This window comes from Nannospalax galili, unplaced genomic scaffold (assembly GCF_000622305.1).
Source record: "Nannospalax galili isolate Female #2095 unplaced genomic scaffold, S.galili_v1.0 scaffold252, whole genome shotgun sequence".
Taxonomy (NCBI): domain Eukaryota; kingdom Metazoa; phylum Chordata; class Mammalia; order Rodentia; family Spalacidae; genus Nannospalax; species Nannospalax galili.
The window spans coordinates 3,704,254-3,762,919 of NW_008333886.1; the positions used below are offsets into that span (position 1 = coordinate 3,704,254).

Sequence of the window (58,666 nt, forward strand, 5' to 3'; positions counted from 1 at the left end):
AATCGCATTTATCTACCTAGAGCCTCTTTTCCCTGTCTGTTGGCCTGACTAAACTCTGGCTGGTTCCTGGTCCTGCACCTCCACCGACTAGGAGAATCTATGGGGATCAAGTCATACAGTTCTATTTTTTGTTTTGTTTTGTTTTTCTTTCAGTGTTGGACTGGAACCCAGGCCTGGAGGATGCTGGGAAAGGACTCTACCACTCAGATCTCTCTGCAAACCAACACAGCAAGCTCTGTAAAAAGTTACCTGGAAACATCATACGTTTTCATCTATTTCAATCTCAGAAAATGCATCAATGTTTTTTAAAAAAGCATCCAAACACTGAAATTGATTAAAAGTCAAGGAAAATCTTGATGTTGTGGTAACCCGATGGAGTTCAGTTTGGAAGTCAGTGCTCTTTCCCACCCTTCGGTTTCTGGGAGGCTGTATTGTACAGGGAGGAAGCAAACTGGGGTGTGGATAAGGAGCGCTGGCCAACAGGAACAGGAAGGAAGCAGACCTCTGCTCCCTTGCCGTGTCTTTCCAGGCAACAGCTCCTTCAGCCCTGCACCTCAGGCTGCCTCCGAAAACAAGGCCCAGGAGTGAAGAGAGAACCTCCTTCCCACCCTCCACTGCTTCCCTCACTAGTGGGCAAAATGAAGAGAGAGAAAAAGACTAGAAGGTCCCAGGCTTAGGAACTGTGGTTTCCAGTGAAATGAGGAAATGTCCTTTTTCCAAAGGCAAGGGCATGTCTAGCTCTCTGCATGTTTCAGCAAGTGCTTCTGAAGCATCTCAGCTAAAATCAGAGCGTGAGGCTCAACAGGAAAAGGGCTGAAAGAGGAAGTGAGAACGTGGGAACCACTGAGCTTCCGGACAGACATACTGATCACAGAGAAAGGGTGAAAGAGAAAGACTAGAAGGTCCCAGGCTTAGGAACTGTGGTTTCCAGTGAAATGAAGAAATGTCCTTTTTCCAAAGGCAAGGGCATGTCTAGCTCTCTGCATGTTTCAGCAAGTGCTTCTGAAGCATCTCAGCTAAAATCAGAGCGTGAGGCTCAACAGGAAAAGGGCTGAAAGAGGAAGTGAGAACGTGGGAACCACTGAGCTTCCGGACAGACATACTGATCACAGAGAAAGGGTGAAAGAGAAAACATCCTTCAGGTTGTCAACTAGGACACCTACTGAAAATAAGGAAATACTTTGTTGTAAGCTCTGAAACTTGGTGGAGCTGGTGAATCTTAAGGTGGAGCTGGTGAATCTTAAGGTGGAGCCCGTAATTAGTCTCTTTGTTTCTTGTGCACCCAGACACACCCTGATGCAAGACTTCCACTACCTCTTCTGTCTTCCTGAGGTACAGGCTGTGCCTGGCAGCGTGAGAGACTTGGTGAATGATTATTTGCTAACTGAATTATGTATTTTAATCAATTTCTAATAATCATAAAATCACCCATTAACTGTAAATTATAAGAAAATCTGTTTTAGCCAGGCATGGTGGCACACGCCTTTAGTCCCGTCTCTTAGGAGGCAGAGTCAGGCAGATCTCTGCGAGTTCAAGGCCAGCCTGGTCTACATAGTGAGTTCCAGGCCAGCTGGGGATACAAGGAGACCCTGTCTCAGATGAAAGAAAGAAAGGGGGGGAGGGGAGAGAGAGGAAAATCTGTCTTGCAAGAGATTTCATTATTTTAAAAACTTAACCTATCAGAGGGTATTAGATGATTCAAGTTCTACATATAGACCTTGAAGATCTGCATGACTGGAATGAGAATTCTATTCATATAAGTCATTAAAATCTGTTCCTCTGACATTGCTTCTTTCTAAAATTAAAGAATTCCATTAAATCTATCATTTTGGACAGGGTAGGCCCTTTATACAGAGGATCTCTTCCTAGGGGAAGCACTGGGAGATAAGTTTCCACACCCCTGGGGTACTAAGACAAGGTTTATAAAAATCAGTCCTCTGGGATCTGCATCTACCCTGGGCCTACCACAATTGTTCCTCAGGAGACAGTTCATGTACATGGCTAGGTGCTACATAGTTCTTCACTCATTTAAATTAAACCTAACACACACACACTATTTTGACAGGGTGTCACTATGTGGCCCAGATTGGCCACATAGTGACACCCTCCCACAAACTGGGATTGGCCTCCCACAAACTGGGATTATGGGCACGTATCTGCACAAACCCATTTTTACTCTTTGCTTTGAGCTTCAACTTCTCAGGCATGAAACAAAGGTGAATACTTGGGCCCATTATCCTGTGCACTCTGTCATCTTAACCTGAAAACTGGGTGTGGGGTTCTGGACCTAGCTCTACCCCTGGTGAGCCAAGCAATGGAAGGGGACATCCCTTTGCTATCTGGGTTTCATGACCATCACCCCCAAAAGCCAGTTTCTTGAACAACATGGTCTCTGGGTGTGAAATTGCTCAGTGCTCAATTATTTCTTTCTGTAGGAGTGTGTGTGTGCGTGTGTGTGCATGTGTGTATACAGGTACATATGTGTATACAGGCACACCTGTGTGCATGTGTTTGTGGAGGCCAGAGGACATTCTGACATCATTCCTCAGATGCTGTGCACCTTTTTATCTATTTTATTTTGTTTTGTTTTATTATTTTATTTTTTGAGACAGGGTCTCTCTCACTGACCTGGCGCTTGCCGAGTAGTCGCCTGAATGCCAGCAAGCCCCAAGGGATCCATCCACTTGTCTCTGCCTCTCCAGCACTGAGATTACAAGCATATACCACCACACAGTTTTGTAGGTGGGTTCTGGGGACTGAACTCAAGTTCTCACACTTCCTTGGCCAGACTTACCAACAGAGCCCTCCCCGGTCCCGTTTCCAGTTATTTCTGTGTATGTCCACCAGCTGTTGATGTTTCCTGATACAACAGTCAGTGACTTGAGACATCCCAAGCATTTTGTTCGAGAAAATTAATTCTGAGAGAAAAGGGTGGTAGCATCCCAGGTACATCCTCCCGAGGACATCTATGGCCCACTGAGAAAGTCAGGAATGCCACCTCTGGGAAGGTAAATGCCCTGAAGGGTAACTTCTGGAGAGACTCGGAACTCCTCAGGCCTCCTGTTGGTCCATCACTTTCCCTGTCTGTCATTCTTAAAGGAAACTGGATGCCATGCTTCTGCTTCTGTTGGGGTCAGGCTGGGAGCACCTTCAACCCACACCCTCTCTCACAGCTTGCTTTTCAGGTAACTTTTAGTGTCTTCTGAATGAAAATCAAGTAATTTACCTAGTTCATCTCTCAAAAATGCAAACAACAGCTACTTGGGGACAATCATCTTTTCAGGTGAAAATATGAAAGATGAAATTTCCTCTGATCAATAGAGGAAAGCAAATTTCAGATCTACATCTTCCCAGTGGTAGCAAAAAAAAAAAAAAAGAAGGGAAAAATAGGAAGTAATAAAAACAAAACAGGAAAAACAGGCAGAGAGAGGGGGAGTGGGGCAGGGAAAGAGAAGGGAGAGTGGGGCACAAAGAGGCAGTCACAGCCTGGAGACAAGGAAGGGCAAGCTGGCCTGTGCTCACCTGCCCGCTGGGGGTGCAGCCACACCCACACCGCCCTCTCCAGCCTCACCAGGAAGCAGGCAGCACACAGCCCAAGTGAAGTCCCTGTCCTGGGAAAGAAAGTGGCTTCCTGATTGGGAAGGACTAAGTGACTACCTGTCCTGATCCCTGATGGACCATTCTAATTGGTACTTCAAATTTTCTATTTCTGTTTTGTTGTTATTACTGTTGTTTTTCTCTGGCTAATCTTAACTTCTTAACTTCCAAATGTTAGACTTTTTTTCCCTGCATCTCCCCTATACTTTACTTGGATTTCCAAACACTGATTTAACAGAAATGTTTTCAGACACTGAAACTCGCCCCATGCAACAGTCTGGCCCGGTATCACTCACCCGGATCTTAGATTCGCTCCAGATACCCAGCCCTGTTAGTGAAATCATCCTCAGAGCTGTGAATCCTAGCCCATGTTTTTGCTCAGTTCATTTCAGTTCAACAAGAATGGGTTGGCTGTCTCCCGTGAGCAGACAGGCACAGAAGTACAAACAAGGCCTGGCCCCACCCCTGGGGACACGCAGATTAACTGGAGAGGCCTACTCCTAAGCAAACACTTCAGTATCACACTTAAGAAAGCTTTCCCAGGTGCTCTGGGCATGTAAGCACAGAGCTCCCCCTGGCCTGGAAGAGCCCAGGTGGAAACCAGGAGAGGTAGATCCTGAGTTTAGATTCAGAGTCTAGGCCAGCAGAGAGGTGGACAGTGCTGAGGTGGTGTGGAGTGCAGTCTGGCACAGCACAGGCAAAAAAGAACATACATGCTGGAACGGCAAGGAACGAGGCTGGAGTGTTCCTCAGACCAAAGCTGGGGAATAACACTTCTTCTCAGCAAGTGAAATATTTAAGGATGCAAATATTTAAGGATGCAAATCAGAGGTTAAACAGACCATCATTATGGACCACTAGAAACTTCTTTGAAGTTTGTATTCCTTTAACCTGAGCTAATTTGTAGGGTGAGAACTGAAAGGGGGGTGAGTGGATCAGTTCTTACTCTATGTTCCAATGAGATGAAAATGAGGTGCACAGAATGCATTCCGCACACGTGTTTGGTTCAAATCTGACTAACCTTTGGAGAGACTAAGGAAAGGTCAGGGGATTAGAAACAATACAAGGACAGGAAAATGAGTTAACAAGACCACGTGTGTAGCAGGAGGCCTCCAAAGATGGCACGGACCCAGAGCCCTGGGATTCAGGGAGAATTCACTTCACTTCTTGGTCCGCGAATAGCCCTCAAAGGAGCCCACGCCTCTGTACCCTGCTCACGAGCCCAGTGACCGCTGACAGACTGTGTGGCATGGACCAATCAGAAAACTATACGCTGACTAAAGGGACTTGGGGGCGGAGAAAAGGGAAATATAAGGCCTGCCCCCTCCTGCATTAAACCAGCCTGCAGCGCCTCGCCTAGTGCTTGCTACTCCCGGGGTCTGTGTGTTGACTCGGTGCCTCTTGCCCCCCCAATCGGCAGGGGATCCGATCCAGGTCAGGGTCTTCACAGCTGGCCTGAGGAGAACCCACAACACACATGGACAATACTAAAATGGGACATCTATAGGGACTGGAGAGACTGCTCAGTGGTTAAGAGCATTTGCTGCTTGCAAAGGACTCATGTTCAGTTCCCAACACCTACATGGCAGCTCACAGCTGCCTGTAACTCCAGTTCCAGGGGATTTGATGCCCTCTTCTGGCCTCCACTGGTGCTGCATGCATATCGTGTACATACATACATACATGCAGGCAAAACACTCACATACATTAAATAAAAATAAATAAAATCGGGCTGGAGAGATGGCCCAGCAGTTAAGAGCACTGGCTGGTCTTGCAGAGGATGCAGGTTCAATTCCCAGCACCCACATGGCAGTTAACAACCATCCATAACTCCAGTTCCAGGGGATCCAATGCCCTCTTCTGACCTCTGTGGGCAGTGTACAACACAGGTGAACTTACATGCAGGCAATATACTCATACACATAGAATACAAAGTAAATAAAATATTTTCAAAAAAATAAAATCTTTTTTAAAAAATAGGCCATCTATAGGAATAGCTGGACAGATGTCCAAAAGATGGGGTGTTTAAATATAATAAAATAGGACACTGACCCAGTGTCCTAGTTTATTGCTGTGAAAAAACTCCCTGACCAAAATCAACTTGGGGAGGAAAGGGTTTATGTCATCTTACAGATTACAGTCCATCATCTAGGGAAGCCAGGGCAGGAACCTCAAGGCAGGAATTAAGCAGGGACCATGAAGGGATGCTGTTTACTGGACTGCTCCCCGCCCCCCGACTTGCTTACTCAGCTTACTTATCCTGCCTGGGCCCACCTGCTTAGTGTGAGTATCAGCCTACAAGGGCTGGGCCTGTGTCCATCAATTAGCAATTAAGAAAATACTTCATAGATGTGCCCACAGGCCAATCTGAGGGAGGAAATTCCTCAAATGAGCATCTCTTTCCCCAGGTGTGTCAAGTTGACAACCCACAGCCATCCCAGAGTAAGAAATTTAAGGTGGAATTGTGGCTCTGGATCAGATCCCGGTTTGCCCAAGTCAAATATAAAAGCTGTGTTGTTGTTTTGCTTATTAGAAATTTAAACAAGAACTGAGTGTTGGAGAAGATGAATTCCCATTGCCATAGAAGGGAGAGACTGTTCATAGAAAAAGAAAATGGCAAATTGGAATATAAGGTAGCCTTACTTTGGTTTATAAAACAAATATGAGGGGCTGGAGAGAGAGCTCTGTGGTTGAGTGCTTGCTGCTCTTGTAGAGACTAGGACTGCCTGTAACTGCAGCTCTACGGGTTCCAGTGCCACTGGCCCCTGAGGGCACTAGCACTCAAATGCACATACCCACACACATATACATAATTAAAAATAAAGTAAACCTTAAAAAAAAACAAATGTAAGTAGAAAAGTAACAGGAAGAATTTGAGGAAACAAATTAATATTTATTAAGTACTTTCCGAAGGCTTAAATGTAGGGATTTTTGTTCACGCACTTATTTTATCTTATTCTCCCAAACACCAAGCAAAGAAAAAGTAATTATTTAACAGACAAGTCATGTACTTTAAAGGACAAATAGAGATAATCTCAGAATTTGTTGACAATTTTTTTCTTCATTTGTATTTTCAACAAATACTTGTTTTATTTTTTAATTAAGAAGACACCTCTCAGTAATACATGAGTCTAAGATGTCTCAAGAGTTCAAAATGATTTGAACTAAATAGAAGCATGACTTTTCAAAAATCATGGGGTACCAAGAAAGTAGCATCAATAGGGACATTTATAGCACTGAATGTAATATTGAATAAGGAGAAAAATCTAAGATCAATAATTCTAGTTTCCACCCTCAGAAACGACACAATGAACTGGATGTGGTGGCATAGTTCTATAGTCCTAGCATTTAGAGGGCTGAGGCAGGAGGATTAGCCTGCACCACACAGCAACACTTTGTCTCAAAAAGAAAGGAAAAGACAAGTAGAAAGGGAAGAAGGGAGGGAAGGAATGAAAGACGGGGACAGACAGGAAAGGAGAAGAAAAAAGCTACAGAACACAGTGCAAATTAAAGTAAAAATAAGTAAAAAAGAAAGTGAAAATTAGAGCAGAAATCAGACACAAGAAACCAATAAAGACAAGCCATCAAATCAAAGGTTGGGGTGTTGCAAATGATAAAATTGCTAAATCTCTAGCCAGGACAAGAAAAACAGATGACGGGAGCTACTCACATCAAAAACACAGGACAACACGAGGCTGGCACGGCAGTTGAGAGCACTTGCTGCTCTTGCAAAGAACTCTAGTTCAGTTTCCAGCTCCCACACAGCAGCAGCAGCTCACAGCTGCCTGTACCTCCAGTTCGAGGGGATCAGAAGCCCTCTTCTGTCCCACTCAGGCACCTGCACATACATGGTACATATACGTATACTCAGGCACATACATATACACATAAATCTTTTTCTAATCTTAAAAACAAAAGAAAGGGGGTTGGAGAGATGGTTCAGTGGTTAAGGGCACTGGTTGCTCTTGCAGAGGCCCCGAGTTCAATTCCCAGCACCCACATGGTAGTTAACAACTGTTCATAACTTCAGTTCCAGGGGAATTTGACATCATCTGACTTCCATGGGCATTGCACAACATGGGTGCACTTATGCACATGCAGACAACACATGCATACACATAAAAATAAAAATAATAAATAAAATTCTTAAAAACAAAAGGGATAACGGTGAATATCCTCTGCATATTAAAGGGATAAAACAAGTGAACTATGACGAATTCTGGACCCAAAAGTTTGCTCACTTGAATGAAATGGACCAATCCTTGAAAGGTGCAATTTTCCAAAGTTCACACAAGATGAAAAGACTAAGAAGACAGATATCTACCATAGAAACTGAATCAGTGATTAGTAACCTTCAAAAATAGAAAGTAACTGGCCAGAAGAGGTTCATTCGCAAATTCTACCAAGCACTGAAAAGAGAAATAATATAAATTCCCTATCAAAAGACAGAAGGCAGGGAAACGTGCCCTAAGTCATTCTATGAGGCCATCATTACCTTAATACCAAAACAGCACAAAGACACCACAAAAAGTAAAAGAAAACTGGAAACCATTATCTTGCATGTACAGAGTTGCAAAATTACTCAACAGAATATTAGCAATCAAACCCAACAATGTATCAAATGAACTCACACCACAAACAAATGGAATTTATCACGTGTTCAAAGTTAGTTCAACATTTAAAAAAAACTTAGTGTAATCTAGTATAGCAGCATAATAATAAAATTACATAATTAATATATATAGAAAAAATTAACAAAATCCAACAAAACTAGTTGACCTAGTTTGTACCTCTGTTGCTGTGACAAAACAGTGACCAAAACAACTTGGGGAAGGAAAGGGTTTATTTGACTTACAGGTTACAGTCCATCATTGAGGGAAGCCAGAGCAAGAATTCAAGACAGAAACTGAAGCAGAGACCAAGGAGGAAAGTTCCTTACCTACTTCCTTCCTCTGGCTTTCACAGCTGCCTTTCTTATAGAGAGAGCCCAGGCCCACCTGTGTAGGAAAAGTACTGCCCACAGTGGGCTGGGCCCTCCTGCATAAATCAGCAATTAAGGAAATGCCTACAGGTCAAACTAATGGGGAAAATTCCTCAGCTGAGGCTCCCTCCTCCCAGGTGACGCTAGTTTGCGTCAAGTTGACAAAGACAAACCAGCACACTAGGAATAGAGGGGTACGTCCTGGAGAGAGAAAGAAAAAACTATAAAAATAAGAAATTTTTTTAACCACAGCTAAATTGTCCTCAATGGAGACAATCTAAGCTTTCCCACTAAGATCAGGAAACCAAAGCTGGCCTTTCTCCTTCCGACTTTTCAGCGCCATGTTAGAATTTCTACCTATTGTAATAAAACAGAAAAGGAAATAACAGGTATACAGATTGAGATGGAAGAAATGTAACTATCTTTGTTTGCAAATGACATGATTATCAATGTTAACAATCTGAAAAATACCAATTTAAAAAAAATCTATCTTCTGGAGCTGTCAAGGAATTAGGACACTGTTGCAGGACACAGGCTAATATACAAAAGTCAATTGCTTTCTTCTCAAACAATAATAGTAGGGGAATTTTAAACTTAAAATACAATATCATTTATATTATTTATAGGGGCTGGAGAGACAGCTCAGTGGTTAAGAGCACTGGCTGCTCTTGCAGAGGACCTGGGTTTGATGCCCAGCACCCACATGGCAGCTAACAATTATCCATAACTCCAGTTCTAGGGGATCCCATACCTGCTTCTGATTGCCTCAGACACTGTACGACCTGGGTACACTTATATACATGCCTGTAATACACTCATACACAATAAATAAAAATTAATATTTTTAAATACCATATCATTTATATTAACACCCACCAGAACTGAAGACTTGGCTATAAGTCTAAGAAAATATATGCAACATCTATACAAAGAAAATCTATAAAGCTTCTAAATAAGTCAAAGAAAAACTAAATAAATAGGAGCTATTCCAAGTTCACGAACAGGAAGTTTCAGTAATGAGTTGTCATTTCTTCTCCACATGATCTGTGGGTTCAACACAATGTCAATCACAATCCCAGAAAGTTATTTGTTGCTATTGACAAGCTGATTCTATAGTTTGTACTGAAAAGAAAAGACTGAAAAGAACCAACACACTATTAAAATGGAAGAGTAATGTCAGAGTACTGGACTTACCTGACTTAAAAGCATACTACAAAGCTTAAATAATTGTATTAGCATTCCCCAGAAGAACAGAACAAGAGAATGAATATATATTGTGAAGAGGAATTTGCTATATTGCTTACATGAAAGGGCCTAGGTAGTCTATAAATGGCTGGCTGCACACGGGAGGCTGAGAACTCATAGCTACTCAATCTACAAAGCTGGACTCCTCAGCAAGCCCAACCTGGTTATCAAGGCCTAGAGAAATTCCTCGAGAGCTGCTGGTCTTTAGTCTGCTTTTGGAGACTGAATAGGCTGGGTTCTGATGTCACCAAGATGGTAGTTGCAACAGCAGAGTAGATGCACTCACCAGCAAGAAGTGAAGGTGGGCAGGCAAAGCAGATTTCTCCTCTGACCTCTTCATATGTGAGCTGCTGCCAGAAGGCACCACTCACTCTGGGGGAGGGTCTTCTCCCACAGCTAATCCTTCCTGGAAATGCCCTCAGAGACCCACCCAGAGGCTTGTCTCTTAGTTGATTGCAGATCCAGTCAAGTTGACAATCAAGGTTAACCATCAAAGTAATCATGACCATGTAATGTTAGCAAAAGAATAAACAGAGTGATAGACCAGAGTAAATACCCTAGAAATAGGCACATGTAAATATAGTCAATTGATTTTTAACGAGAGAAAAAAAAATATGATGGATAAGTGACAATCTTTTCAACAAATGTTTGCTAAGCAACTGGGTACCCATATGCAAAAAATAGTACCCAAGGAGGGAGAAGGGGTAGGCATGGGGCACGGGCACGTGTCCATAATCCTAGCACTGGGGAAGCTGAAACAGAAGGATTGCAAGTTTAAGGTCAGTCTGGACTACATAATCACTTCCAGACCCACCAGGGCAAGACTTCGAATCAGAAAGGGGCAACAGAGGAGGGAAGAAAAGGAAGAGAAGAAAATGACCTAGTAAAGTGTAAGTGTTGAACAAAGTGCCTTTTTTCCCTCCATCACAGCACAACCATCATCACAGAAGACCTCTGTGACTGCAAACGTCAAGGAGATTTCTCCCTATCCGCAAGCAGGCAATCTGCAAACCTTTGGCCAAAACTCGAGTTGGCCTCTAACCCAATTTGGTCCCGACACCACCTACCTGGACACAGAGTTAACCCCAGAGGTTGAGGGCTGGCTCCCCAGGCTGCCCACACATGCTTTGGATGCCAGTCACAAGGCCCAGGTTATCTCACCTTGCTTCTGACCCACCCATTTGAAATCAACTTCCTCTTCCCAGGTTTCATTAATTTGCTCAAGCTGCTCACAGAACCCAGGAAAACACATTTACCCATTTTTGCTAAAAGTGATGCTACAACGAACACAGAGAAGTAAGGAGAAGACGAGGATGCGGGCTGAGAGAAGAGGCATGAAGCTCCATTGCCCTCTCTGGACCAACCACCTCCTGGGAACCTCAATGTATTTAGCGATCCAGATGTCTTCTGAGCCAGTCCTTCAGGGGTTTTATTTTACGCACACCTCATTGTGTGAGAACAACTGTTAAGTCTGGCTGGAAGAATCCTGTAACACAAGGCGTGTCCACTTCAGCATTTTTCTTGGCTTCAGCGAGCATATGCCTCCCTCGGGGCATGGAGCAGGACCACTCAGGAATGAGGGTATCTCATAGCCAGCCTACCATTGAACTGGTAGGTCAGAGAATTTCTTTAGAGCTAACTCCAACACAGAAAGGCAAATCTAGTTTATAAGCCAGAAAAATGGGGACAAAGACCAAATAAACATTCCAATATGAGAAACATAAAAATCTGGTTATTTGAAATTCCAATAAATACCATTTTAGAAAACCAAAGTAATGGTGCATAAACATGCTTTATTTTATTCCGTCAATAAGGGGATTTGAGGAAAACATTCCTACTTCCTCCTAAATTATATGATGCATAAACCTTGAAAGCCAACGTCTGGCCCAAAACCCCACCATACTAGGATGATGACTTTGAAATACTATATTCATTATTTCAGAGTCTTGATTGTCTGGTCTATAAAATGGGGTTAATAATATCTTCATTGCAGGGAGTTTAGAGTGAAATAAATTAAAATAACTAATTTTTAAATAAGACATTAGCACCACAGTTAAGCACATACTCAGTAAGCATCAGCTTCCAGGCTGCCTGAAACCAAAATACGCTTAGGTGTCCACTGATCCCTAGACTGCAAACTCCAGGCGATAAGGACCATAAGAGGCCCTTTGACCTACCTTTGTTTGGCTCTGCCTTATCTGGAGCCTAAGAATAGCAATTCAGTTCTCTTCCTCTCTTCCCTCTCATCCAATGATTTATCTACTTATTTACTCAACAAGTAGACACTGAAAGCTAAGCCATAGACCAGGTAAGAGGAGGCAAATGACAGGTGTAAGGCCTCCCCTCTCAGAACTGCAGCCTGTCCTTTGGAAGGAGGCCTGCCCTCTTGGACTGTTTCACATTGCACACATTATTTCAAAATTCCCTTCATTTATGATGGAGCTACCCATCTGAAGCCTAGAGACTCCATCGCTTGTCCTTACTACCCTCTCGGATTAGATGCACGCAATGTGCTGGTCCCAGCCTGCTAGACTTTTCAAGGCCATTGCCTTGAATTTGATGAGAGCAGCCGGCAACCACACTCACTCACCTGCTGCAATCTACCTGTTCACCCTAGGTCACACCTCCACCAGTAGCTGTGGAATCTCTTCCCCCTCTCCTCCGTCTCCTCTTTTTCTCCTCCTCCTCCCTCCTCTTCCTCCTCCTATTCCTGTTCCTTCTCCCCTCCTCCTTCCTTTCTTCCTCCTCCTCTTCCTCCCCCCCTTCCCCCAATTCTCCTTCTTTGTTTTCATGTTGCTGAAAATTGAACTCAGGTTCTTGTGCTAAACAAGTATTCTGCCACTAATCAACATCTTAGCCCTGGGATCCATTTTTTATTAATTAATTTATTCTTATGTGTACACATGTTTTGTGCGCATGTATATAAGTACACCTCTGCATGCAATGCCCATGGAGGTCAGAAGAGAGTGTGGGATTCCCTGGAACTAGAGCTATGGATGGTTGGTAGCCACCATGTGGGTGCTGGGAATTTAACCTGGATCCTCTGCCTAAATATCCAGTGCTCTTTAACCACTGAGCCATCTCTCCAGCCCTGGGATTGCTTTGTGAAATCTTTTATGCTCCTATAAATTGCTAATGAATCTCAGAACATTTTTATTAATACCCATGTTAATGTGTCTTCAGAAAGACCTATGTTCCAAAGAAATTCAATAACGCAATGTTTGTATGGTATTTTTATTAGTAGATAAAACCCTGAAATAATAGTTATATGTAATTTTTCATGTTGGGTCCAAGTTCTGTGTTTTCTAGGTGATTTTAAATATCAAATGCTTTGAAAACAATGAGAATAAAATTAATACGAATGCTTTATTTTTCATATGTATATGTTTAATTTGACATAGATTAATAAATGTAATGTTGGAGCTGGAGAGATGGCTCAGAGGATATGAGCACTAGCTGCTCTTGCAGAGGACCAGGGTTCAATTCCTAGCACCCACATAGCTGCTAACAACTGTCAGTTATTCCAGTTCCGGGGGTCTTATGCCCTCTTCTGGCCTCCGTGGGCATTGCAGGGCATAGGTGCATTTACATATGTGTGAGCAAAACACTCCTACATGTAAAATAGAAATACATAAATCAAAAATATTTTAATAAATAAATGTGATGTTATGATATATATTGACAAGAGGTTCCAGTGAATTTTTTTCCCATTTCCTTTTTAGCTTAATGACCTTTCCCCATATGGAAGATACAGCAGTGATAGTCTTTTACACAAAAATTCATTTCATTCTAACAGGTCTGTGCTTATCTTTCATATTTTCTCTATATTAAAGTTATTATTTGCAGTCATATAAAATAAAACAGATACATGAGGGGTTGGAGAGATGACTCAGCAGTTTAACCACACTGGCTGCTCTTGCAGAGGACCCAGGTTCAATCCCAACACCCACATGGTGGCTAACAACTGTCTGTAACTCCAGTTCCAGGGGATCCGACATGCTCTTCTGTCCTCCGCAAGCACTGAATGACACAGGTGCACTTACATACATGCAGGTAATACATGCTGTGTCTGAGGGGCACTTGTTCCTCTGAGGGGCAGGGCCTCCTGTGGAGAAATGGCTGTGGAGAGTTAGCTACGGAGAGAGGGTTGCAGAGAGCTCCTGAGGGAGGAGCATTGGCGCCATCTTGGAAGCGGGTGGTGTGGAAAAAATGGCCCCAGTGTCTTGCCCTCATGGACGCAAGAAGGGGCATTTACCAACCTGGGGCAAAACCACAGGCCCACAAGGTCTGGACAAAAGCTAATGGAGATTCTGTGGGCGGGGTGGGGAAGCAATCTGGAACAGTGGGCCACTGAGCCACAGAGCAGAATGGGGAACCAGGTGTTCGCCTTTGTAAGTTACTCTATTTCCCCTACCCAGGATATAAACTATGAAAAAGTCAGATAAAGATGTGTTGTGTGGTCTGTCTAATAGCGCCAGGTGCAAGGGACCCTAAGAGAACTCGGGTGACACACGCATACACATAAAATTAAAATAATAAATAATAAATAGATAAAAACATAAACATGTATATCCAAATATAAACACATGTAAAAATATTATATATACTATTCTAGCTCTTGATCTTATGCCATAGAACCCCAAACATCCCAAGAATTATATCTTGAATTAATTCTTTTTATTGTCTGCGGGGTACTCTACATACTGCAATTTACTTATCTACTCATGGAGTGATACTGTCTTTATCTGCCTGGTATTAGAACACTAACATGCCTGTTTACATCAGAAGCAATTGAGAAATAAGGTAAAAAAGGAAACAGACAAAAAAATAAGCTTTATCACGTCACACATGTCGCGTGGACAGTGTGGTGGGATGAGCAACCATGGCAACCATGGCAAGCATCCTCACACGCCTCTCAGAACGTGACTTACCTAGTCACAGTCACCTGCCACCACCACTGGCAAAGTGTGTCTGGTCATTGGTATGGCTCCAAAACGGAAAATCCCAGATGGGGAGTTATGGGGACAAGGTTATGGTGGACTGAGCCAAGAAGACTTGATGCCGTCTCCCAAGCTCAGCAACTAGATGGTTTCTTCTCCTCCCCATAACAGGAACAAAGAAAGAATCGGATGCCTATTCAATCTGCTGTGGCCAAGGCCTCCATATAGAGGTCTGAGTCCAGAGGCAGCAGGCTTATTTTTTGGAGTTTTTTTTTTTTTTAATTATGTATATAGTGGGAGTGGAGTATGTACATGTGAGTGCAGGTGCCAGTGGAGGCCAGAGGCATCTGATCCCCTGGGAGCTAGAATTACTGTCAGTTGTGGGTGCTGAGGATCTAACTCCGGCCCTTTGCAGGAGCAATATGCACTCTTAACTGCTGAGCCGTCTCTCAAGCTCCCCAAAAGCAACTGTTCTATCTAATAGTTGCTTTTTGGACAATAAACACATTAGGGTAAATTTGATACCCGGTAAGACAAGATCCTTCAATATCCTTCTCAATTATTATTTTTTCAGTTTTTGTTATTATGAGATTTTATTAGGGAGAATGTGCTGATGATTGAATGCAGGGTTTCACACAAGCTAATCACAGACTCTACCACTCAGCTATACCCTCAGCCTGGCTATGCTTTTAAGAGATTTTAAACTTTTTTATCTTCCGCATAGTCTTCCAGATTATTCATTAACCCTCCCACTGCCATGCCCTGCTTAGACTACTAGTCAGTTCTGAAAGCTATATTTAGCTTTTTAAAGTTTTTTTAAAGATTTATTTTTATTTTATGTATATTTGCCTGCATGTATGTATGCATATCATGTGCATGCCTGATGCCCTTGGAGAACAGAAGAGGATGTCAGATGCCAGGGAGTTACAGATGATTATCAGCTGCCATCTAGGTGCTGGGAACCAAACCCAGGTCCTCTGCAAGGACAACAAATGCTCTCAACCCCTGACCATCTCCTCAGTCCCACACACAGCTGTTTTAAAAGAACTGTTGCTTTTTAGTAGCAACTGTGTTCATCCAGGAGCACAATATCTGTACTTCTGTCTTATATTCTTTTTTAATGGTCTTTTGTACATTCTTTAAAAAAGTACTTCTAAGTATTTTATCACTTTTAGCTAAGATTCCAAGAGGATTAGTTTTCTCATTTACTTTTTAAATTCTCAGTACGACAGAAGTTGCTTCTTTTTACATATACTCTATAGAATCCCCCTTAAGTTTTCTAGGAAAAGCACCATTTGCAAATATGTGACAATAAACATGAAAACATTTAAAGATGAGACTAACTTTCTAGGAAAATATAAATATAAAATGTAGTCCTACTCCAAAACGGAGAGAACATTGATAGTCAGCTGAACACTGAGGTGATTCAAGACAGGAAAACTTCTAACTAGAGGTCAAATAACCTCAGCTTAAACACTTCAAGTGAAGGCTGAGCAGCCCAGGGTAAGATGAACAACACCTCTCCCAAATCTAAAGAAACAAAGGTCTCTTGAGAATCTGTCAGCCCTGATTCCACTGGAGAACGGAAGATTAACGCTAGGGCACCACATTGCACAAGGCGAGGGACAAGCACAAACACCCATCACATTGTTCTTCTGTCTAACGCATCAAAGGTGAAGCCTGAAATGACTCATGGCTGCTGTGTTCATGAGGGAGAGGTGGAGTTCTCTCTACTTCTCACCCCTCGGTAGGCGCCCTTTCCAGAAAAATAGGCTGTATGTGCTGCATCTGTCTTGGATCAAAGAACAAAATCCAGCTGCAAGGTCTGTGCTTTACGAGGCACACTGATGTTCAGACCACGTGAACCTGTGGGACTCTGGAGAGGTTTAAACAAAGCAAATGGAAATGACCCTCAAATCAAAGTGAAATAATATAAAATAATTTTTATAGACTAGTCAACCTTTCTCAGCAAGACAGATTCATTAATATTTTGAGGAAACGATGGGTTCTCATCTTAATGTCAGTAGATAGAACCATGAAGATAATTCACAGGAAGGTCAACTAGACATGTCCAAAGCTGCAGTTCAACATGCTCTCCACCACGAGGTGAATGAGTCCTCGTGAGATGAAAGCATTATTCTGTCCCCTGCAAAAATGGCAGCAACAAAACACCCTTGAGATTTCTACTCTAGTCATTCTTCTCAGGAAGCATCGTGGCCTCTGGTTAAAGTACAGTGGGAAAATACAAAGTACAGTACACTGCGCAAGTTTTACAGGTTATAGAAACTCACTAGGAACTTGCTAATCACACACACATAGATGCATGATGCCTCACTAGGTAAAATAAAAAGCAGTACATGAGTTGTTTGTTGAAAAATGCGCAGACCTTGAAGAATTAAATATGACAAGCTGCTGCCGGTTAGAAGTATAGACTTTCCTCACCATGCCAGAGCTTGTGGTTCTCAGCTGCACTGATGGTGAAGATCTTCAGATTGCTTCTCCTTGAAGCTCCATGAAGCTTCCAGACTCTGTCCTCCCGCAGATCGGCATCTGTGACATGGTACACAATTCAGACGACCAATGGTCGCTACATCTACTGGCATGGGGTTGAAAAGCCAGTAGAAAAATTCCATTTGTTATTTCTACCCCTGGGAGAAAAAAAATGGGTGGCCATTTAACTCAAAACAATTTTTTTTTAATCTCCTTCTGTAAGAATTGCCAGTAACAATACCAGACAGAAGTCAAGGGTCTCAATGTACTTAAAGCCAAAACAGAGTTGGGATTCTGTCCCAAATACTTGGGAAGACATGATCTCTTGGAAAATAGCATTTGGGCTGCCGGTGAGGGGCAACATGAGCAAGAGACCAGAAAGGAGCCAGAGCAAGTTTGTACGGGAAGGAACTCAGCATTTCAATATACGTTTTGTTAGATTTCAGTCTGTCGGTTTTACCTTCAACAAATCACAAGAACCAAAGAAAAGAAACACATTACTGACACGAGGTGGGTTTGGAAAGATACTCTGTCTTTATCTCCCAAAAACACTCCCACAAGTAAGCAGTCACCAAATCAGCCTAAATCAGAGCAAAGGGGGGTTGACCCTGGTTCCCAGCATCAGTAAAATGTTGCAAAAGTTATAGTTATCCTAGTCTAGGCTGGAGTCAGTACATGAAAAAAAAATTTAGGGATTTGGGATGTAGCTCAGTGGTAGGGTGCTTGGCTGGAATGAGCAAGGTCCTGGGTTTAATCCCCAGTACCACAAGCCCACACAGAACAAGCTTACATAAAGCTTCTTTAAAAAGTAATTCCAAAACCAGGTGTGGTGGCACACACCTTTAATCCCATCACTCAAGAGGCAGAGGCAGACAGATCTCTGTGAGACAGAGGCCAGCCTGGTCTACATAAAGAGTTTCAGGCCAGCTGTGGCTACTAAGAGACCCTGTGTCAAAATAAATAATAACAGTAATAGTAATAATAGTAATAATAATTCCAGGAGTCACAGAAGGATGATGAACTAGTGTTGGATCAATAGCTCCATTTCCAGGAATGATTACAGTACAGACAGTTCTCTGAAGACTTCCTGACACGTCTGGATGTCTTCAGTTGACGGTTCTAACAGAAAGAGGATAAGACTCCCATGACCTTGACTGGCAGAAGGTGACAGATCAATACTTTTGCAAGCCATTTCAAACTATAAGTACATTTTTTTATTGACAGAACTAATCTTGGTTCATGAATTTGTGATCATTCACACACAAGGAACACCTGAAAACTCGTGAGACACGGCAGATAGGGTTCATTACATACATGTTTCCAGTGAAAACAAAGGAAAGCCAGTGAAGGCTCGTTGGGAAGCCAGTGTTTAATTAGTGTCCTGTACATGATCGATGAGCATCGGAAACAGCAGGAAAACTTCTGGAGACTCGGCCCTGTGAATAAATATTCACTTTTACTGTTGGTTCCTGGCGCCATAGTATGACATGGTTCGATTTCCAGCAAAAGGAAGACGGTTTCCTCAGCTTTTGAGACCTGTGTTGTATCCACTCCCCAACTCTCTTGTCTTCAGACCAACACATACAATGAGGCTCCCTATTAATTATTGTTATGATTCTCATCTTGATTTCCATCTCTTGAGCAAGAGCCAGCACAAGTTAGCCTGAGGTTTCCAAGCCATTATCCAGACAGTAATAACATTCTCATTTGACCAGAAAGCACTAGAAAAACACTCCCTTCTTTCTTTATCCCAAACCCAAATGAAATAGTAAGAGACAGTACTGCTACGTTCAAGAGACACTATGTAAAGCACCCTTCAGATGCTAGATGCTATGGTATGCATATGTAATCCCAGCACTCAACAGGAATGTTGTCACATAAATGGGGCCACAATAGCGAGGTGCTTTATTATCTGACTGAGGTCCCCATCTTTCAAGAAAAAGGACATGCTGGCTTAAAGACCTGCATCCTTGTTACAGTGAGACTATAGCCAGTCCAGCTACTGTAGAATTCAGTACGAAGGTTCCACAACAGACTAAAAGTAGCTCTACCATATGACCCAGCTATACCACTCTTGGGTATTTACCAAAAAGACTGCAAGTGAACCTATCACAGAGATGTTTGCACATAGATGTTTATTGCAACACTGTTCACAATAGTTGTGGAACCAACCCAAGTGTCCAACAACAGAGGAGTGCAGAAAGAAAACGTGGAATGTACGCAATGGAAATTTTCAGTCATAAAGGAGAATGAAATTATGTCATTTACAGGAAAATGGGTGCAACTAGAGATAATCATATTAAGTGAATTAAGTCAGTCTCAAAAAGACAAATATTGTATGTTTTTCTCACTTGTGGGTCCTAGGTTTCATGTAGATACATAAAATCATATATGTACAGATGGCATTAAAGTGGGAATGAAACTGTCTGGAGAATTAAGGAGATTGGGAAGAATGGAGGGGGAAGGGCAGCACGTACGGGGGGCTGTGCTCAAAGCACAACATATACTTGCCTGCAAGTGGCCTTATTAACCCGGTATAGTAACATAAAACAGAGCTGCTAAGGGCACAGGGATAAAAGACAGAGAGCCCTGTCTGCCAGTGGACCTTTTTATCATTAGCATAACAAATAATCTGAAGAATTACAAGATATTAAATCATGGGAGAGAACTGAGTGTACTGTCTCCTCCCCCCAAAGTTTAGAATTATTCATACAGACTTACGTTCTTCACATTATTTCTAAAATAACCTCCCTATGTAATTGTAAAACTAGTATATTCTCAAGCTAGATGCTGTGGTGCACATGTGTAATCCCAGCACTCAGTAAAGCTGAAGCAGGAGGATCTTGCGTTCAAGGCCAGCCTAGGCTACCTAGACAGTTCTAGGCCTAATGGGCTACATAGTGAGACTGTCTCAAAACACCAAAACAATACAAAGCAAGATGTTATGTTCTCATCACAAAAACAAAATCGGAAATATATCAACGTACCATAAAAACAAATAAGATACTATCACAGCCCTCTTACTCAAACAGAAGCTCAGGTTTATGAACATTGTTCCGCGGCTTGTCCGTTCTGTGTTTCTCCCCATGCTACGTGAAAGGTGTTAGGATGTGCACACCCACACTTCCCCACAGTTAACCGAATCCAAGCTGCATTGAGAATGTCCTAGCATCTTAGTTACTGACTGGCACACTGATCACTTATAAGCACAATCATTCTCTTCCAGTTTTATCCGCCTGCATTTGCTCACAAGTCTAGTCACAGGAAAACTCCCCTTAATTTCCAAAGACTTTGTCCTATGTCTCAATTTTTTCATGTTGGAAAGGATTCAATAGCTGTTCGCTTTCTGATTCTGATAAAAAGGGCATAAAACATGATTTCTGGAATCATAGAGAAGGGAATAAAGAATGCCAAGCTTGATCTCTTGAAGTTTTCTTTCTAAATGAAAGCAGATTTTTAAATACTCACTAATCATTTCTCTGTTAAACTCAACACCCAGCAGATTTGTCACAAATACTATTTAAAGTGTAAAATGGGGTTACAGAGACACAGCTTAGTTGGAAAAGTTCTTGCCTTTCAAGCACAAAGACTTGAGTTCAATCCCTAGAACCCAGGTTAAATAAAGAGGTATGGTAGAGTTCTCTTAGCCCCACAGCTCAGGAAGCAGAGACCAGAGATGGGTGGATCCTTGGGGCTTGTGGGCCAGCCAGCCCCTTGGTGAGTGCCAAGTCAGTGAGAAACCTGTCTCAATAAAAAGAAAAAGGTGGATGACACCTGAAGGATGATGCCTGAGGTTGTCCTCCAGCTCTCACACACATACACACACACACACACACACACACACACACATAGACACACACATATATGCATGCATACACAGACACACACAGATACACACATACATACAAATACACACATGCACATAGACACATGCACACACACATTACACACACACAGACATACACACATACATATTCGCACATGAACACACACAAACATACACACACATGGTGACATTTATGCTTTGTGTATTTTACCACAATTTTAAAAGAAACAAAAAAAGTTACAAGATGCTCTTTTTCAACCCCTGAACTATATAATCTTTTCTGCCTAAATATTCTAGGATTAAACAAATTCCCTGGAACTAAAACACTTCTAAAACGATGTACAAAAATTTCCAATAATAAAATTGTTCTTCTGACAAACTCCCCTTTGAATACTGTGAACCTAACTAATATCCTGTTGCTGTTTTCCCCTCCCCCATAGTTTGAGGTCCAGTCCAAGTGTTTAGTTAGGAGTTTGCCAGTATACAGCAGTGGGCAGGCTGACTGCCTGGGGGAAATTTAAAAAGCAATTAAAAGAGCAGAGAGATGGCCAACCTTACTGGTCAATCTCTTCTTTAAGTTATAAGTGAGAAAAAGTACAATCAGATGCCACTTAAGAATTAACACGGGTCTGATTCTATTCACCTATTTCAAATGTACAACACATCCATGGAGCTCTTGTTTGATTTTACCTCTAATTCTTTTATTCAAACCCTGCATTCACAATTGCTTGATATGATATTTTGCTATTGGCAGCACACTTTACCACTTAAGGCACATTCTTTACCCACACTGAGGCTGAAAGCAAATCTTTTCCACAAGATTTGGGGAGATTTTGCATGCTTCCTTTGCTCCCCAGTTTCCATTGTAGTGATAAGAAGCCAACTAGATTCCTTTTCAGTGTGGTCAGGGCCAGCTACTCACTTCCATGTCACGATGAATCGGTTACTCACCCAGGACCTTCCTACTCACATTGTCTTTAGCCGGCGAACTTTTTGTGCCACTTCCAACAAAGGATTTCATTGCTTTAGGAGCTGAGGTGTGTCTCAGTTTTTACCTGAGAAACAGTGATGCAAGCGTTTCTGGTAAGACCAATCCTTGGCTTGGGGTGGGAAGGAACCACCTAACAGGCCACCAGCAGAGTCCTGGGGCAGACGGCAGAGGCACTCCTTCAGGAAGGGTACTCTCCCCACCGGACGCAGTCGCCTGGGAGCAGAGCTGCAGCAAACTGCTTGGGTTTGTTCCCCAGAGACATCAGACACTATGACCTGGCTTCGCGTTGGAGCCCCAAGAGCTCTGGCCATCTTCATGGTAAGTCCCATCTTTTGCTCACACTACCAAATCCCCCTATTTCCTTCCTTGATCTAGATTATGCTGGCTTGCCAAACCCCTGTTATAAATTCTAAAAAGAACACCACAGAACTAAACATAAAATTATGAAGATTCCAAATTGCTTCCTTCTTTGTTTGCTTCACATAAAGTTGTATTTTGAAAAAAAGGAAAGCAATAAGAAATCGGATTTAAAGTAGCTGCTTTGTATGTCTTTAGTGAATAAATGAAGCCATCTTAACCTTAGATTATTGTATTTTCCACAACACCTTTATTTTCTTCAAAGCAATGAATTTTTCTAATACATGAACAAAAACACACAAGACACAACTACTTCTGTTTTCCAAGATTACACAGCTCTTATTAAGCATGTGGCTAAGCACTATACATGCCTGATCTTGATACCTGGCATATTTTGAGACTAGTCACCAACCGCTGAAGTAAAATCAAAGCAACTTTGACTGAAGACAAGTTGGGAGGATTATTAAGAAAACCGGTTTTTTGTTTAGCCATTATGTGCAAAATATACCCCCAAGCCTCGGGGGAGGGGGATACAAAATTTGATGGGAGAATGTTTTCAGAGGAATAATACTTCGTGGATTGGGAAAGTTTTATACAGTGTTTTCTAAAAGACAAGTAGAATCTACAGAGAAAATGTTAGCCTAGATATTACAGACTACTTTATACCTTAATTTGCTCATATTAGTGAGGTGAAAATAGGTCATAATTATATCCCTTACCTGAAGATATCCAAAGACTTAAATAAGAAAAATCACTAATGCAATCCCCACATTGTCAATAATAAACTTGGCCTGATGAGCATCTGTTCACAACAGCGCCTTCCAGAAGTTACAGGGAGACTGATGTTGAGAACTTTCTAAAATTAAAGTTATCTAATGTCACAATAAGATGGCTTGTGTGGAGAATGTCTCAAGCATCATCTCCTCCCAAGATTCAGCTGCATGACAGTGCAACCACATTGGTTATCTGGTGGATCTAGCTGACCCAAGAATGTTGTAAAGAGAAACATGAGAGTTGAATTACTTTCCCGTCTTCCCAAATGGGAAACTTCTGGACTAAACTACAGGAAGCCTGTAATCCAACACTAGAAGTGTCAGAATGTTATAAGGATGTAGAATTGGACCACTGTGGCTCAGTCAAGCTTTGAGTTATAGAGCATTCTCAGTGTCCCCCAGAACTACCGCAACCAACCTTCTTATGCTGAGGCTGCTTTTCATCTGTGAGGTCTTTTGAATTGTGGACACACAGATTTTTAAAGAATGAATAAATCATTGAATGAAGGTGCTTTTAAACCATAAAACCTGCAGTTCACTATCATGCTAATCATGATGGGGAAAGCAGACTGTGTACACATTTCCTACACTCGACTCAAGAAAGCTTTGAATGCACAGAGAGAGAAAGAGAGAGAGAGAGAGAAAGAGAGGGGGGGAGAGAGAGAGAGAGAGAAAGAGAGAGGGGGAGAGAGAGAGAGAGAAAGAGAGAGAGAGATGAGTTACTTAAATACTATAACAAAACATCCTAATAAAGGTCTAGATCTGACCCGTCCAATATGGTAGTCACCATACACGGATATTCATCATTCCAAATAGAGTTGTTCTGAAATACACTGTGACGTGTAAAATACACAGCATAATTTGAAAAAATATATCATTAGTTTATAAGTTGATTATGTGTTGAAATTATAGTATCTCTAGCAGATAGAATTAAATATATTTCTAAAGTTAACTTGAACTTTTAAGCAAATCTTTTAATGTGACCACCAGAAACTTAAAATGTGTATTTGTGCTTCTCACTAAGTTACACTCTAAATCCTATCAACGAAAGGCAGTGTTGGAACAAGGTAAGTATAATAAGGCCCAGTGGATTCAGTGATATTTGATATCTGCTAGGTAGAGATGGGCCCAAGGGAGTTACGCTCAGTTGTCAGACAAACACAAGCAAAGACAGGCAGTTATAGCTTTTGCCTGGAGCTGTAGACCCACCGGTTTGACTGGAATGGAACTTTGTGTCGGAGAATGAGGACATGAATTGGAAAGACAGGGAGCGTGACATTGAAAAGTGTGTTCTGTGAGGGCAGATGAAATCCTTTTAGAAATGGGAGCCACCCAGAGTTTCGAAGTGCTGTGGTTATGGCGGGGGGGGGGGGGGGGGGGGGGTAGCAGTGTTCTCAGAGCACGTGCATCATTTGTTGTTGAAGGTGGGATCTGAAAGTAGAAAGACATGTCTGGAGGTTTGTAAGCAACTCTTCCATCCAACCGCTGTGCAAACTCATTGATGGCCCCCTTTACAGTGAGATATAACAGAAAGACCTGGGCATGAGTGTAGAGCTGTCCACTGACTCATTGCTTGAGACCTTAACTGTCAAGTAAGAATCATCTCAGCCCAGCCCGATAGTGATCACTGAAATATTTAGTAAGAGTGATGATCCTTGGTGACTTCTCAGTATTGTGTTTTACTGTTTTAAATAGCCACCAACATTAGTTTTAATAAGTCAAGGAAGTCTCAAAATGATCCTTGAATTAGAGTCTGTCAAGAATAGCTCTATGTGGCTGGGGAGATGGCTCAGCAGGTAAGAGAGCTTGCTGCACAAGCATGGGACTCAACTCCCAACACCCACATAAAAAGTCAAGCATGGCAATGAGTGTGCCTTGGAACTCCAGTACAGTGAGGGTGGAGACAGAAGGATTGCTGGGGCTTGCTGGACACCAGCCTAGCATCAGCCTCAATGAGAGACCCTGTCTCAAGGGAATAAAATGAAGAGTGACAGAGAAGGACACACAACATTCTCCTCTGCTGTCCACAAATGCACAGAGGCACACACACGTGAATGTGTGCCACACACATATGCTGCTCACATGCACAGACACAGAGAAAGAGAGGGGGAGAGAGAGAGATTGGAAAAGAACAGTTGTGAAACTAGCGTTTTGAAAAATACAAGAAAAGATAAAAGTCATGCTTTTAATGACTCTGATGGTAGGAATGAGAAAATGATGCTTTCAAATAGAGATTTACTAAAACCTCTCAGCTCTTTGGGCTTCTAGGTTAATTATTTGGACGGGGAAGTCACAGAGAGCACCTCATTTTTTTGAAGGGTCATATTTGAAAGTTTCGTATGTTTGATATATTTCACATAATCCAAAATATACATCTTTAGGGGAAAAAATGTGGTTAAAGGCGCCCACCTACCTTCACAGATTTACCTTTTGAAAATAATTGTCTTCAAACAAAACTATTGTTCAGTGTTTTAAGTTAACAAAATCCAAAGCACATTTTATCACTTAACACTCTGTAGGCATTTGGATAATGAACTATTTGATTTCATGTTACGATGCTATATAAAACTTTACTCATGAAGCTACCTGAGATGCCCGAAAGTCAAATATTTTAATACAGTTTTTTATGTTGTTGGTGGCACTGGAAAAAAAAAAAACAGTAGTTAAAATATTAAGCGGTGAACAGAATGTGCTTTAAAAGTAGCAGACTCATCGTCAGCCACCTTTTTTATAGAACATCCAAGTAAAGCTGTTTGCAAAGGACTTTAAGCTAAATGACCCATTTCAACGAAAGGAAAACTTCTGAGGTATCTTTCTCATCCTTGATTAATGAAACATTTGTTTCCAGTGTTAACAAATACATGAAGAGAAGTTTTCCTTCTGAACCTCTCCCTAAGTCAAGTATTCCAAAGTCAGAATAACCATGCTAGGGGATACTGCCCAACACTGCCTGATTTGGCACCAGTCCGAAGAGATGCAATCATTTCTATCAATGAGCCCTCCTCTTTGCTTAATCTGAAACCAGTTTTCATCTCTAACTAGAATACTCGGTGTCCATGAGGTTTCTCGTAAACCTCTCAGCCTTTGGTCCTTCTTTCCAGTAAAATGTCAATCCCATAGCCCAAGGCTAGGACTTGCTTTGGGAGGTGGCTCATGAGGAAATTACACAGATGATGGGTTATCCATAATTACATGATGAATAATTGAATCTACCTATTGCACACTTCTTTCTCCTACAAGACTGCTGTGCGGCTGGCCAGGCAGTGTATTGCACAACTCCAGTGGGTGTGTTCACACAACCTGCAGAGTGAGCGGTGCCCCCTGGAGATGCGCACAAAGCAGCCTACACGGGTACAGTGCAGCACTGTTTCTTGTCCAAGAGAGAAAGAAGTCATATGTACACGATAATAACAAGAAGTCACTTCTATTAGTCAAACGCTCTCTGATACCCTTTCCTTGGGTTGTTATTCAACAGCAGAAATGGCTGGCAAGTTATCAAGCAGTTGCTATGGACTTGGGATCACCTATGTGTTTTACATCTATCAATTTGTTCAATGCTCACAATAAACCTGGATGCAAGATAAATAGGATCATGATCCCTCTGTGACCGATGAGGAAACGGGAGGACTGCGTTATGTTCCCACGTCATACAGTGGTACAAGGTGGGGACTAGGATTTAAATCAGGATCCGGACACTAGGGAGATGGGTCAGTGGGAAAATTTGCCGAAAAAGTAGGAAGACCTAAGTCGAGATTCCCAGAACCCATGTGAAGCCAGATGCAGTGGCACACATCTGTATTCACAGCACTCCTATGTGGAGATTCAGAGTTCAGAGACAGGCGAATCCAAGGAAGCTTGAAGGCCAGCTGGCCAGGGACACTCAGCAGCACACAACAGACTGCCTCAGCATGGTGGGTACTGGAAACCAACACCTGAGGTTGTACTCTATCCTCCCCACCTGTTCACTAACCTCCACATACATGTCATGGCACACACACACACACACACACACACACACACACACACACACACATATTGAGAGAGAGAAATTAAAAATAAATTAAGATTCAGAGTTCAGTTTTGCATCACCACATTTAACAACATCCTGTACAGCATTCAAAAGGAACATTCACAAACACCAGGGCACTGTTTTGGGGGGGCATCACAAGATGCAAAGGTTAACTTTATAAATTAATTTAGTTTCACATCAATCCTTGAAAATTAATCATCTGAAATTAAATACTAATTTCCAAGTAATTATATTTTTTATCCAATTAAAGAATTTACCCTCATGAATACAAAGTTTATCAGTTTGTTTTGTGACTTACAACGGCTTGACTTACGAACTTTCTACTTCACGGTGGTGATAATAACGTGTTTTCATTTTCAGCATAGAACCCAATGAATCACAAGAGGCATTCAATGCTTGATTATAAAATGGGCTTTGTATTCGATGATTCCCCAGCTGTAGATTGAAATAGGTGTTCTGAGGACTGCAGGCTAAACTGTGAGGTTTATAAAGTTGACGGCATTCAATGTGTGTTCCCCTTAGCGTTTTTACCATACAGTAGGATTATTGGGTCATTATCCCATCAGAAGTAGAGGACTTTTCATATGAATTGGGAAAGATGTCACTCATTTTTCTGAATTTTGCATTGTGTGATTCACTTATCAAATGTGTCTTGAAGGATCTCTGTGATCTGACATTTGCAATGACTATATCACATCAGTTGATCAATTACAGAAGTAAAACCAACAGCTTATATATGCATTGCATGGCATTGCTTCCAAAAAATGATGTCTAAAACTGGTAACAATTCCTTCAAATTACCTAATCTATACTAAGAGTTCCCAGAAGGGAGTGTGATGGACTCTTAGAGCCCTTCTAGAAAAGGGAAGTGTGCTGGGTAAGTTTTCTCATAGCTGGGACAAAGGACCTGACAGAACCTCTTAAGGGCAGAAAGCTTTATTTTGACTCATGGTTTCAGTCCATTATGCTGGGGAGGGTGTGATGGCAAATCCACGTCAGGAGGATCTCACATCAATAGCTGCTCACACGGGAAGCAGAAAGGGCTGACTGAAAGTAGACGTTATAACTGCTAAGGCTTACCTTCCTGACCTGGTTCTCCAGTCAGCTCCCAGAACTGCCTTCAAAAGTACTGTACAGCTGTGGTTATATTTATAAACAGCCAAAGAGAACTTCAGTATTCAGAAATGGTTCTTACCACGTTCTTCATACTTCAAGAAAAAAACCAAAAAGCATCTTTCACAACACTGAAATGAAGGGACATTCTTCATGGTCAGTCTTTTAAAAAGAAAAGAGTTCACGATTTAGGGTGACTAACTCCTCTATGGACTCTGCTTCTGGGACACCACTAGAAATAAAAAGCCACAGTCTGGACTGTTAATTCTCCATCGATTAGGGATGACCTTCCCGGGAAGATAGAAATTGAGCTTCAGTGCCTAAATTAGAAGAATCATCCTCCACGGAGCTACTGCAGACATGACTCATAATCTCTGGATGACGCCTGGTTTCCTGTAAAAAGGTGCACACCTGGCCTCTCCCTCTCCTCACATCCCTCTCTCCTCACATGCCGCTCAGTCTTTCCTCCTGTGAACTAAAAAAAAGTGTCATCCAGTGACTACACTGCTACAGGTTCTTCTCCCCAGTAACTCTTGATACGTTCCAGAGAGAGCAAGGTATATTGGATCATCATTTTGAGATGTGCTGTAATGGCTCCTTTTCATGACAGTTTGAACACATCAGTGGGTGATCTTTAAAACCAGAATTTCAACTGAAATGTTTACCATTGGGGTGGGGGGGGTCCAAAAACCTATGTCTGATATAATTGCTCATTTGGTTCAGACTTGGACTTGCCTTTTCATTATAACCTTTGAAAATAAATGATTTCATAACTCTATATTGTTTCAGGATCAACCACAGCCTTTGGCCAGATAATAATCTAAATTGACTGTCATATAACTTTCTTCTGTGTTCTTACGTTAGCTCGGATTAGGATCTAGTGTCATGGTAGTACACACACCCTGGAGATAAAGTTGCTAAGTTCAAATTGTAGCTCTTCCAGGGACTAAATGTTCATACTCTGTACCTCTATGCCTACATTCATAAAATAGAGATTCTAAACGGAATCTTCTTCAGACGACTGCAGTAAAAATAGACATTAATAAGCATGACATTCCATGAACAAAAACCAAACAAATCACATATTAACTTAACCTACTGTTATCACTCTTCTAATTTTACCTGGAATTTATTTACCATGATCATTTCCTACCCATTTATCTTCAGATCACATAATGAGTGGCTCAGCAAATAGCTGTTTTTAAACACCTCCAGAGTAGGGAAAAAATAACAGCATAAGCTTTGGAAAGCTTACAGTTATCTTGGCTTAGAAGATGAATTCTTTAATGCACATAAAGCACATAAAACAATAAGAAATAGAAACTACCCTAGGATAAATTGCATTGTAGAGAATGGGAGCTGTATGCACTGAGAAAAGGAGGCATTTGTAAAGATAGCTTCACGAAGCCTGTTGGTACTTGAATGGATGAATCACTCATAGGTGGGTACCAAGGGAAGAGGAATGCATTCCAGGTGGAAAGCTGCACAGAAAGCTGGGGGTTGAGAGAGTGAAGGTCCTGGCCTGTCTGACTTCCCGTACCCTCATTTAACTCTTTATATCAGTAGTATAAAAACAAAGTTCAATATTTAAATTGCCCGAAGACAGAAAAAGAAGATCCACGCCCCTCAGCAAACAGCTCTTGTGACTGGAAGAGTATAACCCCACATTTTATAAAAAATGTTCCACTTTTAAACCCGATTTTGTTCCGTTCTGATCTCTTTGCTCTTGGAGAGATTTGAAAAAGAAGGGGAAGGGGGAGAAAAAGAAAAGAAACCTGTTCTATAATTGCAGCTAACTCAGGCTTGTTTCTGTACACGCTCACAGGACAGATAAGTGTTTTGATTTGTGAGTTTGGGGTTTGTTGTTGCTGTTGCTTTGGGTTTTTTGTTTGTTTTCCAGTTTGTCCAGACAAAGTTTTGCTGTGTTGCCCTGGCTGTCCTCCAACTCTCAGCAATCCTCCTGCCTCTGCCTCCCACATGCTAGGATCATGGGCATGCACGAACATGCCCAGCATGATAGTTCTTACAATCCCCTGTGGCCACTTTCTGAAGTTTATCACAGTAAGATTTCCTAAAGCAATGGCTCCCATAGCTTCTGGGAGATGTTACACCATGAGAGAAACAGCCAGCTGGCTGAAAGGGTAGCTTTATAGAGTCAAGGACTCCTCCTCCTCCTCCTCCATCTCCTTCTCCTCCCCTTCATCCTGCTCATTCTCATTTGGGGGAGGGGGGTTGGTTGTTTGTCTTTTATTTGGAGACAGGGTCTCACTCTGTAGCCCAGGCTGACCTGAACTTATTCTGTAACCCAGGCTGGCCTCAAATGAGTGGTAATCTTGCTGCCTCAGTCTCCAGATACTGGTGGTTTATGTGTTGATTGTTTGTTTTTTGTATAAAAATATGAAGTCAGATTTAAGAACTGGAGGGATTTATTTATACTGCTTGAGTATCTCTTTTGCTGATAAGATTTTTTTTTTTCTTTTTTTTGTGGTCTTTTTGAGACAGGGTCTCCCTGTAGCCCCAGCTGTCCTGGAACTCACTATGTAGACCATGCTGGCCTTGAACTCACTGATAAGATTTTACATTTGATCTGCTCCTTTAAACTTACTTCTTTTAAAATAGAAACAAATTAAAACTGTACAATTTAGACAATGTATTGCTCAGGATTACTAGAAATTACATGTAACTGTTCTGTTTAAATGTCTGCAGATGGTCCTGCTGGTTTATGGAGAACTGCAGATAGAGGTAAAGTATACAAAACATTTTTGTAATTAAAATAAGAGTTTACTTTTAAAACTTCAAATTGGATTGAAAAAAATCTAATGTTTAAATTATGAAAATATATAAAATTAAATTTCTAGAAACTAACCCAAAAACATTTAGGAAAAAAAGTCATCAACCAATATTATTATACATTTTTGTTTGTTTTATTTTACTTTCTGTTGGGCTTTGTGTTGATTAGTTGATTTCGTTCTTGGTTTTGTTTTGAGATGGGATAGGGTTTTCTATGTAGCCCTGGCTAACCTGGTACTCACTATGTAGACCAGGCTAGACTTGAACTTGTGGCAATCTTCCTACCTCAGCTTTACTAGTGCTGAGATTACAAACATGCACTAGTATACCTAGTTTCTTTCTTCTTATCTTAAACAAATCAGCTGGTGAAATCCTAAGTGTCCAAAACAGTTAGATATTATAGACCATATGGAGGAAATTTTAAATGTGGTTAAATGCTGACATTAAAACACATGCAACTTTGCAATGACCTTATTTAATGTTCCTTTCTTGAAAAAGTATCAGGTAGAGCAAATGGTGATCAACCTTGTAACAAAAAAGTTCCTCAGCTTAAGCATTACCTATAATCACTATTTGAAGCAAAAGCTACAAATATTGTACATAATAAAATGGAATCTCTTTAACACAGTCAAAGGGACAGCACAGAGGTGAGGCCGCCGGACAGCAGGTCAGGAGAAGACAGAAGCGGGAATGGGTGAAATTTGCAAAGCCCTGCCGGGAAGGAGAAGACAATTCGAAAAGAAACCCAATTGCCAAAGTAAGTCACATTGTTAGAAGCAGCATGAAGTTTTAGAATAAATAAATTACACGCAAATTAAAAATAATATAGCAATTCCAGTAGCAAAATGCGGACCGGAAGGTCCACAGAACAAACCACAGTCTCCAACAAAAGTAAGGTATACCAGCCATGCTGACAAAATTAAGCTAAAAGAGGGAGGAATGACATCTCTTGCATTATAAAATGGGGTTCAGGAACATATGACCCATTTAATATATAAGCTTCGGTAGATCCAACTGTAATAAACAAGGTGAAAAAATAGAGAACAATTGGAAAAATGGTTGTGAGTGAACTTTGACCAGGACATTTATAGATGATGACAGGCTGGATGACAAGATGCATCACATACATTATACTGTTCTAACTTTGTGTATGGAAATACCCTCCATTAAACAGCCTTAAAATTATAGAAATAAAACCAATTCATTTTCACACATACTTTGAACACCTGTTATCTTAAGTGCTCCCTTTATCCTTCATTACCATCTCTTCCAACCTAAGGAAATGTCCTTTGAAAACGTTGAGTAAGGAGGAAGCATCTAGAAGTAGCCAGCCTATCACTGCTGAGAGACCTTCATTATCTCACATTTTAGCATTCCCTCCATGGCACCACAATCCAAACAAGTGAGGTAAAGCCAAAAAGGCTCATCCTTATCGGTCGATGTTGCCGAGCCACTAGACTTTGTTTCCCACTCCTACTATCTAACACGGTATGCAGGCCACAACACAGTGAACAGAGGACTTCAGTCTCTGGGGGTGGGTAGGGCAGTGGGGAGAAAAGCCTACTCAATGATCACTTTGACATGCAGGGTAATTTTGGTTGCAGATCACGTCAGATTTCCAAGCAACACAAAAAGTTACCTATCGCATTTCTGGAGTGGGAATTGATCAGCCTCCCTTTGGAATCTTCGTTGTTGACCAAAACACTGGTGATATTAACATAACAGCCATAGTTGATCGCGAGAAAACCCCAAGCTTCCTGGTAAGTTTGTGTCATCAACACCTTTCTCCCTGTCACTTTGTGGAGTTGGAAGGTGGGTCTTCTACCCGTGAGTTTGAAAGAGAAAGGAATACATGGATTACCTTAATGTTCACCAACAAGCATTATTATTCCCCCTACAAAGAGCCTCTACCTGTACTTTGTGAACCTGAAGGAAAACACTGGAAGAGTGCCCACAGAGGGCTGGGATTCAGCGCATGGCTGGTCAGAGCATCATCCTGCCATAAATGCTGCAGTTTGAAGGAAGGGGCAACCGTATAATATGCAAACTAAGTATGCGGGGTAATAACGAGCATTATCCTTCTGTTTCTAGATCACGTGCCGAGCTGTAAATGCCCTGGGGCAAGATGTAGAGAGACCACTTATACTAACAGTCAAAATTTTAGACATTAATGATAACCCTCCAGTATTTTCACAAAAGATATTTGAGGGTGAAATTGAAGAAAACAGTGCTTCAAGTAAGTCTTCTACAGCACCCACTGCTTCCAACCCATGGATTCTTTCAAATACAAGCATTATATCACTTTTATCAATTATTCTAGTCATTTTCTCAACAGTTTTACAAAAAAATTATTAAGATAGTCTGAGATTGCCTTTCTAAAATATATAGCTGAACTATCAACAAGTATCCATTGTAGTTATATTACTAGATTATAGTCCAGTTACCAAGTAAGTAGCATCTTATGCTAGATATACAAGCTATGACAGGACAGTACCAGTCACAAGGTTCATCTTAGGTAGCCTGGATGCACGGCATTGTAAGAGACACAGATATCACATTGCTTGGATCGTTAGGAAAAGGAAACATAGGAACATCTATCAGGGGAAGAAATCAAGACAGAAAACAGCTTCAACCTCAACAAAGCCAAGGCTGAGGGAGAGCTGGGGGATTTTTCTGGATGGCAACAAGTTCTACCTAGTTGAAAGACATAAAAGACTTTGGGGGGACACACACAGGTAGTTTTAAGATTTTTTTTTTTTAGCGAATAAGAATCACTGTAAAACTACTGAGTATTTAGTGTGACTATAATTCTGGGCTTCACATGGTCTCTGTGTTTTCCATATCCCTAGACTCACTGGTGATGATCCTGAATGCCACAGATGCAGATGAACCAAACCACTTGAACTCCAAAATTGCCTACAAAATCGTCTCCCAAGAACCTGCAGGCATGCCCATTTTCCTTATAAGCAGAAACACAGGGGAAGTCCGCACTTTGACCAATACTCTTGATCGAGAGGTAATATAAGTCCCTTAGAAGCATCAAAAACTAAGTAAGGGTTTGATATCAAGCAACCCAAGAGGGGTGTCTCTGTGTCACCTGAGAATAAAGAAACAAAGGGAAAGAGGCTGCTAGCCCTTACCTGGGCCCATCTAGGGAAAATTTTCTTCTTGAGTGTGATTCTGCTGGGGTGGGATGTGGACTCCAGACCTGCACAACCAATCATACCATTACATACCAATGGAAGTTCAAATGGGAAAAATCAAGGACGATGTTGGTGTATGTAAACAAAGATTGCACTCTGATTCCTAAAGAATGGAAGAAGATTCTTAGACAAAGAAAGAAATTCCTATCTGGCATAAAACTTTATTTGATGTCATACTTTTTCTCCATAGATCTCTTTATAATCTTACTTCTGCTTGCAAAGTACCAAAGAAGCCCTTTCCTTCTCTTCTCACCAATCTCCACCATGTCTCTCCACCTGCACAGGCTACTAAGATCCATATGGCTTTTAAGACTGGAGAGGTGGCTCAGTGGTTAAGAACACTTGCTGCTCTTACAGAGGACCCAGGCTCAATTCCCATATTATCTTTAAACAAATGGTTTTCCCAATAGACTACAGGGGAACTCCACAAGCAAGCATCCCTCAGATAATCACACACTCCCCTTATGTACATTACCCACTTTCTGCTCTAAAACTACAACCTTACCTTCAGAAGTTTACCGAAGCCTGGTCCAGCCCATCAGCACTTCCACCCAGTCACCTGGATCCCCACCAACCTTCTGTCATGGACAACTAGTGTATATGTCGTTACTTGTGAACGTAAATCTTTTCACCATGTTACCCATGGAAAACAACTACTGGCCATTTATAATCTTGGGAAGTTCAGCATGGTTCTTTTGCTTTTTTAAAAAATTTAGCAAATCAGCAGCTACCACCTGGTTGTGAGCGGTGCCGATAAGGACGGAGAAGGACTGTCAGCTCAATGTTCCTGTAGCATTAAAGTGAAAGATGTCAACGATAACTTCCCAGTGCTCAGAGACTCTCAGGTATGCCCACTGGTCCTTGAACAATCATTTTCTACACTTTTCTATTTTCTAAATGAGCATAAATATAAGAATTAAAGAATCATTGTGAAGGTAATACATAATTTTAGAAGTAAAGATTAATACTATTTCAGATAAATGTAATATAGGTAAAATCCAGCACTGAACCTTAAAGTCTCTCCATTTCAGTATTCAGCACGTATTGAGGAAAATTCTTTAAATTCTGAGTTACTCCGATTTCAAGTGACAGATTGGGATGAAGAATACACGGATAATTGGTTGGCTGTATATTTTTTCACCTCTGGAAATGAAGGGAATTGGTTTGAAATTGAAACAGATCCCAGAACCAATGAAGGCATCCTGAAGGTGGTTAAGGTAAGGTCTCAGTTCTTTCATGGGTAAAAATATCCTATAGTAACCAAAACTATCAGTCTACAAATCAAGTTTATTAATAAGACTGCCACTTGACTGTTAAAAAGTTTAGAAAAGACATATAGAGTTTATCGCTCTTATAGCACTGCTATCTAAAGAAAACTCTTAATGGTTTAATTCCTTCCAAGCTACCATACATACCATCACATACACACACACACACACACACACACACACACATATGCACGCACACACACACACACATGCACACACACACTAATGTGCTTGTGTTTGGTGATCTGCCTGCTTTCAGGACAAGAAAGTAAGCATATTTCATACATGAATCCGGTTCTCTGCCTGCAATTGTGCTGGAGTTCAGAAGAAATGGGAATTTGTCAACTTGTTTTTAAATGCATTAGCCATCATCATCACAGAAAGAAATCACTTCCCTAGAAAGTAGGAATGTTAATAAACTCTGATCAAAGCTGAATACTGAGCAAGGCTTCCATTCCACACTCTTCACTAGGTCTTGGTCCCTCCCTCTGGACAATGGTCCGAATGTCCCTCTTGCTTGGCCTGCCCATCACTTCTCCCCTCACTGCCTCCAGTCTACCAGCACACTTTCCTTAAGAAAAAGTTAGATAACTTACTCTTCTCTTTAAAATCTCCCTGGCTCTCTGCTCACAGCACTCCCAGACCTTGTGCAGCTTTTCCTAGGCGGTAGGAATGCAACGTTGGCTCTGTCGTGGCCCACAGCCCTCACAGCACTCCCAGACCTTGTGCAGCTTTTCCTAGGCGGTAGGAATGCAGGAAAGATTGGTGTGACACATCTGTAGGGAAACCCTCACACCAGCAGTCTAAATGTCACCTCCGTGACTCTAACATGCAGTCCAGGTGCATAACCCCCTGATGCCCTCCAGGATGAAGTAGTTCTTCCTCATGATGGTGCCTAAGGCCCTTCAGCATCACCAGCCCACATGTAACACCTACTGCAACACTGGGTGTTTGCAAATGCCTCCTTCCACCTCTCCCTGGATAACTTCACAGCATCTTTCAACACTCAGCTCAGAGTCAAACCTCCCAGCCGGCTTTTCTAACTCTCTCAAGTAGAAATAGCCCCATGCTTCCACACATGCTCTATAACCTCTTTGTCTCTTACCTATCCTAGTCTAATTGCCTGTTTATACATCTCTCTCTCCCATTGGGAAATGTTAAACCCTCAGAATCAGACATTGCAGCTGACATTGAAATCCAGATCTCTTACCTCAAAGTGTATTTTACTGAGAAGTAGATAAAACAAAAATTAGCATTTCCTTAACCTGGAAAAAAAAGACTAGTGAATGAAAAAAAGCTATCCAGGGAATGCTCAGGGCTTGTGTTGGGCCTGCTTAATAGAAATCAAGCAGTTATCAAGCAGGAACATCTGACAGTGATTCTACGAAGAACTGGGTCACCTGCTCACTGCCATGTGAGGCCTTTTTCACCCAAGATGAGCTGGGTGACCTTCAGACCCGCGAATTTTATTTTTTGGAAAAGACAATATTGTACATGAATCCAGTGAATGTTCTGTGAATGGCCGTAGTTGCTATCTATAGGAATGCATTACGGGATTTCATTTGTTCAATTCTCACAACTACCTGAAAAGTAAGGGCTGGGCTGTGGCATAGTGGACAGCAACTTGCCAACCATACACGATGGCCTGGGTTGAATTCCAAGCACTGCAAAAAATAAGTTCATAAAATAAATGTCCATATTCCCTAACATATAGAAGTAAAAAGTTGAGATCAGAGAAGGGTTCTCTCCACTATACCTCACAGCCTAAAGAGTCGATAATGATGTGTTTCTGGTCGATAAGGAGATACTCTGCTTTGTAAATGTGTTACCAAAAATGAGGTCTCCTAAGTTAATAATCCTGAAGTGTCCTCTCTCTCAACACTATGATGCCTTCTGGAACTGCTTCGCTCCGTCATCATAGAAGGTCCCATCCATTCTATATAGAGTTCTTTGTCCATCTCTGGATTTTCCAGATTGTGTTTTTTGTGACAATTCCTTCTATTTCACTCCAGGCTCTAGATTATGAGCAAATGCAAACCATGAAATTTAGTATTGCTGTCAGAAACAAAGCCAAGTTCCATCACTCTGTGATCTCTCAGTATCAAGTGCAGTCAACTCCAGTCACAATTCAAGTCATCAATGTCCATGAAGGAATTTCATTCCATCCTGCTTCCAAGACATTTACTGTGCAAAAAGGCACAAGTATTAACAAATTGATTGGTTATATCTTGGGAACATATCAAGCCACGAACGATGACACCGGTAAAGCAGCCTCATCTGTCAGGTAAGACAACTTTATATAGCTTGTTATTCTTTGGTGTGGTTTTAACCTATAAGCTATTACAACATATTCTCAGTCGATTAGCTGCCAAAACCAGAGACACGAAAGAGATGAAGACATGGAACTGGGCAACTCAAGAAGAGACATTAGAATATTTTATGCTCCGATCAAAAATAACGGATTCATAAGCTAGTGGAAACAAAAAGAGAATTAGCCTGTTGGGAAAGCGTAGGAAGGCTGAGTCTTGCAAAGTTTTCGAGCTCATCATAAGAGCATGCTCCAGATAGGACACGATGACACATTAATCCAAGGGGTATACAAAGTCAATAGCGGCTGAAAAGTGAGATTACCGTGCAGGGTAATCTTTGCAAGGGCAAAGACAAAAGTACCTCACTGCATTTTTCTTACAAGCAGAAAACTGAATAAACAGAAACGTGGAAGGATTATGAAACATGCCCGTCCATGTTGTATTAATTTTCAGACATTCTTTTTAAGTGCACATACATCTTAGATTATATATAAATATGTTGAATGTAAAATGTCATTTTCATTAAATAAATAACATTTTATACGTGCCATTTTTTCTATTATAAAACAGATACGTTCTGGGTCGTAATGATGGCGGTTTGCTCGCTATCGATTCAAAAACTGCTCAAATCAAATTTGTCAAAAACATCGACCGAGATTCTACATTCATAGTGAACAAAACAATCACAGCCGAGGTTCTGGCCATAGATGGTAAGAAAATGTGTGGGGCTTTGAGGGGAATCTTTTTCCCAGTTAGCATTTCTTTGTGAGGATATAGTTGTAATTATTTCATGCATCTCCTTTACCATTGGATAAAGACCATTATCCTAGGGGCTCTGGGCCTCAAATCTGACACACCAGAACCTAAGAGAGCCTGATAATTCCCACCTCTCAGTGGGGTTGGTAGAAACCATGACTGTTTGACCCCTGTGGTTTACTGTGGTTGAGGGAGAAATTGTGTGTGTGTGTGTTTGTGTGTGTGTGTGTTTGCATGAGTGAATATGTTTGTGCACATGTATGCATGTATGTGTGTATATGTGCCCATGCATGCACCAGTGGTTGAGGTCAGATGCTTTTCTTGATCGCTGCCCATCTTATTTTATAAGACAATCTGTAGCTGAACCTGGAGCTCACAGACTGAGCTAGACTGCCCACCAGAAAGCTCAGGGTTCGTCCTGCATCTGCCTCCCCATTTCTGAGATTTCAGGCATATATCACCACACACAGTTTTGTTTTGTTTTGTTAATGTAAGTTCTGGGAAATCAAACTTCAGTCCTCATGCTTGCAGAGCAAGCCTTTGACCAAACCCAGAAGGAGGAAGTTGGATGTGTACTTACACGTGTGAGTGTGTATGTATGTGTGTTTGGTACACTGTGAATGGTGTATGCACACATGCATATATGGGGACCTGTGCCCATGCATGTGTGGAAGCCAGAGGACATCAAATAACCTGCTCTGCCACTTTCTGCCTTAGTCCTTGAGACAGGGTCTCTTACTGAACCTGGAGTAAGGCTGGTAGCTGGCAAGCCCAGAGATGGAGTTACAGCTTTTGGTATACCTGGGTGCTGAGGATCCAAACCTGGGTCATCACATTTGTACATTAAGTGTTCTTACCACTAAACTATCTCCCCAGCTCCAAAAAGAATTTTTTGGCCCACAAAATGCCTGGGTTTAGAGGATCAGTAAAGACTCCTACAGAAAGCTATCAGCAAAGCCCACTTCAAATACAAGGTCCTTTTGTAAGTTACCTGGACAAATTGTTTGTCCTTACACCATTAAACAGTAAGATTTCCTCTTCTGGAATGCTTTAAAATAATATTCATTGGAGATGTGTTTTCCCAAGTATAAAATTAATTTATGTTCAATACAATAAACAAACACCAAAAATAAACATCAAAAAATGTTAACACTTGGGAAAACTGCCCAAAACACTGAGAATAACAAAAATGTCTCATGGTGTAGAAAGAGAAGTCATCACTTTTTTGTTCAGTTTTACCCCAAGTATTTGATTCTCAGCTCTTGCTCTTACAGAAAATACTGGGAAGACTTCCACAGGCACAGTACATGTCGAAGTGCCCAGCTTCAATGAAAACTGCCCATTGGTTGTCCTAGAGAAGGAAGAGATCTGTAGTTCATCACCTTCCGTCGTTGTCTCAGTGAGAACCCTGGAGAGGGGCAGATACACTGGTCCCTACACCGTGTCACTGGAAGAGCAGCCTCTGAAGCTGCCAGCCATGTGGAATGTCAGAACCCTGAATGGTGAGTAAGAATAAACTCACTTTTATAAAGCAAAGCTGTTGCTTCTTTCTACTCCAGAATGAGAACCCGTTTGGCAGCAGGTCCTTTCTAGGGACAGCAGAAGGCATTTCTTTGAAATTGAGATGTGATTCTAATCTCTTCTCTTCTGAAGAGAAAAGGGATGATATGATCTAATTCTGGCATCTTTTACTGTTTTCTGGCCTGGAACTTCCCATGTGTCCTAGGCTGAACTTGAACTCTCAATCCTCTTGCCTCAGCTTTCCAAGTGCTGTGATTATAGGTGTAAGACACCATGAGTGGCTTACTTTTCACTTAATAATGGTGTGTCTGTGTGTGTGTGAGATGTGTGATGTTTGGGATAGAACCCAGGACCCTATGCATGCTAGGCAAGCACTCTACCACTGAGCTACATGCCCAGCCCTAGTAATTTTTGTACTTTTAATGTTTATTTCTACCTCCATAAGAGAAAAAAGATGAGACTCAGGCATCTGTTTAAACAGACAGCTGCCTAGATTTTGCCATGTGCACGCTTTCCTAATGAGGCAGGCTGTGAAGACGCAGCTGCCCAAAGCTTCATGGAGCCACTTCCCATCACTCATCGGGGCCTTGTGAGCACGGTGGGCTGGCACCTGTAAACTCAACCCAACAAGAAAGAGCGAATCCTTTCCCCTAACTTGTTCATTATACATTTCTATGTTTTTCAGAAGCCTCATAAACTTGAAAAAAAATCTCCTTTTCTGGACTGCGTAGTGACCATGAAGCCATTCCACACCCTTTTTAAACTCACTTTCCTCCACTCTTTTCTGTAGCAGTCTTGCTTCCTCTCATGGGTGTGCTCCCTGGCATCCTGGCCAGAAACACCAGAGATCATCCTCTGCATGACCTTATACTCTTGTCCTTTCTTATCCCAGTTAAGGGTCTAGCTCCAAACTTCACATGTACCATTGGTCTCCAAATGGGTTTACCAGATCCAAACATGGTCAGTCAGCTGACAGCTGGGGACATAGTGGTACAGCACATACCTAGCATTCATGAGGTCCTAGAGTCAATCCCTGGGATAGGTGGAGGGGGAAGGAGGAAGGAGAAGAAAGAGGGAGAGGGAGAGAGAGAGAGGGGGACAGGGACAGGGATCAGCAAATTGAATTGTGTTAGGTTGAGCAAGGCATGTGGGTGGCCATGGCACAATGTCAAAGGGCACAGTGAGGTCAAGAATGCTTCAAACAACACAACACTTCCAGGGTTATTTAAGGAACAATACAGAAATGGAGAACTGAGAACACTTGATGCCCAGTTATCTCAGAGGCAATGGGCCCCACCACTGGGACCCCAGTCAACAAGGCCCTCAACTCTTGAGATGAGAAGCAAGAGGCACAGGTGAGGACACTGCAGCTAAAGCTTAAAACTGATCATGTTGATTCAGACATGGGCCCAGAGTTCCTAGACACGGCATAAAGGTGTATATGAGGTCACAGTCGTGTGAGTAGTGTGTGGACATACAGGAGAGTAGATTAGCCCAGGACAGGGTCTGTGTTTGTGTCATGCCCACCTCCCATCCTCTTTAGTGGGAAAAAAAAGATGCGGCCAAGTCTTTCTGGAAGAGAATAATGGGCCTCTATGAGTCAAAAAGACAGTCAAGAAGGGTACCCCAGAGGTGTCCAAACTTTCAGCTTCTCTGAGCCACACTGGATGATTATCTTGGGCTACATAGGGGTGTCTAACCCACAGCCTAAGGGTAGAAAGAACATAAATGCATTTATTTTTCATGACATTGCAACAAGAAGTTGCCATCTAAAAACTTCATGCACAAGAACTGTGCAATCAAATTACAAAAAAAAAAACCACCTCGGGATGTCTTAAGGAAGTTTAGGATTTTATGTTGGGCTGTATCCTTAGCTGTCTTGGGCCACACAGAGCCCACAGGCCATGGGTTAGATACTCCTGGTGGTCAGACTGAGCCAGCTGGAACTCTTACAGCCCTCATCACTGCCCAAACCACAGGTGCCCTCTGTTTGTGACCACAGTCATAAGAGCTGTCTAGCTCTGTTATCAAAATAAGAAGTTTTAAGGGTCCTAGTGTTGATTCGTATGATTGTGTCTCCATAGATACCTCAGCAGTCCTACGGGCCCAGCAACAGGTGTCTCCCGGAGTGTACAGTGTCTCCCTCGTTGTGAAGGACAATCAGGGTGTACAGTGTGACACACCAGAGACTTTGACTCTGACTGTGTGTCAGTGTGACGAAAGGAGCAGGTGCAGAGCCCCCAACCCAAGCAGAGGGCCTTATATCACACACAGGGAGTCATCCTGGAGGCTGGGCCCTGCTGCCATCGGCTTGATCCTGCTGGGACTTCTGCTGTTGCTGTGTGAGTACTCCAAAGCTGGGGGAAACGGCAAGAAGAATCTGAAACGTGCTTAGCTCATCACTTACTGACAATTTGAATAGAGCCAAACAAGTCATGTATTTAGCAAACGTTTAGAAAACAGAACCACAAGGGCTAGGGAGATGGGAAAAGTTTGCATAAACGCCCACATAGAAAGCCAGGTGCAGTGGCACATGCTTAAATCCCAGCCCTAGTAAGATGGGAGACAGAGACAGGCAGATCCATAGAGCTCGCTGGCCAGTAGAAGACAGGTGTACGAGCAATGAGAGCCAAGGTGGTCCTCTGACCTCCATAAGTACACATGCAGATGCATGCTCACACTCACACTCCAGAGAGAGAGAGAGAGAGAGAAAGAGAGAGAGAGAGAGAGAGAGAGAGAGAGAGAGAGAGAGAGAGAGACTAGTACCACAAGAAAAAGAAAAAGAAAACTAACAATAACCTACATTCTGTCAGGGCTAGAGGGATGGCTCAGAGGTCAAGAGCACTGGCTGGTCTTCCATAGGACCTGGGTTTGATTCCTAGCACCATTCCATGGCAGCTAACAACCATCTGTAACTCCAGTTCCAGGGGATCTGATGCCCTCTCTGACCTCCAAGGTCATGGGTGCATTTACATACATGCAAGCAAAACACTCATACACGTAAAACAAAAATTAATTAGTTTAAAAAATGATCTATACTCTGTCAATAATGTTCATAGTTAAAATGATGTCTTTATCCATGAGTGAGCTACTTTCTAAAATGTCTTCTCCACATTTAAGTCTCATGAGATTCTAAAACAAAAAGAACCCTGATCAAACAACTTGGAGAGGTCATCTAGGATCACATGGGCTTTCAGATCCACATGAACAGAACTTGGGCTCTGAGAACTTACTATTTAATTTGGCATATCCCCCAAACAGAGCTTACCCCTCCATATATGTCCCTTAAAAAAATGCTCACACCTAATAGTATTAAGTTTTCTGAAGACATGCATTATCCTTCAATAAAAGTACATTTTATTTTACCCAGTAGATGTTTCTGGAAAATTGCATTTGACTCAGAAATCTCATTAACCAAGTGTAGTTTGAATGTGAGAGTTCTCTACATAAAAGAAACTTAAAGGGAGTTATATAAACAAGAGGTCCTAAATAAATTCATAGTAATTCCCCAGTTTATTATACACTATTAAGGTTAAAACACATTTTAATGGTGATATATCCTACTTCAACCATCTTTAGAAATCACATTTGGTGGCTAGAGAGATGGCTTGGCAATTCAGAGCTGATGCTGTTCTTTCAGAGTTGGTTCCTGGCATCTACATCGGGCGGTTCACAACTGCCTGTAACTCCAGGTTCAGGAGATCTAATGTCCTCTTCTGGCCTCTGCAGATACTGTACTCACTTTCACAGACACACAGACACAAACACGTACACATAATTGAAATTAAAATAAAATATTTAAAAAAAAATACAAAGAAAGGTCATCTATATGAGCAACGTTTTGAATTTCAAGGTACTGTATAAATTATGGCCGATCTATTTTGTAACTTGACCTAACTTTTTCCATACTAATACAGGACTGACCTAATTTGCATAATTAGTATAGTTCCTCCTAACAATACTAGCAAGTCTTCATGGCATTGGTTATACTCCTTTTCCTCTATCAACTCACTAACTCCTCATGACAACCAGCTGAAGATACTATTTACTCCCTGATTGAGTGGATGAGTTAGCTGACCAGAGAAAGATTATATAACATGCCCAGGGTCACATAGCTGGCAAGTGGTATAGCCAAAACCCTAGAAGTCTGATTCTAGAGGCTGTGTTCCTAACCTATCACTAAAGCAACTTCTAAGAGAACAGTTCAAACATTAGGGTTCGTGAGGCCTTAACAGGCCAGAGGTGGAGATGAGACATTGAAAATCGACTACAAAGAATCACCTGCTTTTAAGAATGAGTATTTTATTCCAGTAGCAGAAAAACTACATTTGTCTTTATTGTCAGGAATGCACAGAAAGAATGGTAGAATGGCTGGAAGACCCTCCAAACAAGGGGCTCTTGGGTCACCACTAAGAGTACATTGATAGGGAATGGAGAGATGGCTCAGCAGTTAAGAGCACTGAGTACTCTTGCAGAGGACACAGGTTTGATTCCCAGCACACACATGGCAATTGCCAACTGTCCATAACTCCAGTTCCAGGGGATCTGATGCCCTCTACTGATCTCCCTGGGCATTGCATGACAAGGGTGCACTTACATGCATGCAGACAATATACTCATACACATAAAAAAAATAGTACATTGATAGGGGATTGGGAGGTGATTCTGTGGGTAAGAGTACTTACTTGCTCTACAAGCATGAGTACCTGAGTCTGAATCCTCAACACCTATGTGAAAAACAGTCAGGCATGAGTACCTGTGACCGTAGCACTGAGGGGCAGAGACAGATGGACCTTAGAGCTCACTGGTCACCCAGCCTCAACAAACAGGGAGCTTAGAGCTCAGTGAAAGACCCTGTCTCAAGCTAATAAGACAGAAATCAATGGAAGACACCAAATATCCTGGCCTGTATAAGTACATACATGGACGTGTGTACACACATACTCACATGTATGCAACATACACACACACACACACACACACACACACACACATACACAGCACATTGTTAGCCATTGACTAGGCCATCTCTAGTTATCTCTGGCTTTGGTTGAGCAACTACTATTTACTAAGAAAGTCCTGAAGACCAAATTATTGAAATATTATCAATAGCCACCTAAAATCTTGCCAAAAGGTATCAAAGATGTACGCAGAAAAACAGAGACAGAGACAGAGATTCTTCCTGTACAAATTAATTCAATAGTAATGAAATGTATTCAGGAAAGGAATCAAAGAAGTGATCAACCCCTCCAGTCAATGCCCTGACCCCTTCAGTTCTTAATCATATGAAAATTTTTGCACTTCATTTACTAAATTTTATTTTGTGGGCATTTTGCCTTTTATTAGCAATATTCCTTAAGAATTTATTGTTTTGCCTTTGTAACAGTTTTGACAGTTTTGCCAAATTGCTTCCCACTGATTCAAACCTTCTACTGTTTCTTTGTTTCCCCCAGTGGCTCCCCTTCTGCTGTTGACCTGTGACTGTGGGACAGGTCCCATCGGAGGGGTGACAAGTGGTTTCATCCCAGTGCCTGATGGTTCAGAGGGAACAATCCATCAGTGGGGAATCGAAGGAGCCCAGCCTGAAGACAAGGTGGGCATCTTGTTTATAAAATATTGTATTAGTTACTGTCCTGTTGCTGTGATAAAACACCATGGCCATGGCAACTTATGGAGGAAAGAGTTTATTTGGACTTATGGTTCCAAAGGGATGGGTCCAAAATGGTGAAGAGGCCTGGCAGCAGGCAGGCATGATAACAGCAGCAGGACACTCAGCGCTCATACTTTGAACCACCAACATGAAGCAGAGAAAGCAAACTGGAAATGGAACGAGGCTATGAACTCTCAAAGCTCACCCCAGTGAGACACTTCCTTCAGCAAGGCTGTGCCTCCTAAACATCCCAAAACAGCAACCAGGGACCAGTTGTTCAAAGACATGAGCCCATGCGGAGCATTTCTCAAACTACCACAAGTGTTATTGCAGTCACGTGGGGGGAGAGGGTTTGAGTCAAACTGAGATGGGACAATGGGTAGTGGGTATAAAGAGATACTTTGCCGCCAGGTGGAGAACCGAGGCTGTAGTGGATGGAGCCATTCAGGACTGAAGCTTTACAAAAATCAGATCCTAAAAGTAGCCATGTCTAGAAGAATTTGTGCTTCTTGTAATGAAGCATTTGCAAAGGGCCACATTTCATTTGTACTGCTCTGAATCATGACTCGTTTTTAAATATACTTATTTTTTCAATATAATTTGCAGGAAATCACAAATATCTGTGTTCCACCTATAACAACCAATGGAGCAGATTTCATGGAAAGTTCTGGTAAGCAAACATAAAATTTACTTTTTATTTATTTGTTTATTTATTTATTGGTCCTGGACATTGAACCCAGGGCCTCCTTCATGCTAGGCAAGTATTCTGCCACAGAGCCATACCATAGCCCTTTGGCACTTCCTACTTTTGATACAGTCTCACTAATTTGCTCAGGCAGGCCCTAAACTTGATATTCTCCTACCTCAGTCTCTCAAAAGGCTGGGGTCATAGGTCTGCATCACCAGGCCCAGCTTAAAATTTATCTTTGAAAGCAAGGATGGGTTAAAGGAGAACTGAAAATGAGACATGGTCAAAATGGTGTCATCAGTCATCTTGTATGTGTGTGTGTTTAAGGGGAGCTATCCCCACTGAGGTAAGGACAGAGCAGTTCTAATGTTGGTGTATTCATCACTTCTAGAAACTGGCCTGGCCTCGGTGAATTAATTTATTCACTGATGTTAGTATAGCTCTTGGGTAATTGCTAATTTTTTTAGAAGTATAAAATGTATTTAAAACCACACACAAAGTTCTGTGTAATCAGGAATGATACAGTTTGTAATAACTTCGTTTTTAAAAAAACTCATGATAAAAATTTAAAATATATTTTCAATTACAGTATTCATTCAGCCTTATTCAGTTAGAAAATTTTTTAAAGAATTTTTTATGCTCTAAACAAATGAGACACACAAGGAAAATATAATAGACAATTTTCACAACTATCTTTACATTTATATTTCAATACTATTACATTTCAATGCATTTTGGATTCTAAGATTCTCTCTCTCCCTGCTACATGGTGAAGTGCTTTCCTTAATTGTTTCCCTTGTATGTGAAAAACTAAATCAAATATTTGGTGGAATTTAAGAAGCATTTCCTAATTTTTTGAATAAATGAGATAGGATGTCAACAGGTAAGAAAGGTAATTTAAAAAATAATAATAATAAATACATTCCAAAGAAGAGCCAGCCAAAGACCAAAAGTATGAACTTAGGAAGTTGATATTTCTCATACTTCTGTTCTTCACCTGGAAAACTGGTGAATATTTTACATATCCAATGATTCCTATAAAACAAACTATTGATAGGTATGTAAATTTATGAGGCAGATAAATACATAAGAAAAGAACCAAGCAGAATTCATGCTGATCTTTCTCTCTGCCATGTAATCTTACAGTGTTCTCTTTAGGGAACACTTAATAATAGTCTAGTATCCCAAATAAGACCATTTGCCCACACACCACAATGGAAAAGCTGCCCTTAGTTTTCACTATAAAACTATTTCTGGAAAAAAATTTCTCTTAAAGCACCTATCACAATGTTAACTCCATAAAAGCTAAAAAATATATAACCATACATTGCAATAAAAATATTTAATCTTTCTTAAGAGCTGTTTTTTTATTTGAATATAGTCAGCTACTTTATCACAGCACAAATATGTACTGGTGAGGGTATGAACTTGCTATGTGCACCAAAGTCATCAGGAGGGGTCTCATCGAATATTCAAGGTAATTTGGCCTGTTTACCCCTTTTCATGTGGCCCCAAATATATTTGAGATATTCAAAATAAACTGCTTCTATACATAGGCTTGTAAAATAACCTAAGTAGATCACTAAAATCTTTACAGATACATCTTAGTATGCTTCCCAATCCTCTATGCAAAGGTAGTTTTCCAATGATTTTTTTCTTTTTTGTGGCTACAAAGCAGAACTAAACAAACAAACAAAAAATCAAGAGAAATCACATAATCTAGAGACTCTAATAATTCTGTATATTTACCTTGAAGGACTGGGAACTGACACTGATTACCCAGCACCAGTTCCCTCAAGAAGCCTTCACATCAATAGATTTAAAAATACTAAACTCTGATTGTGAGGGGCTGACCTCAGCCATTTGAAATTATCTGAATGAAGAATATAGTCTTGTAATAGTAAAGGGATAATATTCTCTACACATTTTGCTTGGTTTTGTTTGGCTGGCCTCAAACTCGGAGCATCAGGCTGGTCTTTGGAAACTATTTCACAAGTCTAGAAAAATGTAAAAAGCATGTGTGAATCCACCACCCAACTCTGCCTATTGCTAACATGGGTCATATTTGTGGTAGGAGTCTCAGGCGTGCACATCCTGGATTCTGTTGTTCTTTCCCATGTAACCAGACAAACCATGTTCTGACTTGAATTCAATTACTGTTTCCATTCGGTAACAATGAGGCATGAAGTTTGATGCTGTCTTTTAAGAGAATTTTGTTGGCTTTACCAAGTGATGATTTTATTCATGCTATCTCACTGCCACAGGCACCCTGTAAACTAGGGGAGCAGTAAGATCTGGGGCTCACAGCAAAGGTTTTCTTAATTTTATGCTTAGCAAGAGATTGTCTTTAAGTATCCAGCTTACACAATCTGCAGGAGATATCTCCAACTAAGTAACAGCTTTTATCAGCTTCTCTCAACATCACTTGCTTCTCCCATTAGGATTATATAGCAAAAACAATATTCAGAATTATCTATAAAATAACAACCCATGATGGGCTGAAGCAATGACTCAGTGGTTAAGAACACTTGCTGTGTTTAAGAGGACCACAGTTCAGCTCCCAGCACCCATGTCAGGTGGTTCACAATGGCCTAGAACCCCAGCTACAGGGGATCCAGCACCCCATTCCGGCTTCCATGGGCATACTCAGACACAGATATGCATACATACACAGAGATAAAAATATTTTTCAATAACCCATGAAAGTATACTATAGAAGAAACAGGAAAACAATCATAATTCTTTAAATTTTCTTTGGACACCAAGATACTGAGTTACAGTCTACTGCTTTGCATGGCTGCATTCTAGAGGCTTCCTCTTCAGTTCTCATACCCAAGTATGACAGCTTGATGGCAGTTTTCTTGTACCTGAGGACACACAAGCCCTGCCTCAGACACCTTCACAGCTGTGAGCTCCCTATTCTGATTTTCACTTCGGACTACTGCCACTGAAACCATAACCCCCTCCTACTCTTTTCTTCTGGCATGTGTTCAGAGCTCTTGTGCCTGCACATGTCCCTCGTCTGTTCCTCTGACACTCTCTGAGACACTATTATCTCAGTCTCCTCACTGGGTTGTCCCTCACTTCATTGCTGTACATGACAACTGTTAATGAGCATTCAAGCTAAAAAGAACTTTAGGAGTGGAGGAGATGGCTCAGTTGGTAAAGTGCTTGCCATGTAAGCTTGAAGATATGAGTTCTATCCTCACAGCCCATGTAGAAAAGCCGAGCATGGTGGCAGATGCTTGCAATCACAGTGCGGAGGTGGAGGTGGAGTGGGGGGGAGATTCCACCTGGGACTCATGAGTCAGCCAGCCTAGCTGAATCTGCAAGTTTCAGGCTAGTAAGAGGCCCTGACCCAAAATAAAACAAGATGCATGGTGTCCTAAGGAATGAGAGTCAAGGTTGACTTCTGCACATATGCACACACATGAACATATGCACACACAGGAACATAAACACACATATACACACATGCATACACACACACGCATATACACACATGCATACACACACACACGCACACACACACACACACACACGGATTTTTTAAAGCTCGCTGCATGAAATTTAAGAAAATCCCCCCTCTGTCTTCAGAAGTCTGTACAAATACGTATGCAGGAGGGACAGTGGTGGAAGGCGCTTCGGGAATGGAGATGACCACCAAGCTGGGAGCAGCCGCTGGATCGGGAGCTGCTGCGGCTCTTGGCATCTGCTCCTTGGGGCATTCGGGAACGATGAGAACGAGGCATTCCACCGGAGGCACCTTGAAGAACTATGTCACTGGACCAGTGAACATGGGCTTCCTGGATTCATACTTCTCTCAAGTAAGTAGGTGGTAAACTGCTAGGCTTTGTTATCTTACTGATGGAAGAGATCTGGTTAATCGATTATATACTTCAGTGTTGTTTTGTTTTGTTTGAGACAGCATCTCCCTGTAGCCACACCTGGCCTGGAACTCACTGTGTAGATGAGGCTAACTTCAGTCTCACAGAGAATCACCTGCCTCTGCCTCCCAAGTGCTGAGATTAAAGGTGTGTGCCACCACGCCTGGCTTGTGACTCATTCTTCAGCTTGTTAAGTGTAGGGAAAGAAGTTTCCTCTTGTCAAAATAATAAAGATAATTTTGATAGCTGTCAAAATTGAGTCAGTAGTTGAAAATGTATGTGCCAAGTCCAACAAGGACTAAGTGGATGCAAAGTTCCTAATTAGGGTGAGAATTGTCTCACAGGACGCCTAATGGGAGAGCTCCCGCACCCTGACCCCAACACAAAGATTAAATACAGCCCAGCGATAACCTCCAAGTATCATATACAGCCGCTATGGAGACCAAAATCCATATATAATCAAGAACTAAAATGCAGCTTACGCTACACATATTTTGATGGAATGTCAACCATATTGTCAAATCCCACATATTAGAACAAGATTGTTAGTATAAAGTGTTTCCTGAAGCCAGACTCAGCAACACAAATATCACATGCTTTTTCTAATATGTGGAATTTGGATTTAATTTTATAAGACATGAAATTAGAAGGGGGACTTCTGGGTAGGGAAGGGGATCATGGGAGAGGAGGCGGGTCAAGAGAGGAGAAACATGGGCGAGGGGAGGAGGGTCAAGAGAGGATAATAGGCAGGAAAAAACCCTATCTCATTGGTCATTGAGGTGGCTCACTGGGTAAAGGCACTGGCCACCAAGCCTGCTGACCCAAGTTCGATCTCTGGGACCCACGTGGTGGAAGGAGACAACCGACTCTCATAAGTTGTTCTCTGAGCTCCACTCACACACGGTGACACATGCCCCCTCCACACACAGTAAATAAGCAAAATGTGAGGGGAAAAAAGGAAGAGAGAGAAAGAAATGGAAAGAAAAGAAAAAAAAACGGGAGGGAGGGAGGGAGCGAGCGAGCGAGCGAGCCAGGTGTGAGAGCGAACACCTTTAATCCTAACACTAGGGAGGCAAAAGCAAGGGGATCTCTGTGACTTTGAGGCCAGCCTGGTCTGTGTGGTGAGTTCCAGGCCAGTCAGAGCTACACAGTTCTCAAAAAATAGCATGAATGTGGTGTATATAAATTCACTCGGGCACACACACATAAATAAATAAATAACAAATATTTAAAGAAGAAACCTGTGTTTTCTCTCAAGTGCAAGAGCTATTTTTAACTCTGTGTGTGTGTGTGTATGTGTGTGTGTATGTTGTATATGTGTGCCTCCAAGAAGGCCATCAAAGGGCATTGGATCCCCTGGAGCTGGAGTTACAGGCAGCTGTGAGCTGCTTGATATAGGTACTGGGAACCAAATCTAGTTCTCTGCAAGAGCAGCAAGGGCTCTTAACTACTGAGCCATTTCTCCATCCCCAATGATTAGTTTTTAATTGTCAATGTGCCACAACCTAGAATTACCTGAGAAGAGAGCTTCAGTTGGGGAATTGTCTAGATCAGGTTGGTCTGTGAGCAGGGCTGTGGGGCGATTGTCTTGATCGCTAACTGCAGTAGGAAGACCCAGCCCACTGTGAGTGGCACTATTCCCTAGGCAGGAGTCCTGAACTATATAGGACAGGAGAAAGCCAGTGAGCATAAGCTGTTAGCAAGGAGCAGCATGGGTGCCTTTGTTCCGCTCAGCTCTTGACTGTGAGTGTGATGTGACTCACAGTTTGAATTCTGACCTTAATTACCTCAGGTGGTGGGCTGTAACTTAGAATAAGTCAAATAAATCCCTTCCTCTTCTTATGTTGCTTTTAGTCAGTCATTTTATCACAGCTACAGAAATGACATTGGGATAGTACCTGTTTTTAAAAATCCTCCAGAAAGGATGCAAGTTCCTGCAGATGGTGAATCACTACCCTGGGCCTTCAACTTTTAGCTTCTCACCACAGGGGTAGTATGTCTTGCAGTCCCTAAGCGTGGAATGCTGTCTGCCCAGGAACGAGTCCTTTCATTTTCACAGCTCAGAGCTTTCTGTCAGCCTCAGAGCCATCTTGGCCTCCTTTGGCTTAAGTCTTAGGCAGGTTCTGGTATCACACAAGTTCTTTACTTCGATAGCTGTATGTTGACAATCAGACCCCAGAGCCCACCTCCATGCTGGGCCCTTGCTTTTCTCCTAGAAACTCCTCTGGTGCATCTTGAACACACAGGCGTGTGTGATGAAAGCTCAGAGAAGCCTTTGGGGAAAAGAGACAGTCCTGGCTGGACAGGAGCTGAGAGTAAAAGGAAGGGGCTGGATATGAGAACCATCCGGGAGAGACGTCTGGAAGGGTCATAATTCAGCCTATCATTTTGAACACTAAAAAAATAATAACAATAAATAAAAACACTTTTGCTGGGCAGAAAAAAAAAGAAAACAGGAAGAGAATTTCCTTACTCCTGTGGAGGGTAGTTCGGGCGTTCATACTCAACCCCTGGGTTTAAGAACAGGACCTGATGGTCTGATAATCCTTGTAAGACCGGCTTCTCCACTTTTCATCTTTAGAAAGCATTTGCCTGTGCGGAGGAGGAGGAAGAGCAGGATACAACCGACTGTTTGCTGATCTACGATGACGAAGGCAGGGATGAGGCCTCCTGTTCTATGGATGACATCAGCTCTTGCAGCTTCATTGATGACGACCTGGATGACAATTTCCTGGACTCACTTGGCCCCAAATTTAAAAAGCTTGCAGAGATATGTCTCAGGATCAATGACGAAACCCAGCCAGCTCAGGCAGCCTCTAGAGACAGTGGTCCTGGGGCTGAAGCCTGCTCCATGGAAGTCCCCCTGTCAGGGCCTAACAGGAGCCAGACTTTGCCTGGCAGTCAAGGTGTTTCTGGGCCTGTCCAGTCTGGGTCTGTCCACCCCACCATTGTGATCCCCGACCCTCTACAGCATGATAACTACACACTCACAGAGACTTACGCAGCTTCTGGTACCTTTGTGCAACCCACCACTGCAGCTTTTGATCCACGTCTCACCCAGAATGTCACAGTGACAGAGAGGGTGATCTGCCCCCTCCCTAGTGTTCCTGGCAGCACAGCTCTTCCCACAGAGCTGCGAGGTTCATACAGCATGCTCTACACAAAGGAGCTTTGTTCCCATCTCTGACCAAAACAAACTTGAACATACTGATAGAAGTTGGGTATTTTACGCAACTATATTTTTAAGTCTAGCAAACCTCCTAGTATTGGGCTAAGTTGGCACTTACTGAATATGCTGAAAACTGATCATGCTGATAATCCAAATCTTGTGGTTCACACCCTCAAAGTGGGCACTTTGTCATTTCTAATTCTCTAACATCTTTCAAGCTGTATCAAACCTGAATGTTTTGAAAAACAATCCTAAGATGACATTAGGTAGGGAACTCTCCTAAGCATTTTTACGTTTGTGTATTATCAGTGCCACAGGGAGGCATTTGTCAACTTAAAATACAACATGGGTTAGTGGATTAGGTTCTCGGAGTCAAGAGTCCAGGGTCTTGCCTCTGTCACCTCTTCTGGTATCATTAATAATGATATGAGAGTAGTATTAATAATCAAAGGACTTCAGAGATATCTGATGAAGCCTTCTGAGCTTTTGGAACAAAGAAAATGATGGCACTTGAGTTTTTGTCTTCTTGGTGAGGGGACTATATTTCTTGTACAAGCCAAGGGCTGTGGGCTCATGAGTTAAGCATGTGTGTGTTCATATAAGACTGTTTGGAAATACAAATATAGAACATGTTAGAAAGTTTAGCATGTTGTAGATAATAGTGTATATATGTGTTAAGCACTTTGAAAGGATCTATTCAAAGAGAATACGTTGAACTCCCTCCTACACGCTTCTCTGGAGCAAATCTTGTGTTGGTCTTTTAAAATGAGTCCTTGTTTTTTAAGTGCCACCATGTAGAAATAACTTACATAAGACATACAGTGAGGTTTATTATATTAACAATGTCTAACAGACTTTGTGGGAATAGAAAGCACAGCTTTTCTTATAAGCAAAGGGGGCTGTGAACTAAAGTAGTATCATCAGCTCATGGTGAAATTTGTGAACATATGTCATTTCAGGAAAATGGTTGATGAAATAATTTTTGAGTGAGAAAGGATATGGGAATGGGATTGTATGTAATCCCCATTTTAACCCTATTTCTAAATTGAACTGCTATAGCAACTTAGGGCTGGGTATAAGGACATTGGATGAGGGAGCATTTAGGATATATTTCATGCATGTTACACTAACAGGAATGCAGTTCTTCAAGTTATTTCTGGTCATTCGAGATATCCAGCCTTCAGCCCACAAAGAACACCCTACCTCACCAGCTTCTCAACATTACTATCAAGCTGAGTCTTTACATGGTTATTTTCCAGCTCATTTCTTTCTAATTGTATATAAAATTGGCTTTTTCATTTTCCTTTGAGGTTTTTGCTGTTGTTGTTGCTTTTGATTTAGTTGGTTTATTTGTTTTGTTTTGGAGACAGGGTCTTGCTGTATCTCAGGCTGACCTGGAACTTAGTATATAGTCCATGCTAGCCTTGAACTTGTGATTCTCCTGCCTCAGCCTCCCGAGTACTGGGATTATAGGCATGAGCCACCACACTCAGCTGATTTTTTGGCATAATAAAAAAAAATATGTTTTCCAAATACACTGAAAACTAACCAATTATATTTTAACCCAGAAAGTGCAATCTTAAAGATACCTAGTAGAACTCTGATACCTACATGTCACTGTCCCTTGCTCTGGTCTCTTTTGCTAGCACAGTGACTACCAGGAAGGTATGTACTAGGATAGCTCAAGAAGTCTGGGCAGCTTGAGCTTCCAAGACAAGGCTTTCAGTATGCTCATGTTAGAGTGAGAGGACCCTGACCCAAGGAACAGCTTGCTGGTGCTGAGAACTCCCCCCACTATGGCCGCTGGCTCCTCTTGTTCCTCCACCGCAGCTCGGTCTGGGTTCAGAGCTCACACACTGAGCCCTGCTTCTGCTCATTCATGAGGGTCAGTGTAATAGTCAGAATGGCCTTCATTTAACGGGCAAAGGTATACTCAGTCTCCTGAAGCATTTTAACTTTGCCTCTTAAAACCCAACTTAAGAAATGGGAATTTGGAGATTTGGAGTCACACATGGTAGCATGCACCTATAACCCCCATGCTTGGGAGATAAAGACAGGAGGATCAGAAGCCTGAAGTCATCCTCTACTACGTAGCTCAGTCGAGGCCAGCCTGGCTATGAGACCCAGTCTCAAAGGAACAAACGCATTAAAAAATAAAATTAAATTTTAAAAAAAACTCAAGAAATAGGAATTTGGCTATAACCTTTGTGAAACCAGGTCACAGTGGCTTACATAGGTGAAAACTTAAAAGTGTTTTTAGAATGTGTTTTTAAATTTTAAATTTTATTGGTCTTTAGACTGACCAAGAACTCGTTTGGTTTGTAAAGAGTGTATCTGCATTTTTTATTAAAAATAAACATTGTTTTTAGCAGAAAAATTAACTGTCCTTTGACTTTATATATTATACATTTTAAATAATATATATTAAAATACAAGTAGAGGGGCCAGCAACATGGCTCAGTGGGTAAAGGCACTTGCCACCAGTCCTGACAACCTGAGTTTGATTCCTAGGACCCACATAATAGAGGGAAAAAACAAACTCCTGAAAATTGTCACCTGACCTCCATATATGCACTGGGGCACTGTACCTCCCCATAAGCACTATCAATCAATCAATAGTGTGATATTGTTATAATAAAACTGTCAGCAAACCTATGAGCACTTCCTCAATCATTTGGTGAAAGTTAGTCTCTCCATAATGGTTATTAAGAAATATGATGCAAAAGTGACAGGTGCATAAATCTTTTAACATTATTGTCCTTTTTGCCCTGGCTTTTTTCCCCCTGAATTCTCCCAGGCAGGAAAAATTGGGAGGCAGAAGGATCTATCTAAGGCACTGGGATTGCTTTAGGCAGATGAGGTACTGAAAGACTTCAGTAACTGGATGCTTCCAATCTCTTCAGTGTGTTGACTGGTTTGGAATAATCCCCCAGGCAAAACCTATAGCAGTCTAAGAAAACTTGGACAGAAAAGATGGAGTAAACTGAAGGTAACTTTGCAGTATGTCATGACAAAAACCTATGCAATGGCCCAGGTAAGAGGCGCCTACCCTTGTGGTGGCTTTGTCCTTAAATAAATGCTGCGCCCTTATGTCTCCTTCTAAGAGATGCCACAAAACATTGGAGCTTGGTTCTAGCTGATCTTGCTTCTTCTTAAATCTGGACAACAAGGCTTAGATGCAGATTTATAGAGAAGAACAACTGAATAAAACTGGCCATTGGGTGAAGAATGACAGATGACTTGCCTTGAACATTCTGAATCCATTCCAGAAAAGTAAAAATCATGTAGGGACATTATAAAAATATTACCGGTTTCTATTCATACTAAGTTAAAGGAATGATGAATTTGGGTCTAGGAGATGGCTCAATTCATAAAATGCTTCTGCTATGAGGACCTGAGTTCAATCCCCCAGAACCCAGAAGAAAAGCCAGCGTGGTGGTATGTGTGTATATCCAGCCCTGGGGGAGGATAACAGGTGGATCCCTGGGGCTCTGCCAGTCAGCCTCCCCTTATCAGTGAGCTCCAGGTCAATGTAGAGCCCCTATCTCAAAAAACAAGGAGGATGCACCTGAGAATCAACACCTGAGGTTGAGTCCTGGTCTCCAACACACATGCACATATACCCACACTGAATGAATACTTACATGAATACTTACATGCACATGTACCTGAAAACACATGAATACACTCACATATACAAAAATACACACAAAAACCAAAATAGGCAATATTGATTTATCTTAATTGAGGGACCTCAAAGATCAAATCAGAGTGTGAAAGGAGCACATTCAACTGTCTAGGAAACAATTTCAAGTTCAACTCATCATTGGCAATCCTGTGCTTTCTCAGATCTTTGCAGGGTCTACAAAGAGGAATTCTGAATCAGAGATTATATGATTTAATACTCATTCAAGAACATAGTCTGAGATGGTTTATAGGAGAGGTGTTAACTAATAAAAAGAGAAGACAAACAATCATTTAAATCCCGGGTACCAGAATCCACACACAGGATTTTCTCCATGAATCCTGAAGCTCTTTCTGATTTGCCTCCTTCTCAGTGGGCTGAGATTCCTCTGTGGTCAAGAGGTCAGCCTCGCCCAGGGTTGTGTCCTTACTTTCTCTTTCATTAATAAGTTCACTTTTTGCTACCAATATAAAACAAAGAAATGTAGATATATTGTTGATAGAGTTAAAACTTAAGACAGTTGCATATTTTAAAAGTATGAGATGGTTGCAGTTACCAAAATAAAAAGGAGCTTTCGATAAGGGTTACCATGCGACTGGGAGAGTTCCAAACTCTAAATTATTACAGTGAACCTTCGACCATGGTCACAAAAACAGACTTGGAAAAACAATCTCTTCCAGGTTACACAATAAAGTAGAACAAATATAAAAGTCTACCTCTGGTCACCTAGCTGTGGTAACAACTACTCAGAATAATTTCCTCACCTCTGCGTCTAAGACTTGAACAATAGGTGAATGTAGAGAAAACTGTGGCAGTTGTTAAAATGGATTAGCATTATAGACATGGATCCCAATATTAAAGCATCCAGACCTAGTGGCACAGATCTGTAAATTCGGCCGCTCCAGAGGCTGAGGCCGGACAAATGGAAGTTCAAAGCCAGCGTGGGCAACTTAGTGAGACTCTGTCTCAAAAAAAAAAAAAAAAAAAAAAAAAAAAGTAGAAAGAGGGCTGGGGGTGTAGTTCAGTGGTAGAGCTCTGGCTAGACCTATGAGGCCCTAGGCTCAATCACAAGTACTGAAAAGGAAATGTTTTAAAGTGTGGGGCATAGTGGCTCACATCCATAACCCCAGCACTCAGAAGTCTAAAGCAAGAAAATAGCAATGGTTTTTGGGCCAGCTTGGGCTATATATCATGACCCTTTATCAAGTACACTCATACACAGATTCATGCATGTGCACATGCACATAGTGTAACATAAGCAAAAATAGGTGATAGGTGGTAGAGATAGATGATAGATCGATAGATGATAGATGATAGATGGTGATAGATGATAGAGAGATAGATAGAAGATAGATAGATGATAGATAGATAGATAGATAGATAGATAGATAGATAGA

The 58,666-nt window shown here is 41.7% G+C and overlaps 1 protein-coding gene across 1 annotated transcript; it reads left to right on the plus strand.

The window, feature by feature from the left end:
* Window positions 1–22,340: 22,340 nt before the first annotated feature.
* Dsg3 (desmoglein 3) lies at window positions 22,341–53,602 on the plus strand. The gene is made up of 16 exons (XM_008828855.1): window positions 22,341–22,388; window positions 31,050–31,085; window positions 31,762–31,890; window positions 32,738–32,893; window positions 33,225–33,369; window positions 33,983–34,149; window positions 35,053–35,181; window positions 35,368–35,553; window positions 37,617–37,888; window positions 38,484–38,623; window positions 39,944–40,171; window positions 42,275–42,532; window positions 45,644–45,783; window positions 46,447–46,510; window positions 50,126–50,355; window positions 52,997–53,602. The coding sequence occupies exons 1-16, from the start codon at window positions 22,341–22,343 to the stop codon at window positions 53,600–53,602; spliced, it is 2,934 nt and encodes a 977-aa protein (XP_008827077.1).
* Window positions 53,603–58,666: the final 5,064 nt, after the last annotated feature.

Bases quoted from the DNA above. Each gene is read 5' to 3' on its own strand.
- Dsg3 (XM_008828855.1), top strand. From the start codon at position 22,341: ATGACCTGGCTTCGCGTTGGAGCCCCAAGAGCTCTGGCCATCTTCATG. The intron at 32,894-33,224 runs GTAAGTTTGTGT...TTCTGTTTCTAG, and splicing joins AGAAAACCCCAAGCTTCCTG to ATCACGTGCCGAGCTGTAAA. The intron at 33,370-33,982 runs GTAAGTCTTCTA...CCATATCCCTAG, and splicing joins TGAAGAAAACAGTGCTTCAA to ACTCACTGGTGATGATCCTG.